Source organism: Rutidosis leptorrhynchoides, chromosome 7 (assembly GCF_046630445.1).
Source record: "Rutidosis leptorrhynchoides isolate AG116_Rl617_1_P2 chromosome 7, CSIRO_AGI_Rlap_v1, whole genome shotgun sequence".
NCBI lineage: Eukaryota > Viridiplantae > Streptophyta > Magnoliopsida > Asterales > Asteraceae > Rutidosis > Rutidosis leptorrhynchoides.
Genome location: NC_092339.1, coordinates 315075178 through 315147266, shown reverse-complemented (window position 1 = coordinate 315147266; position 72089 = coordinate 315075178). Strand labels below are relative to the sequence as shown.

At 34.2% G+C, this 72089-nt stretch overlaps 1 protein-coding gene and 1 pseudogene across 1 annotated transcript; one reads left to right on the top strand and one right to left on the bottom strand.

The window, feature by feature from the left end:
* Positions 1 to 35071: 35071 nt before the first annotated feature.
* LOC139860787 (small nucleolar RNA U3) lies at positions 35072 to 35268 on the bottom strand (annotated as a pseudogene).
* An 18817-nt stretch (positions 35269 to 54085) lies between these two features.
* Positions 54086 to 57427, top strand: LOC139860199 (pentatricopeptide repeat-containing protein At2g27610). Its single transcript, XM_071848971.1, has 5 exons — positions 54086 to 56175; positions 56272 to 56346; positions 56453 to 56549; positions 56899 to 57064; positions 57164 to 57427. The coding sequence occupies exon 1, from the start codon at positions 54086 to 54088 to the stop codon at positions 56057 to 56059; it is 1974 nt and encodes a 657-aa protein (XP_071705072.1). The 3' UTR covers positions 56060 to 56175; positions 56272 to 56346; positions 56453 to 56549; positions 56899 to 57064; positions 57164 to 57427.
* The last annotated feature ends 14662 nt before the right edge of the window (positions 57428 to 72089 follow it).

Below are 72089 nucleotides of genomic sequence, written 5' to 3'. Positions count from 1 at the left end.
TGTTAATAAAACTGCATAAATCATCCTTAAATGTCAAATAATGTCTCAAATTAATCCCTGCCTTCACTTTTGTTGAATTCTCAGTTAGTAAAAATACATGATTGGTTCCTAAAGTTTCTTAAAAGATTGCAACAAAGATCCTATTCATCATCTTCAAGATGAAGCTTTAGTAAAGCTTAAAAAAACACATCTGTAGATTAATAATAACAAGTAAATCAATCAGTACACTTTTAACCCTTAATTAATTAATTCACCAAAACTTATACTCGTATAAAACTTAACACGATTTAATACAAGAGTAGAATTTTTTTCCTAAATCTTATTTTTAATTGCTAATCCGTATATTCGCATAAAAGATACATCTGCTCTTTGAAATAGAAAAAAGGTTTGAGTTCATATTAACTCGACTGTTTTGGATCTACAAAAAGAAGCTTTATTTTATTAGTTAATAATTAAATTAAATTTTAAATTTCTTTATAGCAGTTAGAAGTTAGAGTGTGTTTGATAAAACTGAATGATTTAGTGCTGAATGGTTCAGAATCTGAATGGTTCAGAGCCTCTAAATAAAGTTTGCTCTGAATGAAAATTAGCTGTTTGATAATCATTTAGAATGGACGATATGAACTGAGTAAAACTACCTTATTAACGTGTTACATTAATAAAAGATTTAATATACTTGTTGGTTAAGTGATCAGGATATGATTTCAGGACAATATTACAGAAAATTTAGGCTCTTAATGGTTAAGAGAGTGTTTCTGCTTTGAATGGTTCAGAGCTTAATTCTGAACCATTCAGCACCATATGTCATTCAGAGGTTAGAAACAAACGCACTGAATGCTGAATGGTTCAGCATTCAGTGCTGAACCATTCCATTAAGAGGTAAACAAACGCACCCAATTCACCAATTCAGTATTGACTAGTAGTTGATTAACATGACTGTTACTCTTCTTTTGATTTCAAATATAGAAACACCCCAAAACACAAAAGCACACACACGAAATATTTGAACAACATTTGAAGATGAAAGAATTAGAACAATACAACTGTGACGACCCGGAAATTTCCGACCAAATTTAAACTTTAATCTTTATATTATTCCGACACGATAAGCAAAGTTTGGTAAGTTAAATCTCAAGAATTTTAAACTGTGTTCATACATTCATTATAACCTCGACCAAATTCCGACGATTCACGAACCGTTATATATAAATAGATATGTATATGTATATGTATATTATAACTTGAGAATATTAATAAAGTATTAAACGTATAATACTTTATACGAACGTATTTGTTTCAATATGATTTTCGGCGAAATTAAAAAAATATATATTAAATGATTGAATTATCAGAAACATTGAATTATGATTACAAGTCTCTGTTGAGAGGTCCACTGTGATTTGAGAAAATCTATTCCTCTTAACGATATTCAGAATAATTTGTAAAGCTATTTATAAATAAAAATAAAAAGTGTCATTTACGAAAGTTAGACAAAAGTTAGTGGAGAATTGGTTTCCATAATATTCTATTAATCTATTTTCAAACGTACAAAGACGTTTTCAGTTTAAAAAGAACTTTATTATTAAAACGTATATAACTTTTATAAATATCTAGAATCACTTTTGACAACTCATTACTTAACCAGTATAATAAATATAACGATATTTATATTTTATTTCATTAAATATATATAACAATTTAAATTAATATTATATATATTTATACGCGTATTATACATACATAGTTTTTATACTTTTACTATACTTTAACTTTACCTTTACTTTACTTTTACTTTACTTTAACTTTAATAATTCACTTTAATAATTCATACTTTAATAATTCACTTTAATAATTCACTTTAATAATTCATACTTTAATAATTCACTTTAATAATTCATACTTTAATAATTCACTTTAATAATTCATACTTTAATAATTCACTTTAATAATTCATACTTTAATAATTCACTTTAATAATTCATACTTTAATAATTCATACTTTAATAATTCACTTTAATAATTCATACTTTAATAATTCACTTTAATAATTCACTTTAATAATTTAAAAATCTATTATAAATAGAATTCAATAGGTTTCATTATTTCATAGAAACTTGAAAATATATTTCTCTAAACTCTCTCAATCGATTTATATATATATATATATATATATATATATATATATATATATATATATATATATATATATATATATTTGCTTTGTATTATTTCAAGATATTATTAGTATACATAAAATATTACGACGGAGTGGTGTCCGAGTGATTTCAAAATAGTTTTTTTGAATGAGTCGAAGCTAAGGAAATTATGGGTTATAGCCATGGAGGTGATGAGTATGGTTCATGGGTATGCTCGTGAGGTCAATCTAGTGTTTATCATCTCCGTTGCATCTACGTACTTTCCTGCAATATTGAATCTAAATATTGATACGTTCGTGAATTCGAGGCCAACCTTGCACTTGTTAAATGACGTTATATGTATTTTTACTACGAAATACAGTATTGTGAGTTTCATTTGATTCCCTTTTACTCTTTACATTTTTGGGGCTGAGAATACATGCAAATGTTTTATTAACTGTTTTACAATAATTATATGCGTGAGTTTCATTTGCTCCCTTTTATATATATTTTTGGGACTGAGAATACATGCGCTGTTTTTATTAATGTTTTACGAAATAGGCACAAGTACTAAAACTAATTCTACGTGAGTTTAAACCAGAAATATACCCTTAGCTTGGTAACATTAAACTACTTGTCTATGTACGGTAGGCGCGAATCCTAAAGATAGATCTATTGGGCCTGACAAACCCCATCCTGACTATGGGATGCTTTAGTACTTCGAGGTTATTTTAAACACACCTGATCTGGTGTACTTCAGAGGGTAAAACATGAACGTTAAGGCTTGTTACCGGGTGCCTACAACTTATAGAATAATTTTATACACTTGCGAGTGTACATATATTTATAAACGGAAATCTTGTGGTCTATTAATATATTGAAATGATTGTTATGATAAACCTATGAACTCACCAACCTTTTGGTTGACACTTTAAAGCATGTTTATTCTCAGGTATTAAAGAAATCTTCCGCTGTGCATTAGCTCATTTTAAGGATATTACTTGGAGTCATTCATGGCATATTTTGAAAGACGTTGCATTCAAGTCATTGAGTTCATCAAGATTATTATTAAGTCAATTATAGTTGGATGTATTATGAAATGGTGTGCATACCGTCAATTTTCGTTGTAAAGAAAGTTTGTCTTTTAAAAACGAATGCAATGTTTGTAAAATGTATCATATAGAGGTCAAATACCTCGCGATGTAATCAACTATTGTGAATTATTTATAATGTATATGAACGGGTCCTTTCAGTTGGTATCAGAGCGGTGGTCTTAGCGAACCAGGTCTTGCATTAGTGTGTCTAACTGATAGTTGTTAAGATGCATTAGTGATTCTGGACTTCGACCGTGTCTGCATGTCAAAAGTTTTGTTTATCATTTTTAGTCAGAAATCATTTACTTACCATCCTTAGGAAATTACCTGCTTATCATTCTTAGTCTAGACACGTCTTGCTGCATTGATTGCATGAATAGTGTATAGACAAAATTCATATCTTAGCGTATCTGCTAAATCATATCTTATCGTATCTATTACCGTAAACTTTGCCTGACATATTCCGTAAATTCCTCCGTAATCTATGAAATCTTTTGATCTATATATATAGATATTATATGTAGTTGGAATACCACCCGATAGCCGGAAAATCATTTCGTATCGAAAAATCCTTTATCAAATCGTACGAAATGGAATTCGTCATCAGTTCAAGTTCCTCGGATTCCGAAATGGAATCCCACTCAAGCTCCGAAAGCAGTGTGACTGGAATGGATCAACCAATCAGCCATCATCTATTCTGGATGAATTGTGGATGGGTTCGTAGCCTCCTTAATCATTGGAGACAAGAAAAAGGCGATCCTTTCCATCCACCACATTGCCCTCTTGACAATGAACCTGAAGCACTTACCGGCGAACCTGTCCGAAACACCATTTTCTCTCTCATTTCCAGAGTATCTCGTCATGATTATATACTACACCAAATTCTAGATCTTATTTATCCGCTCGTCCGAACCGACAATCACCCCAGTGTAATAGAAGAAGTCAACGAGCTTCGCGCTCGGGTAGTGGCTTTGGAGAATATGGTGCAAAGGTTACAAACACCAACAGCAGCACCAGCAACATAACCAGTACCACCATCAACAACATCAACAGTACCATTACCACCACCAACAACAACCACATCGCAAACCTCAACTTCACAATCTGTCCCATGAGCATCGACGTCATACGCCCTATAGATACTAAGGAATACCACAACGATGAAGTATTAATTCATAACTTCATTGGGAAAACATTCTACGACGATTATGTATTTTCTAAAGTTTAGAAATTATCTATCCTAGCCTTAACCATAAATCAAGTGAGTTTAATTTAATATTAACTCATTAAATCTATATTACATCTGAAGAAATATACACATATATTTCCATAAAGACTGTAATAAAATTCTTTTGTACAAAATATTAATTGTGACATTTTTTTTAACGGGTAGGTAATACCCGAGAGATATATAAATTCACAATTAATATATTACATTTTTTGAAACTGATTCAGCAATCATCAACTATACTCCCTACTTTCACAACAATATCCATTCTTTCATATAAATCAAAACAATCATACTCATTCAAATTCAATTACATATTCTGATTTTGAAATCGCATAATTCAATTCGAAATATAACCAGTATCATCACTCTTAGATTCCTATATCTTTCAAAGCTATACTTTGACTTCAAAACTGTGTTAGAACATCATATGTATTAACGATTACAATATGTGCTCAAACCCTTCGAAATTCCTGAAGACACTTCAACTAAGGAACAATCGAGATGATGATCCAACCACATGTTACCCACAGTTATACACCTGAAAAACTCTCAAAACCCAAGTCATAGTTCGACACGTATCCGTGTTAGACCCTTTGGCATTTACTAGCTAACATAACTTTTCAATTCCGTTTAAAAATAGACAGTTTTGTCACAGCTCCAGCAAGTCAACTTCGACTTCTCAATAAAAAAAAAGTCTTATTATAACCTCGATAGATACGTTGCCCTTTCGCCAACGTTACCGGAGAATCGTTTACATTCACCACATTAGCAATAAACTTACCAACAACTTCACTGATCTTTGACTTTCCAAAAAAAAAAAATCATTATAATTATCGAAACCCTATCATATACTCATTCGTACCTTATAACAAGAATTGCCATACCAATTATTGAGAATCAGCAATCAATATTTTGAAACCTCGCAGCATGTCTACATCAACAATTACATATACACACAACGTCTACCTCCAAGACTTACATTCTTTGAATGAGAAATTTCTGAAAAACACCCTAAACTGCGAACCAGTTTTCGAAATTTTGAAAAATGCTGATGAAGCAGCAAAAACTGTAAACGACCTTAACAGTAAAAAGTTGGATGATAAAGGATAGTATATTGGCAAAGCTCAGAAAAAGAGAAGATTTGGAACTGGAAAACGGATTGAGGAAAGTATGAAGGAGGCTATGGACAAATCACAAAGGCTGAACCTGCCTTTAAAGAATCCAAATGATTCAGTACTTGCTGAAGTCATTAACGAATACCTTTATATATACCTTTAAAGAATCCAAATGATTCAGTACTTGCTGAAGTCATTAACGAATACCTTGCTCCTGACTCTAAACCCCTGCGGACAATATCCTTCATCATCCTCTGATATTAGACATTCTAAGATATCATCGTATCTTTCATTATAAATATCATCCATAATTCTGAAGATATTTTTATAATTATTCTTATCTGAAATCATTTACCTCTTCGCGCTATCTGTATTATATCATAAAAGAAACTATTTTAGTTTCTAAATTCTGAAACATTCGAGTTTAAAATAGGAATATTCTTGAAGAAGTGTTGGGAGCTGAAGCATGAGTTAGTATAATATAATGACACTTGATCAACGTGATTATATTACAGTAATTCATGCTGAGTTTCTAAATGGAACATGATGATTCACAGACCATAACGTCATCTTGTGCTATGTTACACGACTCTTGTATTCTCTTTGATCTCTAAATATCAAGAAAATATTTCTTGATGATTCGGCCTTTTCCGAGGTATTCTGGTAATTTGACAAGTCAAGATCGTGTCATTACAATTTCCTTCCTAGAACATTAACAATGTTCATTCCGAAATTTATATCTGCGAATTCTGGACCATTACAAGCGGTGCTTAATCGCAAGAAGAAGAAACGAAAGGACAAAGCTCCGAACTAGAAATGGGAGTATAAATCATAGCAAATAGAAGAGAGCCTTAACTGTGGATGACAATGATTATAGAAGAAGCAAGGACTTTGAAATATAAGGGAAGATATAAAACCCAACAACAACCCAGAAATCACAAACCGTATATATCAATGCATATAGCAATATAAAGACACGGGAGAACTAAAAACACTATAAAACCAAGAGTATAGTAGAAGTAAATAGATTCTTCCGGAGGCAGATAAAAAAAGAAGAGCGACAGATATGAAAGTGAGGAGTATATCAAGAATCAGCACTGGATGAAGCATATTGACAAATACTTTAAAATATGAGTTGAGAAGGTGTGAGTTGTAAGAAAACAAATGAGGTGGATTTATAGTGAAATATCCGACAGAGAAATCAAAATGGATTATCGCATTAATTCGAAGAGGATCATAATTTCCTTAATCGCCGAATAATCAAATCCAATATAGATTACAAAGATTTTCTTTTCGGAGATCAATCGTGATGACGTCAAAAGATACGACGAATCACTATTATCTTATTTCATTCATTTACGATAACTTCACTCACACGCTTCGAGTAATCGAATTATTTTATCCATTCTTCTTGAACATGATAAAACTCTATAATCGTTATAATAACATTCTCATTGTTAGTCATGACGACCTCTATCAAATTTCGGGGATGAAATTTCTTTAACGGGTAGGTACTGTGACGACCCGGAAATTTCCGACCAAATTTAAACTTTAATCTTTATATTATTCCGACACGATAAGCAAAGTTTGGTAAGTTAAATCTCAAGAATTTTAAACTGTGTTCATACATTCATTATAACCTCGACCAAATTCCGACGATTCACGAACCGTTATATATAAATAGATATGTATATGTATATGTATATTATAACTTGAGAATATTAATAAAGTATTAAACGTATAATACTTTATACGAACGTATTTGTTTCAATATGATTTTCGGCGAAATTAAAAAAATATATATTAAATGATTGAATTATCAGAAACATTGAATTATGATTACAAGTCTCTGTTGAGAGGTCCACTATGATTTGAGAAAATCTATTCCTCTTAACGATATTCAGAATAATTTGTAAAGCTATTTATAAATAAAAATAAAAAGTGTCATTTACGAAAGTTAGACAAAAGTTAGTGGAGAATTGGTTTCCATAATATTCTATTAATCTATTTTCAAACGTACAAAGACGTTTTCAGTTTAAAAAGAACTTTATTATTAAAACGTATATAACTTTTATAAATATCTAGAATCACTTTTGACAACTCATTACTTAACCAGTATAATAAATATAACGATATTTATATTTTATTTCATTAAATATATATAACGATTTAAATTAATATTATATATATTTATACGCGTATTATACATACATAGTTTTTATATTTTTACTATACTTTAACTTTACCTTTACTTTACTTTTACTTACTTTAACTTTAATAATTCACTTTAATAATTCATACTTTAATAATTCACTTTAATAATTTACTTTAATAATTCATACTTTAATAATTCATTTTAATAATTCATACTTTAATAATTCACTTTAATAATTCATACTTTAATAATTCACTTTAATAATTCATACTTTAATAATTTACTTTAATAATTCATACTTTAATAATTCATACTTTAATAATTCACTTTAATAATTCATACTTTAATAATTCACTTTAATAATTCATACTTTAATAATTCACTTTAATAATTCAAAAATCTATTATAAATAGAATTCAATATGTTTCATTATTTCATAGAAACTTGAAAATATATTTCTCTAAACTCTCTCAATCGATTTATATATATATATATATATATATATATATATATATATATATATATATATATATATATATATATATATTTGCTTTGTATTATTTCAAGATATTATTAGTATACATAAAATATTACGACGGAGTGGTGTCCGAGTGATTTCAAAATAGTTTTTTTGAATGAGTCGAAGCTAAGGAAATTATGGGTTATAGCCATGGAGGTGATGAGTATGGTTCATGGGTATGCTCGTGAGGTCAATCTAGTGTTTATCATCTCCGTTGCGTCTACGTACTTTCCTGCAATATTGAATCTAAATATTGATACGTTCGTGAATTCGAGGCCAACCTTGCACTTGTTAAATGACGTTATATGTATTTTTACTACGAAATACAGTATTGTGAGTTTCATTTGATTCCCTTTTACTCTTTACATTTTTGGGGCTGAGAATACATGCAAATGTTTTATTAACTGTTTTACAATAATTATATGCGTGAGTTTCATTTGCTCCCTTTTATATATATTTTTGGGACTGAGAATACATGCGCTGTTTTTATTAATGTTTTACGAAATAGGCACAAGTACTAAAACTAATTCTACGTGGGTTTAAACCAGAAATATACCCTTAGCTTGGTAACATTAAACTACTTGTCTATGTACGGTAGGCGCGAATCCTAAAGATAGATCTATTGGGCCTGACAAACCCCATCCTGACTATGGGATGCTTTAGTACTTCGAGGTTATTTTAAACACACCTGATCTGGTGTACTTCAGAGGGTAAAACATGAACGTTAAGGCTTGTTACCGGGTGCCTACAACTTATAGAATAATTTTATACACTTGCGAGTGTACATATATTTATAAACAGAAATCTTGTGGTCTATTAATATATTGAAATGATTGTTATGATAAACCTATGAACTCACCAACCTTTTGGTTGACACTTTAAAGCATGTTTATTCTCAGGTATTAAAGAAATCTTCCGCTGTGCATTAGCTCATTTTAAGGATATTACTTGGAGTCATTCATGGCATATTTTGAAAGACGTTGCATTCAAGTCATTGAGTTCATCAAGATTATTATTAAGTCAATTATAGTTGGATGTATTATGAAATGGTGTGCATACCGTCAATTTTCGTTGTAAAGAAAGTTTGTCTTTTAAAAACGAATGCAATGTTTGTAAAATGTATCATATAGAGGTCAAATACCTCGCGATGTAATCAACTATTGTGAATCGTTTATAATGTATATGAACGGGTCCTTTCAACAACAAAATACAAATGATGAGATTATGCAACATCTCAGATACATAGCCAATAATTTCCTTCTTATAGAAGAATGGGAACAATCAATTCAAACATATTTTCAATTCATCTCACTCTGCCAAACCCATATGTCAAATCCTCAAACCCGACCAGACCCGACCCAAAACTCCAAAGATCTCTCAGTTTAGCCTTTTCAAATCGAGCCGAAGCATGGTCTAGAATCCGATATTTCGATGGGGCTTTACAAGATTGTGATGAAGCGTTGAAGATTGAAAAAACTCATTTTAAAACCTTGATGTGTAAAGGTAAGATCTTGCTTAATTTGGATCGATATAGTATGGCTTTAAATTGTTTCAAGATTGCAAATCTTGATAACCCCAATAATGTAGATTCTGAAACCTTAAATGGGTATTTAGACAAATGTAAAAAGCTTGAATTTTTATCAAGAGCTGGGGCATTTGATTTCTCTAATTCGATATCAAATGGGTTTAAGGTACGCTTCCTGACTTAGCAGAATATTATTGGTGCTATAGAAATCAAGAAATCTGAGATTAGTGATTTAATTAATTAATGGTTAAAAGTGTAGCGATTAGTTTACTTGTTATTAATTAATCTACAGATGTGTTTTTTTAAGCTTTCACTAAAGCTTTATTTTGAAGGTGATGAAAAGGATCTTTGTTGCAATCTTTCAAGAAACTTCAGGGACCAATCATGTATTTTTGAATAACTGAGAGTTTAACAAAAGTTAAGGCAGAGACTAATTTGGGACGTTATTTGGCATTTAAGGATTATTTATGCAGCTTTATTAACACGGGAACGATTTGGGCAAAAAACCATAAACATAGGGACGATTTAGGAAGTTTTGTCTTATATTTATTTTTGATTTTTAAATACTTTAATTTACATATACTTCATGAATAAGATTCGCGAGTAAACCCGTGACCCGCGAATATCCGTGGGTACGGACATAGATTTAAAAATAAATCCGCTAACCAAGATCCGCGGGCTAATAGATCATCAAAAAATTCGCAGGTGCGGGTGAAGGATGTAGTGGATCTGCGTCCACGACCCGCGGGTGCCATCCCTACGGCCTTCCCTCCACGTGATATGTGGTACTAATAAGAGTGCTTCTAATCCTAACATATTTCCTCCGAGGACTAGTTAACACATCAACGTCACATTAGGACTTTCTTCACATGACTAAATACTACCAACAATGATATATTTTCTCAAATTTAAAAACTTAAAAATAACATTTTTATTAACTTAAAAATCATATTTAAACCGTAATAAAATAAAAAGTACATTTTAATTAAAAGTAGTCTAAAAAATAATTTACATAAAATTTTAAAATTACATTAAAATTATAAAACCTATTCTTCGTGTTCGTCTTGATCTTCGTAATCGGGAATGTGTGAAGGTCCCGCTTCATCTTAATTGTTTGGATTCATTGTCGGGTTATGTCGAATACGATAATTAGGTGGAAAACTCCACATGTGTTCCACAAGCATATCTCGTATTAGTCGATGAATGTCTACATCTCTTATTTCCGCGTCCACCAGAAGATGCGCCTCAACCCTTTCTTAGATTGTTCCTCGTGTACGTCGAACCGGATGATAATTCTCCACGAGTTCACAAAATGCACGGCCATTGTCCTCTGTTATATTACTCCGTATTATCTAATATCACATATGTTAACATAATTCTTCTAATTTTTTTGATATAATATGTTCTTGTCGGATGTTGAACAATGGTCCATCGGCTTTGTAGTATTTCAAATGCTCGTTCAATATCTTTTCTTGACGGTTCTTGATACTTTTTGAATTTTGATTGTTTCGGTTCTATCGGATTTTTGAACGACTTCACTAATGTTGACCTTTCCGGGTAAATTTCATCCGCCAAATAATAACCCTTGTTAAACGTACACCCATTAACCGTAAACGTACATGGTGGAGCTTCACCATGTAATAAGTCGCTAAACAAATCGGATTAACTAAGTACATTGATAATATTATTTGATCTTGCGGTTATAAATAAATGTGCCAAAACCACCCATCATACGAGGCTACCGCTTCAAGCATGATTGTCAGGAGACCATGGTCACCTCGTGTATAATGATTCTTACAACGTGTCGGCAAATTTCTCCATCCCCAATGCATACAATCGACACTATCTATCATGCCCGGAAAACCATGTATTTCAGCATGTTTAGCGGTCAAACGTTGCACATCTTGTGTAGTTGGTTTCCTTAAATATTCGGTTGCGTACAAGTGAAAAACACATTTACAATAATTGTTTAAACAATCATATGTGGTTTGTTCGTCATACACAGTACTCATCAAAAACCTCAAGTTTCCAAGTTTCATTTCCCAACGATGTTATAGGAAACGTACGGCGGATAAGCTTAGGATCACTAGTTTTGGGATACACCCCAAAACCAACGTCATATCCATAATTGTGATAATTAAAATTAGGGAGAGTAACAGTAACAGATTTTCTAATCCAAGGATTCCAAATAATAGCAACAGAATCATGATAAGAACCACGATCCAAACACAACAAACCTTGAGAGCTACCAACAAGCGTTAATCGTCTGGTCATTTGTTTTGCAGAATTTGGAAGAATCGCAGACATATCACAAATATGTTTAGGGAAGTTATCATCATCATCAACAATTGAAACATACCTCATCCTAAAGTCACAGGGATCCTCATACACTATAAATATCGGCGGTTTTGAGTGTGCCGGAGATTGTAATCGGAAAAAAAAATTGAGAAGCTATCAATCAATAATTTCCATGTTTTGGAGACTTTTCTGAATCGCATTAGTGATTTCACCGGGAATCTTTTTGCGATTTCAATTTGGACTTTAAATGGTATGTGGTGGTCCGACATTTTTGATTTTGAAGTGGATTTTGGGGATGCAATTTCTAGGGCTTTAAGTTTTACAGATTGGTAGCGTGAGGGATTCAGGGATACGTTATTTATAAATAATTTCTCGAGTAGAAATGAGGTTTACTACTTTATAGTTTATACTCCCAATAATTAGGTCAAAGTGTGCAAAGTCAAGAAGTTCTGCTAAAAAAAAAAAAAAAAAAAAGTTCTGCTAGAAGGAAATTGGTCAACGGGTTGGAGACCCCAAAGTGTTAGGCCATTACGAATTAAATACTGATAAATAAAAATCATTTGAAAGAATGGGCTTTATTATCATTTGTAAATAATTAAAGATTAAAGATACACAGTAAATGAAGAAATATACTATTCTCTAATCATCTTTGACACACAAATAGACAAGTATCGTTTTTAAACTGTGCAGAACATACCAAATATTAATGGGTCAACTGAATTCGACTCGAACTGTTCCGAGCTACACAAGTATTTTGTTTTGAATAATCTGACTGACCCGCTCATTTTGTCACCTCCAAGAGTTATCCTTTTCTGCTACTGGGGAGAAGCACCTAAAGAAAGACATGTCTACATCATCGGCGGCAGTTTCATTACTGTGTATTGATTGAGTAGATCCCTGCAAATAACGTCAGTATATACAATGTAAAAGACATTAATTTTTTGCTTTCAAGAATATTGTAAGCCAGGAAAAGTTTTTAGTTAATCACATCTTGCATGTTCCCCTCACCCGTTCATTTTGGGTGACACTTGACCTGTTAGAGGCGGAAGAAAGAAACGAATTATTTGTAATCATTGTGGTTTGTTATCTTGATTGTTCAAGTTAGGAATACATTTGAAGTTGAAAAGAAAAGGGCAAACTGAAGCGGCTGACGAAAGCGGAAGCCATAGGATTGGATTTGGTACGGTTTACCCGTTTAGTTAATGCTTATAACAGTTGTACGTAAGATGTCACATTGAATTTAACACGTGGAATTCATTATATAATATGAGTTAGATCAACAAGAAAACTATTGACCCTTGTTTGCAATAATATAGAATTCCCATTCATTAGCACTCGTATATAATACAAGTACAAATGTTATCCTCCATATAAGTAGAATGAGAAGATCTTCATCTTATGGGCTTAATTTATTATTTTTATACTACCCACCCGACCCGATAAACATAAAGCGTAACACAAATTAAATAAATCACAAGTAAATCAAAATAGCCCCCTCCAATTGATCATATTTGTAACAATCAAGTAATCAACACACAAACCAACTTTTGTATTGATGTTAAGCACAGATAGGTGATTCCATACGTTAACAGCAAGAGTTGCTTCTTCATACAACAAACCATGAGAAATGTTCCATGTTGTAAATGTGGTATTCCTGAGACGCGAAATGCAGCAAACATTTGCGTTAAATATCTTCGTTCTGAAAGTAGACATCGCTGAAGGTTTAGTAAAACTTGCAAGTAGTATTCACTTACTCGAATGTGATAGCTACTTGTAGCATCAAAGAACTTGGATTAAAGCTCAATTAAAGTCTAAACAACTCTTCACATTCTGTCTTAACTGATTGAAATTGTGTTAGCAATTTAGCGAGCCCCAACAAGAACTTCATAACCCAAAGTTATCACCCAACGCACAACAATCAAACAAACATATAGTAACTAAATAACGAAGAAAATTAATGCACGAAACGTAAAGAAAACACGGAATTTAACATGTCTATATCCAATATTGTTGTAGTTTCACACCCATTGATCTCCGATAATACATTTGGTAAGCTTTTGTAGTCGGTCACAAGGAAACCATCAGAGTAAAATGAATGGCAAATGTTTTTGGAAAGGTTTTTCATGTTCAAGCTACCCGAGGAAGTGGAGTACTTTAAACTAAAATGTACGTGGTTTAACCGGTTATTCTTTGGCCGTTTTTGACCTCTGAGACCTTTTGTGAGGAAATCAGAACCCCAACCACTTCTTAGGATGGTTGAAACAACTCATGAAGAGTCAAGCAAAAAAGCTAAATGTATGTACTTACCACATGTCATATAAAATTTGAGAAGGGCAAAGAGAGTTTGAAAAGGGAAAAGAAATAAACAGTTATTTGATGAGACACCACCATGTCAAAAAACAATTTAGTGATTCTATTATCCAATTCACATACATATTTATATTTGTCTGGATCTGCGTAGCTTGATCAACCTTCAACAGTTTATGATCTTGTATTCAGCTATTGAACTGCAGTGTAGTTATTCATAAGTCAGCCACACGTTTTTATCTCCACAACTATGATTCTCCGAATCTCTCTGTGTAAAAAAAGGTAACTAAAAACAGTAAATAGATGAAAAGGGTAATTACCGTAGTTGTCTGGAAACTTTTAATTAATATAGGAAATCACTTGAAGCATTAGGCTACGCAGGATCACCAACAAAGATTGGTGCAGTATTTGGAATATAGTCGTTCACATAAATTTTTTTGCAAAAGGCATAAAAATAAAGTTTTTTATAGACAGAATGGAGCGTAATAAGTAATAACCTTTTGATGACATAAATGTCAGTAAAAATTAAATAAATAATTCAGTGCTAAATGAATGTATAATATTTTTTATACTGAGAACTCCCTAAATGTCTATATTGTCATACTGAAAACAGTATCATTAGTATAGATGAGGACATCTAATCCAAGAAACTTTAATCGGATTCGAATCGCACATGACCTGCCTTTTAACTGTAGTGATGCTTTAGCTAATGGTTGATTGTTTAGGCTTGTGGGTAACACATGAAGAAGAAAATGAAAACGAATTTGGTGTATCGATGGTTAATTGTTTAGGTTTGGAAAAAATTTGATGTTGAAGGGAAAAAGCAAACTAACACGGCTGACGAAGGCGGAAGCCATACAATTTGATTTGGTGCGGTTTTTGTAAGAAGTTGACATTGTTGTGTTCTTCAAATATGAGAAATTAATTTTCAAATGCATAAGAAATGAACATGTCAGCAAATTTTAAAACGTGGAAAATACAAATCTGCCACATAGGCGGCGTGTTCCGGTTGAGATAAAGTCGGCGACAAGAAGATGAAGATAAATAATCCACGTACGAGATCGAGATTTAGAGAATTTAAATCAAGGGAGGATTTGTTAGAAATTATTGATTTAAATTATTTAGATATTGTAAGAGTAGTTTGGTGCGATTTTTTTTTGGTGGGAATATCTTAGAAGTAAATATTTGGAAGGAATGTTATGGAGGGAATTATTTGGTGGGAATTTTTTGATGGGAAACTTGGGTGAAGTTTGTGTATAAATAGATGGTGTTGTATGTAGAGAAAGGAGGAGGAGTTAAAGATAAAAATTAGAGAGTTTATGAGAGTCGTTTAACTCCGTCCCGAGTGGTGGTCTCGGTGATGATTCAATAACGATGGGAGCGAACTTCGTTATTGTAATATACCGTCCCGAGTGGCTTACGAGTCCCGTGGTTTTTACTCTCACTTGAGAGGTTTTCACGCAAAATGTTGTTCGTGTATTATTATTGACTTATACATGGTTATGTGGTTCTTAGTGTGATGGGATCGATCTCGAAAGTGATATATGTGCGGGTTCGATCCCAACGCTAACAACAAATTCAAATTAAGTAATCAAATTAAATACACACAATAATCAAATTAGGGCTTCATCTACTCACCTTAATCAAACAACTATATTATCAAGGGGTACGAGAATTCCATGATGTACGAACGATAACGCCTTCCCCACAATTGCATTTTACCATCATTCGATCATGGTTTCAAAGAGCAACGAGGTCGTCTTCCCCACAATTGCAGTTTAATTACCATCATTCGATTATGGTTTCAAAGATTAACGATGATGAAATTAGGTCTCCTTTTTTGCTCGATTGATTTGGGGAAAATATATTTAAAGCCACTTATGTGCTTAACTATCTGCGAAGAAAAAGACTTAATTGCCTTCACATGAAATGCATGTGAAAGCTATAAACAAACTAAAATTTACGGGACGTTAACAATTGGAATATCCACGCAATTAGTGCAAATTAATGGACTATCTAGGTAAGATAATAAAATTGGACTATCTTGATCTTTTTGACAAGCAACAAGGATAACAATGGAAAATCATCATTATGTTATATTTAGATATTTTTAAATAAAAAGATGAATGGAAAATCATCATTATGTTATATTTAGATATTTTTAAGAGAAAATTGCGTGGATAGTCCATGTGGTTTGTACCACCCAGCTTGAATAGACATAGTTGTGGATTTGAGGGTGGATAGTCATTATTTTTGAAATGTTGTGCAAGGATAGCCCAAGTGACGTTTTCTGTTTGATTCCTCCGTTAAAAATTGTCATATGCCAGGCATGTGAGGGTATTTTCGTCATTTAACATTTAAATCTTCATCTTTCTTGTTCCATTTCATCTTCATTTCTTCTTTTTGAGAGTTTGCAACTTATCTTTTCAAATCCATAAATTTAAAATTACAAACACCCTAATAATCAAATCTTATTATCATCAAATCCCTAAATCAAAATCAAAATCAAACTTAATACCATTCAAAACCCTAAAACTAAAACTAAATTAAAATCAACACAAATCATGTTCATAAATAAACAAATGTCTGTACATTTATCAATCAATCTAGTGATGTGAAACGTAGATCTATACACAAATACAGCAACTCGTTTTATATTTTTTTTCTTCATCCTCTAGAATCTCAACCTTTACCCAATATATTTTATCACTTTCCATTTTGTTCAAAACATAAAAAGAGTATTAAATTAAAGTGTCAAAAAATATCCTCAAATTTATTCTCAATTTCATCCCCAATTATAATCCAAATCCTCAAATCAAATCAATTTTATGAGATTTAGAAATAAAAGAAACCAAAATAAGTCATTTTCTTCCCTTTCTTCACTCAGTTTCTTTATAGCTTCATCTTCATCTTCTTAATCTCTACTTACAAATTTCAAATCAAAACTTTAATTCAAAGTTTAATACAAACAACCTTTTTACCTCTAATTAACTCGAAAACCATAATATCAGTTAACGCGGATGAATAACAACAACCACCACCTACTCCAACGGCATTACCACCATCTCTGGCGCTTCGTTTTGGTCAGATCTGAGATGGAGTCGTCGGATCCAAGGCCAGAGTTGCTGGACCGGGTGTGTTTTTTCATTAATTAATTTGATTTATCCATTTGCTTCGATAATAATTATCTAATCAGAAACCTTGATGTGATTGTGTACTTATGTCACCGATGGAGGTTGATAGGGATGGAGGGTGGTGATGGTAATTGTACGTAATAATGGTTGTGGTTGCTGTCAATGACGGTGGCGGTAGTGATGGTTGTTGTACATGGTTGAAAATGATGTATCTTTGGGGTATAAATGGTGTTTGTTCATCTTGCAAGTTGATTTCAGTTTCTATGGGTTTTTTATAGTGAAGTAAAGAGAACATGAAAGAGAGAAAGGATGGAAATTGTCACACCCCCAGTTAGGGCCTGGGCGAAATGTGATTCAATATCATAATACATACCAACATATTATAAAATGAGAACAAATGCTATATGAATAAAACCAAATTTGCAGCGGAAGGATTAATAATGTCGTTACAAGAATTATAAATTGTTCAAATGCAGAAAAGTAAATATGCGATAAGTCTTGATCCTAGCCAAGTAAGTCATCACGTAAGCAGTAGATATAGAGGTCCTGATCATTCAGTACCTGAGACAAACATGCTAAAAGTGTCAACCAAAAAGGTTGAGTGAAATTCATAGGTTTAACAAATATGATTGACCGTTTGTTCTTAGACCACAAGATTTGTTATAAAAGTAGATCACGCAGATCCAAAAGTAGTACTGATTCGTGATATTTTAGACTAAACGTTTGTTTTGTTGCCCCGATGATAAGTTGACAGTACCTTATCACCATGTTTAAATCATTATTAAGTAATACAAAGACATCGCGGTCAAATGTATCGGGGACGTTACTCCCGATAGGCCTACCTCCAATAATTAAGAATGCCTTATCCTGAAAGCAATTAAAAAAATATCACTGTGGGGTCTTAGTAGCATAAGCTAGTCATAGCACAGTTTAAGTTCGTACTTGTGTCTAAGTTGTTTAAAGTATAAAAGCAGCATGTGTCTCACCCCAGTAAGTATAAAAAGTGCTATAGCAATAAGAGTGGGGCTATGAAAGTCACCTTAGTAATTCGATGAGATAAAGTAATCCTTAAAGAGGAAGTATGGATGATCGAAGCACGGAATAAGTCAACCTAAGAATAAGTTGAGAATAGTTTAGATGTTTTGCCCGTATTATGATAAGTGTAAGTATTTTCTTTTATAGTAAGTTTAAAGAAGGTTTATCGTTTTGGAAAGGCTTTTCATACTAGACAAGCTTCCAATCTAACACTTTCAATTTAAAATGGCCTTTTCAGGTCATAGGTTTATGAGCCACGGGATCCTTTAACTCGGTAATCCAAACTCTCCGCCTAGACTTTCGAGCGTCCATCCACTCAAGAAAGATCAAGATCTATACCCATCTAATATACCGTTCCAATACTTTTTTAGGTGCGTATAGGAATACAACACTTTAAATACTTTATACAATAAGTATTTACTTAAGTTCGATTGTATTATCGTTATTAAGATTGTTTGGTTTTTAAATCCTAATAATAAGTAGGATATATTTAAGTAGGTAAACAAGTGTTATACATAGAAATTGTGTTTTATGAATGGGTATGTATTAATATCAAGTTAATATATATATATATATATATATATATATATATATATATATATTTATCTTATATGTTAAAATATGTATAGTTTAATTTTAAGTTTTATGTCAATATAAGTACCAATAATTATCTAAAAATGCTAACAAGTGTTTTATTGATTTCATAACAGTAAGTGACATGTATAAAACATTATAAAAATTTTCTATACATAAATATTAAGTTTTATGTATTAAATATTAAAAAAAAAATTATAGCTAAAATACAAATAAATAGATAAACAAGTTTAACAACACATTTTATATTTTTCTTAGGTTCTACTGACCAAAATAAACTTAGGAAAAATTTATAAATTTTTGTTATGGTGTAAAAGTATTTATTTCTAATTTCTTTTTCGGTTCAAGATAAATCAAAGTTTATAAAGTCATAATTATTATATCAACTCAATTAATTCATCTAAAATTTTCGTATGCCTAATATAGTATATTAAGCTTAGAAAAATTATTTGTACATTTATATTAATAGTTTAACTATTTAATTCAACTTTTGTATTGTTTTTAGTTTAAATTCGGAATTAAATAGAAATATATAATTATTAATTCTAAAAATAATTTTTATAACTTTCTTATTAGTTCCTAAGTAATTTCCATTGATTATTGTAGTCATAAACATGTTATATCATTAAATTCTATTTTTCTTTTTAAAACAGATTTTCCTGTACTGTAGCAAAAGTAGAAGAAAATACAAATTAATTATTTAAAATGACAAATAAATCAAACATAAATTTTTATAATTACTTTTATGACCTAAGGAACAAGTGAAAATTATAAAACATAATATATAAAATTGTTTACTATTTATTTCTTAATTATCTATATATACCGAATATAAAAAAAGTCAGTTTTTGATTTTTAATAAATATAAATTCGAATGTATAATTCATAAAAATAATTTTTATAGTCATTAGGATACTTAATACTAATTATCATGTATTTACGTTATTTATTATAATTAATTTTGTATTTATTTGGTATTTAACATAAAACTAGCACAAAAATATGATAAAAACTAAATAAAAACTATAAAAATAATATAGAGAACTTACAAAAATAATTTTTGCAGAGGTTTGAGAGTATGATCTTCAAGTGAGAATAAATTTTTGAGGTGTAAAGGATTTTGAAAGAAATGGCTAGTATTTATAGGTGAAAACTTGGTAAAAAAATGTATAAAAGAAATAAAAAGAAAAGAAAAATAAAAATATTAATAATTGTATCAGCCCATAATTTGTATTAAATAAAGAAAAGTATTTTTATAAAGCTAGATCTAGATCTAGAATAAAATTAAAAAAATAAAAAGCAAAAAGTATTAAAAAAAAAATTTTGTTTACTATTCGGCGCTACAGTAACTTTTTTTTTATATATATACATATATATATATATATTTTTTACAATGACTATAACCTTCATTTTTATAAAAGATATCATTGTATAGATTAGTTTTTGTAAGTGGTAACATATTTACATAAACTTTACATCTTATAAATATGTATATACTTTTTAGTTATATATAAATATATATGTATATATAACTTTGTCAAGTATAAAGTTTATAAATTTAACTAATAAACTTATGTTACTTGATATGAATTTATATGTTGTAAACTTATTTATTTTAAGTATACATTATATAAATTACTTGATAAGTTTAGGTTTCGTTATATAATATAAACTTATAGATGTACTTTGTTGAATAATATTTATCCGTTTAACGTTTGTTAGTTTCGTATATATATATAACGACCATTCATTAATACTTAATCTTTTTTTTTCTTTCGGGCATTTTAAATTATACGGAAGAAAATATAGATGAAAAAATGAGGGTCGTTATAGTACCTCCCCGTTAATGAAAACTTCGTCCCGAAGTTTTAAGTGGAGTTCCCGTCTGCTTCATCAACAGTTGGGAAGAGATGGGGGTATTTCCGTATCATTTGGTCTTTGCGTTCCCAGGTATATTCGGGGCCTCTACGCGAATTCCAACGGACTTTAACAATAGGTATGTTGCTCTTACGAGTTTCTTTGACCTCTTCTTTCATAATCTCTATAGGTTCTTCGATAAAGTGCATTTGCTCATCAATGCGGATATCATCCAAATGAATAACAAGAGTATCTTCGGAGAGACACTTTTTCAGATTTGAGACATGAAACACATCATGTACTTGACTTAGTTCAGCTGGAAGTTCTAATCGATACGCAACGGGACCGATTCTTTGAATAACTTTGAAAGGTCCAACATAACGCGGACTGAGTTTACTTCGTTTACCGAAGCGGATAACACCCTTCCAAGGAGATACTTTCAACATAACGTTATCTCCAACTTGGAATTCTAACGGTTTTCGGTGAGGGTCGGAATAACTCTTTTGTCGACTACGAGCGGTTTCTAAACGCTTCTTGATTTGCACGATCTTTTCGGAAGTTTCATGAATAAGTTCAGGACCAGTTAATTGTCTGTCCTCGAGTTCATCCCAACACAACGGAGATCTACATTTGCGACCGTATAAAGCTTCGAATGGTGCAGCTTTAATACTAGAGTGATAGCTGTTGTTGTAAGAAAACTCGGCTAAAGGTAGGTGTTTATCCCACCCTTTACCGAAATCGATAACACATGCTCGTAGCATATCCTCCAAAGTTTGGATAGTTCGTTCACTTTGACCGTCCGTTTGCGGATGATAAGCTGTACTCATGTCGAGTCGAGTTCCAAGAGACGCTTGCAAGGATTTCCAGAAATTGGAATTAAATCGACTATCGCGATCCGAGATAATAGAAGTAGGGACACCATGACGAGTAACAATCTCTTTAACATAGAGTTGAGCTAACTTTTCCATTCTGTCAGTCTCTTTAATTGGTATGAAATGTGCAGACTTAGTGAGACGATCAACTATGACCCAAATCGTATCATTGCCATTTGCAGTCTTAGGCAATTTTGTGATAAAGTCCATAGCTATACCATCCCACTTCCACTGTGGAATATCGGGTTGAGTTAGAAGACCAGAAGGCTTTTGGTGCTCGGCTTTGACTTTCGAACAAGTAAGACACTTACTCACATAAGTAGCAATGTCGCCTTTCATGTTGGGCCACCAGTAGAACTCTTTCATATCCTGATACATTTTACTAGAACCGGGATGAATAGAATACCTAGTCTTATGTGCTTCATCCAAGACTAGTTCACGGAGATTACCATAACGAGGAACCCAAATTCGATTACCAAAGTATCTTGTACCATTGGACTTAACTTGCAGTTGGTTTTCGAAATTTATAGGTCCTTCACCTTCGATAAGTGTCGGTTTAATAGCTTCCAATTGAGCTTCACAGATTCGTGAAATAAGATTCGATTTGATTTTTAGGTTTAAAGCACGAACACGTTTAACATCGTCTTTTCGGCTAAGGGCATCAGCAACTACATTCGCCTTGCCAGGATGATATTTCAGCTCACAATGATAATCGTTCAATGTCTCGAGCCATCGGCTTTGCCTCATATTCAGCTGTTTTTGATCAAAGATGTGTCGAAGACTTTTGTGGTCAGTGTACACGGTAAAATAGGTACCATAGAGATAATGTGTGATGACCCGGAAATTTCTGACCAAATTTAAACTTAATCTTTAACGTTTCCGACACGATAAGCAAAGTCTATGAATTTGAATCTCAAAATTTTGAACTATACAATTACCCTTCGACTGTTCTCGATGATTCGCGAACAATTATATGTAAATAGATACCTATATATACTATAACCTGAAAGCGTAATAAGGTATTAATTGTATGATACCGTACATTGAACTTATTGGTTTATATATCTATTTGAATATATATGATAAGTTGGAATAGTAATTGTATGAATAACTTGCGACGTATATTTAAAACGTGGTTATGAATATTGAATATAATTAGTTCTAGAAAACTAAATTTTATAATATTTATATATGAAATGATAAAAATTTACTATTAAACGATGCTTTTTCTATTTAAAAATTTTACGTATTAAGTCGTTTTATTTTTATGATATAATTTTTGTAATTTTTTTTAAGAAACGAAGTTAAATTAAAAATGTACAATTTGTAAAGCATAACGTACAACAACGTGTAGCTTAAATAGTTGAATTTAAATTAATTCATTTACTATTCATTAAATAGTAAATGAAACGAAATTAATTAATTTACTATTCACATGAAAGCGACATGATAGAAATTATTAATTATAAGTTACATAATATAACCCTGAAGTATTTAATAAATACGACTTTTTTTAAACATTTACGATTCAAATTTGATTCTAAATATATTATTATATTATTATATTTTATTTCAATATTATTATATTATTATATATATTATATTTAAATATGTCGACAAGGAAAACAACAAAAATGATTATTATTTTATTATATTATATTAATGTTTTATTATATTATTAAATTTAAAATATCTACATCTATATCTCTATATATATACGCATATGGATAGATAGATGGATTACACTCAATCATTTTTTTTTATAAAACACACTTGTTACTTCATAGTATCAATATTTTATTATTATACTTAATATTATTATTATCAATTTTATTACTATTAGTATTATTATTTTTATGATACAAAAATAATAATATACATAAAATACAACGACGGGGTTATGTTCGGGTGATTTTGAAAACGAGTTTCAAGTGGGTTATAGCTAAGGAGGTTATGGATAATGTTCGGGTGTATTGTTCGTGAATCTCAGACCAACTATGCATTCGTTGTTGTCATTGCATCTACATATTTTGCCTACAATATTGAACCACAATATTGAAATGTGAGTTTCATAAGAACCCTTTTTCTCTCAATATTTTTGGGCTGAGAATACATGCAAATGCTTTATTAACTGATTTACAATATTTATATGGGTGAGTTTCATACGATCCCTTTTTAATTGCTTTTGCAATATATATTTTTGGGCTGAGAATACATGCACTTTATTTTAAACATAATGGATACAAGTACATACTAAATTCTACACCGAGTTTGAACCGAAAATCCCTTAGCTTTGGTAACTGTTAACTGCCAGTTATAAGAACTGGTGGGCGCGAGTAGTAGTATATGGATCCATAGGGTTTGACATCCCCGTCTGTTCCAGGTATAGAAATCCTATCCTGAACTATAAAACAGACGTATGCTATTTGAGTGTATTGTACATGTTGGTTGCATGTTAAATGAGGGGTACTTATTATATAGACGTTAAAGCTTAGTTACCAGGGTGCTCATTCTTGTAGAATATTTTGATAACCATTTATGGAAGAAACAACTGAAATCTTGTGATCCATCTTTATATACAGATTATGCGAAACATATAAACTATGAACTCACCAACCTTTGTGTTGACACTTGTTAGCATGTTTATTCTCAGGTTCCCTAGAAGTCTTCCGCTGTTTGCTTATATGATATACAAGCTATGTGCATGGAGTCTTACCTGACATATTTTTCAAGAAAACGTTGCATTCACCAATTCATCACCATGTACCTTATTTGACTGTATTGTCAACGAAAGCACTATTGTAAACTATTATATACGGTGATTGTCTATATGTAGAAATCATCAGTTGTCGAAAACCTTTGATTTAAATATACATTTATGGTGTTCCTTTTCAAAAGAATGCAATGTTTACAAAACGTATCATATAGAGGTCAAATACCTCGCAATGAAATCAACGAATGACGTGTTCGTCCATATGGATTTGGAGCGATCGTCACAGTTGGTATCAGAGCGTTGGTCTTAGCGAATCAGGTCTTGCATTAATGTGTCTAACTGATAGATGTTAGGATGCATTCGTAAGTCTGGACTTTGACCGTGTCTGCATGTAAAAAGTTTTGCTTATCATTTCTTGTCGGAAATTACCTGTTTATCAATCTTACGTCTTGACACGTGTTTTTGCATTTATTGCATACACGGTGTATATACAAATCATATCCTATCATATCTACTACAGTGAATCTTATTTGGCGCTTTTCGAAATTTCCTCCGTAAATTACGGAATCCTTTTACTATATATACGTATGCGAGAAGACGAAGGTATCATCCAGTATTCAACCCTCAATTTATACCAAGAATCATTTCATAACTTTCTGTGAACACGTAAGATGGCCTCCTCGAATAGACCAAGTCCCTCCAACTCCGAAGACAGCGTGACGGGACCGCATCGACCGATCAACTACCGTGATTTCTTTAGAAAGTGGAGATGGGTTAGCGAAATACTTACCCTATGGAGAAATGAAGAAGGTACTCCATACCACGAGCCGAACCTACCGCCTAACGTCGGAGTACTCGATCCACTTACTGGCGAACCTGTTCGCAACACCGTTTATACTCTTTTTGCGAGAATTTTTCATCTTGAAGCTACCATTAACGGAACCAGAAAAGATATCCGACCTCACACCGATAACCAACCAGGGTTAGTAGAAGAAGTTAAAGAACTTCGAGCTCGAGTGTTAACTTTAGAGAGCACGGTACACAATTTACAAACACCAGCAGTATCACCAACACCAGTAACATCACCATCCTCAGCACCAACAGCACTAGTACCACTGACAACAACACCAACAGTACCATTACCACCACCAACAACATCCACATCACACGCCTCAACATCACGATCTGTACCTCGGATATCAACATCATACGCACCATAGATACCAAGGAGTATCAACAACAATAAACGATGAAGTATTGATTCATAACTTCATCGGAGAAACATTCTACGGCGATTATGTAATTTCTAAAGTTTAGAGATTATCTATTCAAGCCTTAACCATAAATCAGATAGATTAGAAACCTTGATCGGAATAGTGAATGATTTACAAGTTAGACTTGTTATATCACAATAACAACAATACCCTTAGCCTCACCAGCACAGTCAGTGCTGTCAATATCGTTAGAATCGTCAGCACCTCTAACATCACAAGCTCCTCTAGGTCAAGAATTACCGTGGACATCATTACGAATCAATAACGCGTATATTGAATCAACGAGTTATAAAATAATAACTCATTCCCTCCGAAGAAATTATATGTATATCTTATATATATATAAATTTTAAACCCTAATAAATCTTTCTGTGCTAAGCTATTATGTATGAAACTTAACTACTCTGTTAATTCATATTACTAATATGATATGATGTACAACCTTCGTTAACTACAATCTCTGTTTCAATTCAATGAATTTCGTTTCATAATAAACCAAGTGTATTATTCAATAACATGGTTGATTTTACACTTTCATCTTCGATGCACTCGAAACTTTCTAGAAAACATCAATTGCACCTTGCAAAGTTAGCAAGAATTCCACGAATACCAACATCCTTTATTGAGGAATATTAATAAGAATAAATAATGAAGTATTGATTTCATTAGTGAAATACTCCGCGAAGATTATGCAATCTCTAATGTTTTAGAGATTATTCATTTCTAATTCAAGCCAAAAATCAAATGAGCTTAATATGATATTAACTCATTAAATCTGTATTACATCTGAAGAAAATATACATACATATATTTTCATAAAGACTGTAATAAAAATTCTTTTGTACAAAATGTTAATTGTGAAATCTTTAACGGGTAGGTAATACTCGGGAAATATATAAGTTCGCAATTAATATGTTAGATTGTACATTCTTCAACTTTGATTCACAAATCTATCAATCATGCTCACAATGATACCCAATCATCTCATACAAATTCAATTACACATTCTGATATTGACGGATCAGAATCCAATTCATAACTCTGAACCGGTGACATCATTCTTAGATCTCTACATCTTTCAAAGCTATACTTTGACTTCAAAACCGTGCAAGATCCTTTAGCGTTGTTTTTACCGAAAATAATCTTGCAATTCCTTTTCAAGGTATCTAGTGTTATCACCCTTGCAACCAGTAAATTTCGACCTTTCAGATTTGTAACCTTGACATATATGATATTGTTACCGGGGAACCTTTTATGTTCCACCACATTTACCAACAACTTCATTTGTTCTTGACCTTCTGAAAAATCCGTATACTCATTATAACCCTATCATGTACTCATCCACATCTCTTAACAATAATTGCCATACGAATTAAAGGAAATTAGCAATCAGTATTTTGAAATCTTGCAGCACCTCTACGCCAACAGTTACATACTTTGAATGTGAAGTTTCTGAAAAACACCCTGAACTGCGAACTAGTTCTAGAAATGCTGATGAAGCAGCAAAAACTGTAAACGACTTTAACAGTCCAAAGTTTGATGATAAAGAATGGTATGATGGTAAAGCTGAGAAAAGAGGAGGTTGGAACTGGAAAACGGATTGAGCAAAGTATGAAGGAGGATAAATCACAAAGATTGAACCTGCCTTCAAAGAATTCAAATGATTCAGTATCTGCCGAAGCCATTAACGAATACCTTACTCCTTACTCTAAAACCCTTACGGATAATATTCTTCATCATCATCTTATCTTGAATATTCTAAGATATCATCGTATCTTTCATTATAAATATCCTCAATATTTCTGAGGATAATTTCGTGACTATCTGAAATTATTCATTCCTTCACGCTATCTGTGTTACATCATAAAAGAAACTGTGTTAGTTTCTAAATTCTGAAAAATTCAAGTTTAAAATATGAATGTTATGAAGTAGTGTTGAGAACTGAAGCATGAATTAGTATAATATAATGACGTCAGGCCAACGTGATTATATTACAGTAAGTCATGCTGAGTTTCTAATGGAACGTGATGAAGGTTCACAGATCCCACCCTCATCATGAACCATGTTACATAACTCTTTCATTCTATTTAACCTCTAAAATTATCAAGAAAACATATTTCTTGATGATTCGGCCTTTTCCAGATATTCTGGTAATTTGACAAATCAAGATCGTGCCATTACAATTTCTTTCCTTGAACATTAATTATGTTCATTCCGAAATCCATACCTACGAATTCTGGACCATTATTCGCTTGACTTAAAGTCGGGAAGAGAGAACGAAAGCATGGAGCTCCGAAATATAACGGAGGATATAAAACCCTGGAACAACCCCGAAATTACAAACTGTGTATATCAATACGTATAGCAATATAAAGACACGGGAGAATGAAAAACACTATAACCCCAAGGTAATGGTAGAAGAAAGTAACTTCCTCTGGTGGTAGATGAAAAAGAAGAATGACAGATATGAAAGTTAGGAGTATATCAAGAATCAGAACTGGATTAAGCATTTCACAATCTGTTGAAAGTATGAAATAAGGAAGAAGATTATAGGAGTGGTGAAAATAAATGAAACGGAAGTGGTCAATTTATAGCGAAATATCAGATATAGCAATCGAGGTAGATTACGCATTCAATCAAAGGAAAACTTAATTTCCCTAATTCCCGAAGAATCAAATCTTATTTAGATTATGAAGATTTTCTATTCCTTAAATTCCGGAAATCAATCGTTACTACATCAAAAGTTAAGACGAATCTCTATTCCTTCAAATTCACTATTATGCGATAACTTCTCTCTTACGCTTCGAGTAATCGGATTGTTATATCCATATTATTCAACGGTGATAAAACTCTATTTATCGACTCATATACGTCATGAAAACATTGTTATTGTTAGCCATTACGACCTCACTCAAATTTCGGGACGAAATTTCTTTAACGGGGGGATACTGTGATGACCCGGAAATTTCTGACCAAATTTAAACTTAATCTTTAACGTTTCCGACACGATAAGCAAAGTCTATGAATTTGAATCTCAAAATTTTGAACTATACAATTACCCTTCGACTGTTCTCGATGATTCGCGAACAATTATATGTAAATAGATACCTATATATACTATAACCTGAAAGCGTAATAAGGTATTAATTGTATGATACCGTACATTGAACTTATTGGTTTATATATCTATTTGAATATATATGATAAGTTGGAATAGTAATTGTATGAATAACTTGCGACGTATATTTAAAACGTGGTTATGAATATTGAATATAATTAGTTCTAGAAAACTAAATTTTATAATATTTATATATGAAATGATAAAAATTTACTATTAAACGATGCTTTTTCTATTTAAAATTTTTACGTATTAAGTCGTTTTATTTTTATGATATAATTTTTGTAATTTTTTTTAAGAAACGAAGTTAAATTAAAAATGTACAATTTGTAAAGCATAACGTACAACAACGTGTAGCTTAAATAGTTGAATTTAAATTAATTCATTTACTATTCATTAAATAGTAAATGAAACGAAATTAATTAATTTACTATTCACATGAAAGCGACATGATAGAAATTATTAATTATAAGTTACATAATATAACCCTGAAGTATTTAATAAATACGACTTTTTTTAAACATTTACGATTCAAATTTGATTCTAAATATATTATTATATTATTATATTTTATTTCAATATTATTATATTATTATATATATTATATTTAAATATGTCGACAAGGAAAACAACAAAAATGATTATTATTTTATTATTTTATTATATTATATTAATGTTTTATTATATTATTAAATTTAAAATATCTACATCTATATCTCTATATATATACGCATATGGATAGATAGATGGATTACACTCAATCATTTTTTTTTATAAAACACACTTGTTACTTCATAGTATCAATATTTTATTATTATACTTAATATTATTATTATCAATTTTATTACTATTAGTATTATTATTTTTATGATACAAAAATAATAATATACATAAAATACAACGACGGGGTTATGTTCGGGTGATTTTGAAAACGAGTTTCAAGTGGGTTATAGCTAAGGAGGTTATGGATAATGTTCGGGTGTATTGTTCGTGAATCTCAGACCAACTATGCATTCGTTGTTGTCATTGCATCTACATATTTTGCCTACAATATTGAACCACAATATTGAAATGTGAGTTTCATAAGAACCCTTTTTCTCTCAATATTTTTGGGCTGAGAATACATGCAAATGCTTTATTAACTGATTTACAATATTTATATGGGTGAGTTTCATACGATCCCTTTTTAATTGCTTTTGCAATATATATTTTTGGGCTGAGAATACATGCACTTTATTTTAAACATAATGGATACAAGTACATACTAAATTCTACACCGAGTTTGAACCGAAAATCCCTTAGCTTTGGTAACTGTTAACTGCCAGTTATAAGAACTGGTGGGCGCGAGTAGTAGTATATGGATCCATAGGGTTTGACATCCCCGTCTGTTCCAGGTATAGAAATCCTATCCTGAACTATAAAACAGACGTATGCTATTTGAGTGTATTGTACATGTTGGTTGCATGTTAAACGAGGGGTACTTATTATATAGACGTTAAAGCTTAGTTACCAGGGTGCTCATTCTTGTAGAATATTTTGATAACCATTTATGGAAGAAACAACTGAAATCTTGTGATCCATCTTTATATACAGATTATGCGAAACATATAAACTATGAACTCACCAACCTTTATGTTGACACTTGTTAGCATGTTTATTCTCAGGTTCCCTAGAAGTCTTCCGCTGTTTGCTTATATGATATACAAGCTATGTGCATGGAGTCTTACCTGACATATTTTTCAAGAAAACGTTGCATTCACCAATTCATCACCATGTACCTTATTTGACTGTATTGTCAACGAAAGCACTATTGTAAACTATTATATACGGTGATTGTCTATATGTAGAAATCATCAGTTGTCGAAAACCTTTGATTTAAATATACATTTATGGTGTTCCTTTTCAAAAGAATGCAATGTTTACAAAACGTATCATATAGAGGTCAAATACCTCGCAATGAAATCAACGAATGACGTGTTCGTCCATATGGATTTGGAGCGATCGTCACATAATGTCTCTATATCTTTAATGCAAATACCACGGCACCTAACTCAAGGTCGTGTGTGGTATAGTTCTCCTCGTGTTTCTTCAACTGTCTAGATGCGTAGGCAATAACCTTTTCACGTTGCATTAAAACACAACCAAAGCCTTGCTTTGAGGCATCACAGTAAACAACAAAATCTTCAGTACCTTCAGGTAAAGATAGAATCGGGGTTGTGGTCAACTTCTCCTTCAGAATCTTGAAAGCAGATTCCTGTTCTTCGGACCACTCAAACTTCTTCCCTTTTTGAGTTAGCTTCGTAAGAGGTTTGGCAAGAAGGGAAAAATCCTTTATGAATCTCCGATAATAACCGGCAAGTCCCAAAAATTGACGAATATGCTTCGCAGTCTTTGGTATCTTCCAGTTCTAGATAGCGGTAATCTTAGCTGGATCGACATGTATTCCTTTACTATCAACAACGTGTCCAAGGAATTGTATGGTTCTAAGCCAAAACTCACACTTAGAAAATTTTGCGTAGAGTTGTTCTTTTCTTAAGAGTTCAAGAATCAATCGTAAATGTTGCTCATGTTCTTTCTCGCTTTTAGAATAGATCAAGATGTCGTCGATGAAAACAATAACGAATTTATCAAGGTAAGGCTTGCAAACACGGTTCATAAGATCCATAAATACGGTTGGAGCATTGGTTAAACCGAAAGGCATAACACAGAATTCGTAATGTCCGTATCGGGTGCGGAATGCAGTCTTAGGAATGTCGGATTCCTTGACTCTGAGCTGGTAATAACCGGATCTTAAATCAATCTTAGAATAAACGCTTGACCCTTGAAGTTGGTCGAATAGATCATCAATGCGAGGTAACGGGTAACGGTTCTTTATGGTAAGCTTGTTGAGCTCTCGGTAATCAATACACATTCTCAACGTACCATCCTTCTTTTTGACAAATAAGACAGGAGCTCTCCACGGGGACGTACTTGGACGAATAAAACCTAGATCCAAAAGTTCTTGGAGTTGGTTAGAAAGTTCCTTCATTTCGGAAGGTGCTAAACGATACGGTGCTTTAGCAATGGGTGCAGCACCTGGAGATAAATCGATTTGAAATTCAACTTGGCGAGGTGGTGGAAGACCAGGGAGATTTTCGGGAAACACATCGAGAAAATCTTTAACAGCCGGGACGTTTTCAATACGCGTTTCTTCGAATTTGATCATTTTAACGTGAGCTAGTATGGCGGAGTAACCTTTCACAAGGTACTTACGGGCTTTAAGACATGAGATGATATTAAGATTGGAACAACTTCGTTCACCTTGGATAATAAGAGTTTCTCCACTTCCTAACGGAATTTGAACGGTCTTATCGAAACACATGATGGCTGCTCTCAATGGACCTAACCAATCCATTCCAACCACTACATCGAAACTACCTAACTCGACCGGCAAAAGGTCTATCTTGAATTCCTTATCGGCTAGAATTAGGTTGCAGTTTTTATATATTTTATCAATTTTCATTAACTTCCCATTAGCCACTTCTACTAATCGTCTGGTTTGTAGGGTTTGGGGCTTTTCAGTAAAAAGGGTGCAAAACTCATTTGACACATAACTCTTATCGGCTCCCGTATCAAATAAAATAGTGGCATAACAATTATTGACGAGGTACGTACCGGTAATGACCTCATCCTCATCACTGGCTTCTGCAGCAGTAATCACAAAAGCACGACCTTTGGCAGTAGCATTTGCTCCAGTAGCTGGAGTATATTTCTTCTTTGGACAATTCGGGCTAATATGCCCCTTTTCACCACAAGTATAGCATGTTGGAGGAGCTCTAGCCAGAACAATGGCTCTATTCTGAGGTAGGGTTCTACAAGTCTTTGCAGCATAGCCTATCTTCTTACATATTGTACACACAGCGGTGCACTTTCCCGGATGATGCCTTTCACATATAGAACAAAACGGACTAGTACCCTGATAACCGGGTCTCGTACCATTCGCCGGTTTCTTATTAACATTTTGAGCTGAACCCTGAGATGGTTCAAATTTCCTCTTATTGTCACCGTTTTTAACTTCGACTTGTTTATTAGCCGAAACTCTCCTACGTTTAGCCATCATTAAACTCTGTGCCATGTGGATCACAGCATCCACAGTAACCTTCTCGGCAGAAATCACATTCCCTTGAACATCCTCGGGTAGACCCTCTATATACCGCTCTATCTTGCGGGCTTCAGTTGGGAACATTTCGAGACATAAGGTACAGAGCTCCAGAAAACGATTGGTATAGCTTTCGATATCGGTTCCTTTAACTCTGAGTTCCCAGAACTCAGCTTCGAGCTTTTGGACTTGACTTCTTGGGCAAAACTTATTGACCATCATTCCTTTGAGTTCATCCCATGGGGTAGCATTAGCATTATCTATTCCCACAGATTTGGTATGACCAGTCCACCATGTCATAGCATTGCCAGTGAGTGAACTTATGGAAAACTTCACTCGATCATTATCTCCGCAGTTACAGACACGGAAGATTGATTCTAGCTTTTCAAACCATCAGACCAGTTCTACGGCTTCTTCTTTTCCACTAAAAGTGGGTGGGTTACAGTTCTTAAAATCTTTATAGGAGCAAGTTTTAGAAGGAACATTATGATTGTTATTGTTATTGCCTTGGGCGGCCGCTAGCAACAATTGAAATTGTTCAGTAGAAAGAGTGACATTTGGTATAAGATTGTTGTTATTGTTGTTGTTGCCACGAGTTGAGTGAGCCATTGATTTTCAATACATAAATACATTATTAGTTGAAGAATCAAGGTGTTATAAGTTTACAATCATGATTTATAACGTTTGCACAACACACATAGGTGAATAAGACAATATGCTTAAATAAACACTTAACATTATTGGAAATGAGGCATTATATAAGCCTTTATTACACGAGTTTGGAATGGAAAAAGTTTAGGCATAAGCCTTTACATAGATGGGTAAATGGAAAATAGGAAAACAAAAGATAGGTTTTAGTTCTTCTTTTTCTCATTCTCAGCTTCCTTCATAAATTTCTCTATCTTTTCATTTTTCTCCTTTTGTTTCTCGTGGAGGTATTCAAAATTATCGTAGAGGTTAGTGATGCGGCTGTTGACAAAGTTGTTGTTGAAATCCTTAATAGCCAGTTGATGATTGATTCGGTTTTTCTCTATTTTCATCTTAGACTCAACTAGTTCTTGGAGGTAGGCAAGAGATTGCTTTCCCCAACGGGTATTCCGTTCTTCCTCAGTCTTCACTTTCATTGCTGTCTCCATCACTTTGTCCATGTTATTTTTCCCAAGTTTTTCTAGCTTTTCAGTTTGAGAGTCGAAGGACTCTTTGATGATTTCTTTCAAGATTGTGTTTTCTTTTTCTAGGTTGTTTAGACGCACTTCTATTCGAGCAACATGACGTCTACTAAACTCCCTATTCTTCTCACAACTACTCTGAAGGTTGAGGATATCAGACTTCACCCTTACGTGTTCCATGTTATTACAAAATAATGGATCGGCTTCTCTAGTGGCGGCGGGTTCGGGTTGTTTTCTCTTTCGAGATGAGTTTTCAGATGATTCTTTAATAGGCTCTTCTTCAGGCTCATAACCTGAGAAGTCACTATCGTAGTTAGGGAGGTCTTGAAGAGCATTTCGTTTGGGAGTATTCATCGGTTGATGAGAGTCAGCAGTATTGGCATGATGTTTTCCTTTGCTTTCATTTCTCGGGGTTGTATAATATTCGGGAGACCCACGCGAGTTGTAACGAGTGTTCGGGCTATAGTTCATTGGTGGTGAAGGAGGACTATAAAGTGGGCTTTGAACTGATTTTTCGGTAGAAGATCCTTCAGTATCTTTCTCAGCTGGTTTGAAAAGAGTCATTTTGTTTATTTGATGATAGCTTGACATTCTAACATTAAGATAGAGATTTTGATTAGATTTTTAAGCTAGGATTGTAAAGAATGAGAGGTAGGGTTGAACTCTTTGCTTTAACATTCTAAGGTAATCCTAAGTGATTTAAAGTCTAAGGCAGGAAAGGTTATAGTTTCCTAGATCGTTAAGGTACCCTAGCTAACAAGTAAGGCACACATAAAATGCAATCCTGGTTCTCTATAACAGCCTTGATATGCTCTGATACCAATCTTCCAAGCCATGGTCGAAACTCGAAACCATAGGCTATGTTAATCACGCTCTAGTTACATGGTCCTGATTCATCAACCAGACATGGGTTTCTGTCTTCTTAGGAGCCAAGAATACAGAGGTACGAGCCTATAGAACAGATCCTGTTCAAGTAAACTCAGTCCGCGTTATGTTGGACCTTTCAAAGTTATTCAAAGAATCGGTCCCGTTGCGTATCGATTAGAACTTCCAGCTGAACTAAGTCAAGTACATGATGTGTTTCATGTCTCAAATCTGAAAAAGTGTCTCGCCGAAGATACTCTTGTTATTCCTTTGGATGATATCCGCATTGATGAGCAAATGCACTTTATCGAAGAACCTATAGAGATTATGAAAGAAGAGGTCAAAGAAACTCGTAAGAGCAACATACCTATTGTTAAAGTCCGTTGGAATTCGCGTAGAGGCCCCGAATATACCTGGGAACGCAAAGACCAAATGTTACGGAAATACCCCCATCTCTTCCCAACTGTTGATGAAGCAGACGGGAACTCCACTTAAAACTTCGGGACGAAGTTTTCATTAACGGGGAGGTACTATAACGACCCTCATTTTTTCATCTATATTTTCTTCCGTATAATTTAAAATGCCCGAAAAAAAAAAGATTAAGTATTAATGAATGGTCGTTATATATATATACGAAACTAACAAACGTTAAACGGATAAATATTATTCAACAAAGTACATCTATAAGTTTATATTATATAACGAAACCTAAACTTATCAAGTAATTTATATAATGTATACTTAAAATAAATAAGTTTACAACATATAATTTCATATCAAGTAACATAAGTTTATTAGTTAAATTTATAAACTTTATACTTGACAAAGTTATATATACATATATATTTATATATAACTAAAAAGTATATACATATTTATAAGATGTAAAGTTTATGTAAATATGTTACCACTTACAAAAACTAATCTATACAATGATATCTTTTATAAAAATGAAGGTTATAGTCATTGTAAAAAAAATATATATATATATATATATATGTATATATATATAAAAAAAAAAGTTACTGTAGCGCCGAATAGTAAACAAAAAAAAAATTTAATACTTTTTGCTTTTTATTTTTTAATTTTATTCTGGATCTAGATCTAGCTTTATAAAAACACTTTTCTTTATTTAATACAAATTATGGGCTGATACAATTATTAATATTTTTATTTTTCTTTTCTTTTTCTTTTTATTTCTTTTATACATTTTTTTTACCAAGTTTTCACCTATAAATACTAGCCATTTCTTTAAAAATCCTTTACACCTCAAAAATTTATTCTCACTTGAAGATCATACTCTCAAACCTCTGCAAAAATTATTTTTGTAAGTTCTCTATATTATTTTTATAGTTTTTATTTAGTTTTTATCATATTTTTGTGCTAGTTTTATGTTAAATACCAAATAAATATGAAATTAATTATAATAAATAATGTAAATACATGATAATTAGTATTAAGTATCCTAATGACTATAAAAATTATTTTTATGAATTATACATTCGAATTTATATTTATTAAAAATCAAAAACTGACTTTTTTTATATTCGGTATATATAGATAATGAAGAAATAAATAGTAAACAATTTTATATATTATGTTTTATAATTTTCACTTGTTCCTTAGGTCATAAAAGTAATTATAAAAATTTATGTTTGATTTATTTGTCATTTTAAATAATTAATTTGTATTTTCTTCTACTTTTGCTACAGTATCGGAAAATCTGTTTTAAAAAGAAAAATAGAATTTAATGATATAACATGTTTATGACTACAATAATCAATGGAAATTACTTAGGAACTAATAAGAAAGTTATAAAAATTATTTTTAGAATTAATAATTATATATTTCTATTTAATTCCGAATTTAAACTAAAAACAATACAAAAGTTGAATTAAATAGTTAGACTATTAATATAAATGTAAAAATAATTTTTTTAAGCTTAATACACTATATTAGGCATACGAAAATTTTAGATGAATTAATTGAGTTGATATAATAATTATTACTTTATAAACTTTGATTTATCTTGAACCGAAAAAGAAATTAGAAATAAATACTTTTACACCATAACAAAAATTTATAAATTTTTTCTAAGTTTATTTTGGTCAGTAGAACCTAAGAAAAATATAAAATATGTTGTTAAACTTGTTTATCTATTTATTTGTATTTTAGCTATAAAAAAAATTTAATATTTAATACATAAAACTTAATATTTATGTATAGAAAATTTTTATAATGTTTTATACATGTCACTTACTGTTATGAAATCAATAAAACACTTGTTAGCATTTTTAGATAATTATTGGTACTTATATTGACATAAAACTTAAAATTAAACTATACATATTTTAACATATAAGATAAATATATATATATATATATATATATATATATATATATATATATATATATATATACATATATACATATTAACTTGATATTAATACATACCCATTCATAAAACACAATTTCTATGTATAACACAATTTCTACTTATTATTAGGATTTAAAAACCAAACAATCTTAATAACGATAATACAATCGAACTTAAGTAAATACTTATTGTATAAAGTATTTAAAGTGTTGTATTCCTATACGTACCTAAAAACGTATTGGAACGGTATATTAGATGGGTATAGATCTTGATCTTTCTCGAGTGGATGGACGCTCGAAAGTCTAGGCGTAGAGTTTGGATTACCGAGTTAAAGGATCCTGTGGCTCAGAAACCTATGACCTGAAAAGGCCATTTTAAATTGAAAGTGTTAGATTGGAAGCTTGTCTAGTATGAAAAGCCTTTCCAAAACGATAAACCTTCTTTAAACTTACTATAAAAGAAAATACTTACACTTATCATAATACGGGCAAAACATCTAAACTATTCTCAACTTATTCTTAGGTTGACTTATTCCGTGCTTCGATCATCCATACTTCCTCTTTAAGGATTACTTTATCTCATCGAATTACTAAGGTGACTTTCATAGCCCCACTCTTATTGCTATAGCACTTTTTATACTTACTGGGGTGAGACACATGCTGCTTTTATACTTTAAACAACTTAGACACAAGTACGAACTTAAACTGTGCTATGACTAGCTTATGCTACTAAGACCCCACAGTGATATTTTTTTAATTGCTTTCAGGATAAGGCATTCTTAATTATTGGGGGTAGGCCTATCGGGAGTAACGTCCCCGATACATTTGACCGCGATGTCTTTGTATTACTTAATAATGATTTAAACATGGTGATAAGGTACTGTCAACTTATCATCGGGGCAACAAAACAAACGTTTAGTCTAAAATATCACGAATCAGTACTACTTTTGGATCTGCGTGATCTACTTTTATAACAAATCTTGTGGTCTAAGAACAAACGGTCAATCATATTTGTTAAACCTATGAATTTCACTCAACCTTTTTGGTTGACACTTTTAGCATGTTTGTCTCAGGTACTGAATGATCAGGACCTCTATATCTACTGCTTACGTGATGACTTACTTGGCTAGGATCAAGACTTATCGCATATTTACTTTTCTGCATTTGAACAATTTATAATTCTTGTAACGACATTATTAATCCTTCCGCTGCAAATTTGGTTTTATTCATATAGTATTTGTTCTCATTTTATAATATGTTGGTATGTATTATGATATTGAATCACATTTCGCCCAGGCCCTAACTGGGAGTGTGACAGAAATGCAGGTGCAATATTAATAAATACCAAAAAGTAGGTAGGTGGGTGGGGATAACAAGAAGGAACCGTATAAAGACCAAATTACCCTCACATGGAGATCACGTGGGAATGGGTTAACGGAGGAAGCAAACAGAAAACGTCACTTGGGCTATCCTTGCACAAGAATTCAAACATAATGACTATCCACCCTCAAATCCACAACTATGTCTATCTAAGCTGGGTGGTACAAACCACAGGGGCTATCCGCGCAATTTTCTCTATTTTTAAATAAAAAGATAAAGTCACAAATAGGTCATACACTTTAACTTTTATTTTATTTTAGTCTATATATCTAAAAAATACTAAAGTATGTCATAAACTAGTAAAATGACACGAGTGTGTTTAAACGACACAATTTAATGACATATTTTAGATATTAAGTGAATGTAAATGCTAAAGTCATTTATTTTAATGACCCGTTTGACTAAGAAACTTGTCGTTGTTTTTACAAATATATAGAGACATGTATTTTCGCATATGTATACATATGTAACGTAATTAATTTCGTAAAAAGAATTCATATTTGAATATTAATTATATAATAATTATAATTATAATTATTATATTAAAAGAAAATAATAATAATAAATTTTGCTCAAAGTTGAGTATTTATATTTTTAATAATAATAATAATGATAATTATTAGTAATAATAAATGTCTTTAAAATTTTTTTAGAAAATTAAAATTATAATTTAGGAGAGATTAGTATTTTCTTTTATAAAAGATTTCGTATTATTTTTTTAATTAAATTAATATATAATTATGACATCATCATTATGAAAATTAAGGATAATTAGCTTAATAATGACATCATTATTTTAAAGCTTTATATGACTATATAGATTTTGATGTCTATTTTGTTGGGGGCTAGTAAGCCCAATTACTTTGTAACTCTTATTTCACTCTGTGAAATTTTTTTATATAATTCAGTTTTTTGCCAAAAAAAAAAAAAAAAAAAAACGTTACCAATTACTCGATAAACCATTTAAAATACTTATCTGACATTTTTAATTTTTTTAAAGATGACGTGGATATTAACTGAAAGTTTATGACATACAAATAAATCATATACTTTCAGTTTTGTTTTGATGTAGTTTATATACTTAAAAAAAATACGGTTCTTTCAAAATGTGTGATAATGTAAACAAAATACGACCGGTTATATGTTTGATCAATAAAACAAATTATTTAGATTTTTAAATTATATGTGACATCTATCGAATAACTAGAAAGAAGAGACTTTTTTGCTCAGTTGGTCCCTCTATTATACCCTAAATCGCTACTTTGGTCCCTCGGTTTTTAATTTTGCAATCAGCGTCCCTTAATTATTTTAATTTTGCAATTTGAGTCCCTCCGTCAACTTGCCATCCAAATCGAATGATAAGTCCCATCATGTGAGTTGTATGTGAGGGTAAAATAGTCTTTTTAATCTGTTGTTCACTAAAAACGAAGGACCACCGGCGCAAAAAATCAAAAAACCTTATAATTTATATTTTTTTTTATTTATATGTTTATATGAATGATATAATTTTGTTATTTTTAAATACCAATTTAATCAACCCTTCAATATTCAAATCAAACACAACAATTATCCCAAAAACATCTTCATCTACTTGATTTTGTAAAATCATCAAACCAATTTAATTTAATCATATTTAAAAACAGAAGACTAAATAATAATAATAATTTAATAATTAATGATTAATAATAATAATAATAATAATAATAATAATAATAATAATAATAATAATAATAATAATAATACATATTAAAAAGTAAGGCTAAATACGGAGCTCTGTTGCAAAACACCCCGTCTCGAGCCGTTGCGACACCAGTCTCGACGGTTTGGTGACTAGCCCGTCCCGTCTCGAAGAAAACCGTCTAATATGACAGTCAACGGTCAAAATTCGGGTCAAAGTCGGTCAAAATTCAGAAAAACCAGAAAATCGATAAAATCGGTGAAATATATCGTATTTTAGTTTGAATTTTTTGTATTAAATTAACGATGATAGCAATTATGGGTACAAATTAATCAATTGAAGTTTTTAGCTTTAAAATATGTGTACATATATGCATTTTTATACTTATATATTTAAAAGTCAACTTTAGTCAACGTCCGTCTCGACCCCCGTCTCGACCCCGTCTTGAACGTCTCGACCTTTTTAGGACCCGACCGTCTCGACCCCGTCTTACGTCTTTTGCAACCTTGATACGGAGTAATACATAGATAGATACATACATCAAACCCAAAGGTTAAATGCGAAAAGAATTGAAGTAGAAACAGAATAACATCAGCAATAATGGTTCCACCAACTTTTACTTTTTAGTATGAATTTTGACTAGCAAATTAATGATCAAAAAGAAGAATTACAGCCTAACAATTTGCAGAGAAGTTCACGATATGATTGTGAACAACTCTACATTTTTAGTTTTCACTTAATGTTCCTGGATTGCACCGCCGACCTACGTCGTTCGTCTTTTCGTTTAACTATGAACACAATCCGAAACTTGAAGATTTTGAATCTGTTAATCGAATCTAATGAATGAAGAAGCTTCGTTTAATGTTAAGGAACTTCGATCTGGTATTAATTAGTTGTTTTAACTTCTGAATGATGAATGCCCAAATTGGTGTAAGGTTTGCGGTTATGACGATGAACAATGAATATGAAGATATGTTTTGATGATTTTGAGTAACTGATAGTTAACGAGTATTCTGAGATCAAATAGGGACCATAATTTGCTCTGATGTTTCAATTTAAAATGGAAAAGCAACAGGTGTTTTAAAATGGAAGCAACAGGTATTTTAATTTGCTATTTTAAAGGCAACAATGTTTCAAAATCAGCTGCTCTGATGATTTTGTTGTTTCAATTTTGTTTTGTGAGAAGCTAACATGTATTTTAAAATGGAAAGTAAATATAATTATATTATAAGAATTTTTAAAGTAAATATAATATAATTATATCATAAATTTATAAATTAAAAAATAAAAATTTTAAGAATTTTTTGCGCCGGTGGTCCCTTGTTTTTAGTGAATAAAAGAGTAAAAAGACGATTATACCCTCACATGCATTGCACATGACAAGGGTTAACGGACCTTTTTAACAGAAATTTGACGGAGGGACTCGAATTGCAAAATTAAAATAATTAAGGGACGCTGATTGCCAAATTAAAAACTGAGGGACCAAAGTAGCGATTTGGGGTATAATAGAGGGACCAACTAAAAAGTCGAAAGAAGATAAATAAAGAAAAAGATAAATGATTTATTTGTAACCATTCAATGTTAACCACTTATAATAACATTATTAAAGAAATGACACAAATATTCAAAAAGATAAATAATTAGTTTTGATGACCCAACATGTAATTGCTCACATTTTGTTTATATCCAGACACATTTTAACAATTTATTACCTAAAATAATATTTTTTAAAGTATATAACTTACATGAGAATAAAATTGAAAGTATATGATAGGTCATACACTTTCACTTAATATTCATGTCATCTTCACAGGTAACATTTTGTTTACATAGACACACTATTTGAATATTTATGACAGAATGATATCTTTTTTCTATAGACTACAATACAATGAAAGAGAAGAAAGAAGATAATTTCAATTTGAAATGAAAGTTTAGAGAGAAAATTATCGTGAATAATCTCTTCCATTCATTTCCCTGCATTTCGTTTCTCTCCAAACTTTAATATCAATTCTTTTAGACTATTTTTATTCATGTCACCTGTCATGACAATCACATTGTGCCACATCAGCGCCACCTCAACTTCTTCCTTTCACTTAACTCATCACACTCATTAATAATCATCACTACAACTACATTGACCCATTCAAATATTTATTATTATTATTATTATTATTATTATTATTATTATTATTATTATTATTATTATTATTATTATTATTATTTTTAATTTTATTCTTTAAATTCAATGGCTAGTTTTTGAAACCGATTTTTTTAAAAGCTCTAAAAATGACTATTGTTCCATTTTCAATGATGAACCGGCTGGGCCTTTTTACGATACCGATGGTCATTATTTTGGAGATACCGATTATTAAGTTGTTAGTGTTTTTAATATTTTATTTTGTTTCAGTTTATTTATCTTGTAGTTAAAAGAAAAATGTAGCCGTATTTATTTTTGTAATAAAAGTGTTGTTTGAAAAAAAAAAGAGATTATATTCTACTTGTAATAATAATAATAATAATAATAATAATAATAATAATCTTTTATTCTATATATAATAACAAAACTTAAAATAGATCATTTAAAAAAGAAAGAACTAATCTTAACCATCAATAAAGATAATCTACACTAATCTAAATCATCCATTTTTTCTAAACTTGATTATGACCTCATAATTCACTCCATGAATTGTTTAATTAACAAAACACCGTTTAAACACAAAATTAGCGGACAACATGGGGAAATTAGGGATCTGCACAATTGAATTCGTACACAATCAAACAATAGCAGAAACACCCTAATTTCTTCTCAAAAACCCCTAACTTCAAAATCGGAAACAAATTCAGAGCTATTAGATCTCTACACACACACATGCCCATGACCTGATACGAATCTGATTCGTATCCATTGTGTACGTATCCATTCGTACGATTCACGCTGAAGAACATCGATTATGAAAATCGAACCAGGTAATACAATTTCCATCGATCTAGGGCAAACTCTCTGAAAATCACTTGGAACCTTGAAAAATCAATCGCAGAATTCAATCTTCTATAATTGTGGGTTAGTAGTTTGTTGTGCTTCGATTTTGAGGTTTTACATATTGGATGAATTCCAACAATCATTCATGCAGTCGTTCATGCCTCTTTGCAATCGTGATTACAGTCTTCTTCTTTCCAATTCTTAATATATGGTTCGTAGCAGCAACAGTCGATTGTCTCATATTGCTTTTAAATTAGGTTTAATTCATACTTTTAATTGTCTCAGCTTGGTTTTAAATTAGGGTTCATTCATACTTATTTTTGTCTCAGATTCCTTTTAAATTAGGGTTCATTAATACTTTTCATTGTCTCATATTGCTCTTAATTGAGGTGAAGAATTCGGTTGTTCAACCTTTTGTTATCGATTGCTGATGATGAAAGGTTAAGGTTTAATTTCTTTTTAGCTCTTAAGAATGATGAAACTTGCTAATTGTTTGAAAGCGGCTTAATTTCTATAATCGCGCAAGCGGGGCTGTTAATTTTATTAGTGAGGAATGTAAGAAAGCGGTTAAGGTTTTTGGAGACCGTGTGTTTGATTTGCTTGCTGGACAGGTATACAACTCTATTCCCTTATATAAAAATGTTGGTAGATGTTATATTCTCTTATATGAATATTAATTTTCGTGTTTTTTACATTAAAACAGGTCGCACAACCAGGGCAGGTATGCTCCCGTATAGGAGTCTGTGCTAAACAAGGAGCTGTTGACAATATATCAGAATGAAATTTCTCGATTTTCCATTTCCATTTCGATTTTAATAATTTTATTATGAGAAGTTAGATGATTGGTGAAATGATATAATGTGCAGTATTGGGAATCAAGAGTGTTGTTGAACGTAGTGATGACGTGCCATCTGGATTTGAAGGAAGCTAAACAAGGAGCTGTTGACAATATGTCAGAATGAAATTTCTCGATTTTCCATTTCCATTTCGATTTTAATAATTTTATTATGAGAAGTTAGATGATTGGTGAAATGATATAATGTGCAGTATTGGGAATCAAGAGTGTTGTTGAACGTAGTGATGACGTGCCATCTGGATTTGAAGGAAGCCCGCAGTGTAAGGCGTGTGAGATGATAGTAGGATGGATGCATAAAGAACTTAAAGAGAACCAAACACGAGATGACCTTTTAAGCTTAGGAACTGATGTGAGTTTTCTCCGTCATTTTTATTGTTATTTTTTCGTTTGCAATTTGTTGTATCTTACCATATATCGAGTCCAAAGTTGCAGCCATGTAATGTGGTGCAGAGCCCAGTGGCAGAGTCGATGTTTGATTGTGAAAAAATTCCTCGGAGGCATCTCATTTACGATCGGTGGCAAACTATTTGAACTTACAGGTGAACATGTATTACTCTACTCAAACTTGCTAGCTTTCATTGGAGATTGCAATTTTGATTCGTTTAGTAATAAATCGGTTGATCTGGGTATCACTACAACATATATGTGATGAATTGTGCAATTAATTCTCATTATATTATAATATTAATAATTTTATTAAAAAAAAGGAAGAATAAAAACCTGTTTTCATTGTAGGGTACACAGAATGGACATAGTAATGCATTGGTTGTTAGTGGAGTTTCAGATGGATTGACACATGTGAGGTATGTATTTAAATTACTGTGTATTGATAGTTTAAAGGTGGAAACTTTGACCCATTTAAATTACCGTGTTAATGAAGTTGTATTTATAAATTTATCAAAAAAATTGTTACATAATGTGGACAGTGTGTGACTCTAAACTTATTACAAGACCCACTACTCTAAGATCTAAAGGTTTAAAGTTAGTATCAGAAGATTGTGATCTAAGAAAGGTATGTGTTTTATTTAATAATAATTTACTCAAACTAATTTCTTTTTATGGTTGACTGTTACAAAATTGATTGATTAATTTGGGGTTGTTTAGTTACAGATAAAAAATGTAAAGCCTGATAATATTTTGGGAGGTAACAAGACTCATCAAGTTATACAGTGAGTTTTAGCTTCCTTTGTATTAAATGTTTATGATTTTACGAGGTGAAAATTTTTATGTTTGAAAATATTAAGTACGGGTTTGTTGATTTAAATGTATAGGACTTTAGATAAAATAATATCGAGCTTAGAGATGGAATTAGTTGCAGCAAGGTCCATTCAGGAATCGATTGAGAATGGGTCACCAATTTTCGAAGAAGATACAAGGAGTTCAAACGAAAGAAGAAAGTATTTAATGGTTGTTGGAGTTAATATAGCTTTTAGTAGTCGTAAAAGAAGAGATTCAGTACGGGCTACTTGGATGCCTCAAGGTTCGCAAAATTTAATTTAGAGGTGGCGAACTGGATGGGTTGGGTAACAAGTCATGTCAAATATTGACCCAAAATACACTCTTTCTCCAAAATACATGTGGAGTACTTTTTATACATGATTAGTAAATAGTAAATTGACCAATTGAATCATTTGGGCTTTTGTTACAAACAAACCACTACTATTTGCGACAACTATAATTAACAGTTACATAGTATAAAATAAAACTCTAACTTTGGGCTTAATATGAATCTTTCTTAGTTTTTAGGTAACCTCAGGTAATTTGATGATGGTGATACTTATGAAGGTGAAAGGTAATGGTACTTTGAGTTTTTCTTTGTTCCATTTACATTTTTTTAAAATTAATTTTTGTAAATTTGTGAATTAATCTGATGTGCACTAGGTGGTTGATATAATGGCAGTGAAAAATAAAGCTTCTAATACGATTATGATAAGAGTCAACCATTGAAAGTGTACTCAAGAAGGAAAGATCGTGTCAATGCTGAAAAGGTGGGACAATTTAACTCTATCTTTGGAAACTGGCTTAATCCTCTGGAGCAAATCAATTACTGATTCTGGCACAATCAATTCTTTTATGACTTTCCAGGAAGTCAGGAAGAGATTTCTGCCCTAATTACAGCTTATGGATAATATATATATTATAGGCTAGTCTTCATTTTATTTCATTCAGTTTTTATATATCTCTGGTACTTGTAATTGGAGACTTAGCCCCTCTCGAATCGGGCCACTATCCTTTGTTTTTCTAATAAAATCTAGCCTATTTATCAGTTTCTTAGTTTCAGTTCTTATCATTTGGTTCCATTGCCGGGAACGAATATGGTGCAGACCCGGAATAGCACAGGAGATGGCAGCAACCCTCCTGATCCAATCGCCGTTCAGTTAGCAGCAAAATTAGAATCTATTGAAACAATGAAGGAAGATATAGCAGCGCTTAAAGCAGGAGAACACTCTCGTGGAAGCAAGACTGATGAAGGGGAAAGTTCGTGGAGGGGTCGACAACACAGTAGACCCTATAACAAAATTGACTTCCCCACTTTTAGCGGAGGTGATCCTCGCGGATGGTTGTTGAAAGCAGAAAAATATTTCAGGTATTATCACATTCCTGATGAAGATAAGGTGGAGGTAGCCTCAATGCATTTAGAAGGAGATGCCTTAGATCTTTACTCTTGGTATTCCAGCGACCACCCAATCCTTTTTTGGGAAGAACTGGTCCAAACCCTCACCAAGAATTTTGGTCCAGCCGAATTTCAAAACCCGGATGAGTTTCTTTGCAGCATAAAACAAACGGGTTCGGTCCAAGAATACAGGCAGGAGTTCGTGAAAAGATCGTCACGAGTGTCAAATTGGCCGGATCACTGTCTCTTAGGCGTTTTCTTGAACGGTCTTAAAGATGAGTTAAAATCAGATGTAAGGATTCACAAGCCTCGTACTGTGTACAACGCAATGAGCTTGGCTATGGAGTTTGAATCTAAACTCTCGTCTCATCGTCCAGGGAAGGGTACCTCTTGGTCCTCAAGCGTAAAAAATCCTCCATCAGACTCCAAATCAACACTGGTCACTCAGGTTCCAACATCTACCCACCCCAAAAATACCACCCGGATTTCCGACACGGAAAAACAAAATCGGTTTCTTAAAGGTGAATGTTTCAGATGTGGTGACAAATATGGGCCGGGTCATCGATGCAAGACCGGTACCCTTAAGACATTAGAAGTTGAGGATGATATGGAGGAAACTCACACAACCGAGTTGCCTAGTTTTGATCAGGACCAAGAAGAAACCGCTGAAATCAGTTTACATGCTATCTTAGGGAAACCACACCCTACAACAATGAAAGTACAAGGTAAATTGTTTTCTACCGAAGTCCTAATTTTAATTGACGGGGGTTCAACGCATAATTTCATATCGGATGTCTTGGTGGGTGAACTCAAGTTGGCATCCAATCCGATGGCACCATTTGGTGTCCAAATTGGCAATGGAGACGTGATTCGATGCAACAACATTTGCAAAAACCTTCCTGTTCAGATCCAGGAGCTTAAAATATCTCAAGATTTCCACCCCTTTTCACTCGGAGGTGCTGATCTTGTTTTAGGGGTCCAATGGTTAGCCACCTTAAACACGGTTCAAGCTAATTGGAAAGAGATGTTCATGATCTTTACGATAGGGGGAAAGCAATACAAGTTACAAGGTGTTGCGTCAGGCCCTCAAAAATCTTCCAGCTTTCAACACCTTGCTGTTGATCCTGATCAGTTACCATGCATCCCAACCATATTACAACCCATTGTAGCCCAGTACACTGCTGTTTTTGAGGAACCTCAGGACCTACCCCCTGTCAGATCTCAAGACCATTCAATCCCACTATTACCCAACTCAACCCCACCTAATATCCGCCCTTACCGATACCCGCACTCCCAAAAAAACGAAATAGAAAAACAAGTAGAGCAGCTGATGGCAGCCGGTTTTATACAGCCTAGTACCAGTCCTTTTTCTAGTCCAGTCCTATTAGTAAAGAAGGAGGACAACACGTGGCGGATGTGCATCGACTACCGGGCCCTTAACAAAATAACCGTAGCCGACAAGTACCCTATACCAAACATCGATGAGTTGCTGGATGAATTGTATGGGGCAAGGGTATTTTCAAAACTCGACTTACGATCAGGTTATTACCAAATAAGAGTAACAGCCCAGGACATCAACAAAACAGCTTTCCGAACCCATTCGGGCCATTACGAGTTCAAGGTTATGCCTTTCGGCTTAACTAATGCCCCTTCCACCTTCCAGGCTGTTATGAACGATTTATTTCGTCCGTATTTACGACGTTTCATACTTGTTTTCTTTGATGACATTTTAGTTTACAGCTCAAGTATGGAGAAGCACATGTCTCATCTAGAGCAGACCTTGAAATTGCTGAACGACAACCGATTTTTTGCCAAATTATCAAAATGTTGTTTTTGACAAGAACAAGTTCTGTTTTTGGGTCATATAATTAGCGCGGAAGGAGTTAGTGTGGAAGAAGAGAAAATTTCAGCGGTGGCAACATGGCCCATTCCCACATCAATAAAACAGGTGAGAGGTTTCCTCGGGCTAACAGGGTACTATAGGCGTTTTGTCCGTAATTATGGACTCATAGCTCGACCGCTCACTGCCCTAACCAAGAAGGAGGGGTTTTCATGGTCAGAAGCGGCCCTCAAGGCCTTTAATGACCTGAAACATGCACTGCTAACGACACCAGTTTTGAAGCTGCCAAATTTTTCTAAACCGTTCGTTATAGAGTGTGATGCTTCCTCAGATGGGGTGGGGGCGATTCTATCACAAGAGGACCATCCAGTGGCTTATTTTAGCAAGGGGTTCTCTCCTTCTAACCGATTTAAATCGGCTTACGACAGGGAGCTCTTAGCTCTAGTACTTGCTGTCCAAAAATGGAACCATTACTTGCTTGGCCGGCACTTTATTATCCGTACTGATCACTATACCCTCAAGTTTTTAGTGGAACAACGCATCACCACTACAGAGCAGCAACGGCTCTTGCTAAAACTCATGCCATACGATTTTTCAATTGTGCATAAAGCGGGGAAAGAGAACAAAGGGGCAGATGCCTTGTCTCGTCGGCCTCACTCGGGTGAATTATTAACACTTATCATCCCTTTTTGTGTTGAGATAGCCGAGATCAAAGCTGGATTGCAATCAGACCCATTCACTCGCAATTTAATCAAGAAATTGCAGGAACAACCTTCATCCGTACCTGATTACTCCTTAGCGGATCAGCTCTTGTTTTATCATAAACGAATGGTGATCCCAGAGATACACGATATCAGACTCAAGCTTCTTCAAGAAACACATGACACTCCGATCGGTGGTCATGGAGGTTTTTTAAAAACCAATAAACGGCTCTCTTCTCGTTATCATTGGCTAAAGATGAAACAAGATGTTAAGGAGTTTGTCCAGCAATGTGTTATATGTCAGCAACAAAAGTACCAAACTTTGGCTCCAGCGGGATTGATCCAACCCCTACCAATCCCAGACCGGATTTGGGAGGATGTATCTATGGATTTCATTGCGGGTTTACCACCATCTAATCGTTCTGACACTATTTTAGTGGTGGTGGATCGTTTAAGTAAATATGCTCACTTCATTTGCTTATCCCATCCTTACACAGCTAAAGGAGTTGCAGCAGTTTTTTGTAAGGAAATTGTCAGGTTGCATGGGTTTCCGCGTTCCATTATCTCTGATCGAGATGTTGTTTTCCTTAGTAATTTTTGGCAAGAACTATTTAGATTAAGTCAAACAAAACTGAAATTGAGTACAAGCTACTACCCGCAAACGGATGGCCAAACCGAAGTTCTAAATCGCTGCCTAGAAGCTTACTTACGTTGCTTTGCTAATGAGCAACCAACCAAATGGAGCACTTACTTACCTTGGGCTGAATACTCCTACAACACTGGATACCACACAGCCACTGGAACTACTACTTTCTCAGTTGTATATGGTCGTGATCCCCCTGCGTTGTTCCCTTATGTAGTAGGAGAAACCAAAAATGCTGAGCTGGAACAACAGTTAGTTGATCGTGATGACATGCTTAAGCTTCTTCGTCAAAACCTTCAGAGAGCCCAAGATAGAATGAGAAACCAAGCTAATCAGAAACGAAGGGAACTAACATTTCAGGTTGGTGACTATGTATTCTTAAAAATTCAACCATATCGCCAGAAAAGCTTGGCTAAACGCCGATATGAGAAGTTATCCCCAAGGTTTTTCGGGCCGTATCGTATTAAACGTGCAGTGGGCCCAGTCGCTTATGAGCTGGAATTACCACCAGACGCTAAAATCCACCCGGTATTTCACATTTCAATGCTCAAACCGGCACGTGGGTCGTTTTCTTCGGTACCAACCACACCTTTACCCATCACCAAGGACTGGGAGATTGATTTACAACCTAACTCGGTCGTCACACATCGATGGGTTTCTGAAGCTGGACAACCTGTCCTAGAATTGTTGATTTCATGGTGTAACCGCCCCTTTGAAGAGTCTACATGGGAAACCTATGATTTAGTGGCTGAACAGTTCCCTGCATTCCGTCTTGAGGACAAGACGTTTTACCGGGAGGGAAGTAATGATAAGAGTCAACCATTGAAAGTGTACTCAAGAAGGAAAGATCGTGTCAATGCTGAAAAGGTGGGACAATTTAACTCTATCTTTGGAAACTGGCTTAATCCTCTGAAGCAAATCAATTACTGATTCTGGCACAATCAATTCTTTTATGACTTTCCAGGAAGTCAGGAAGAGATTTCTGCCCTAATTACAGCTTATGGATAATATATATATTATAGGCTAGTCTTCATTTTATTTCATTCAGTTTTTATATATCTCTGGTACTTGTAATTGGAGACTTAGCCCCTCTCGAATCGGGCCACTATCCTTTGTTTTTCTAATAAAATCTAGCCTATTTATCAGTTTCTTAGTTTCAGTTCTTATCAGATTACTTGGCGTAAGGTCTTACTAATTTAGTATATTTAAACAACCTGGAGTTGAGGTAGTTGTTTATAAGTAATCTCATTTATATTGTTGTTGTATTTAATGCTGTTGTGTTTTGTTTGATATGTGTTGATGTTATTAATCATGTTATACATATTGTGCTATTAAAAGCAGCAGCCCCCATTGTTAATAAGCCTCTCAAGGAGTCAAGATTCAAGGATGTTGATGTCTGTATATTCTTACTCGGCGTAAACATGTTGTTCTGTTGCAACTACTATAAGTGCTATTCAAGTGAACGAAAGTAGGAATCACATAAGGTAGGTTTTTATTGTTTTCATTTTTTTCATTCCTATCTAATTGCAATGTTTATGGGTTTTGGTTTTAGGTTGCCTTTGCCTCCTATTTTACTTGTGGGTTATGGTAATTGAATATTCTTATTGCTCCTACTGATCTATATTATTACTATCATTCATATATTCATCTATCAATATGATATATGCTTATACAATTATGTTTTGTTTCTAATTACTCCTTATATAAGTATGCATGCACCGATGATTATCAGTGATAAATGTTGTTTTGCAATATCAATTTTACATGGTACGTAAAATCTTAAATTACTCTTAATCTCTTATTCTCTTATATATATAATAACAAAAGTGAAATTAGCTCATTTTAAATAGCTAAACCTAATCATAGTCATCCATTAAACTAACCATCAATGATCTACACCATTGATTTTTTCCTAATCTTTTGCTGAACCTACCCATTGTGACAACTCTACTAGAAACCAATTGATATATTTGGTCATTTCTTACTGACTTTTTGTATGCAGGTTTAAGGGATGCATATATTATATCTCTTAATGCCAAATACTTTATTGATGCCACAAGAAAAGGAAGTCTTGGTGGATTTGCAAACCACTCCGGGTAAGTTACATACTTGGAACTTAGAACATAACTATTCAGAAGCTCTAAATACAATTTCAACCCAATTTATTTCTAAATGAGTCTATTCGGCCCAGGTTTCATCTCAAGCAGGTCAAATGGATAAACATAGCTATAATGAAAATGGGTCACTTCACAAGTGTGTAAATGTGTCGAAAGTTTTCCAAAGTGTTTTAGATGCATAAAACCTCCCTACATTATGTCCGAAATGATTGAACTATTGAAATCACACACACACAAATATGTATACATATTCTGTGCTCATACTTAAGTATTTGACAGAATTATTTGTATGAAAAATTATATTGGACAAAAAAGGGTTTCGGGTCTACCTGATCTAATCAGTTTTCAGTTTTGATCCATACAAATACTACTCGCATTTTCACGCTAATTATTTGTTGTTTCTTCTCCTTCAGGTATGTTAATTATCTTTATTTATAAACGTGCTAACTACTATGTGTTATCTTAGTTTCCTCTACTAACCAACTGTTAAATGAAATAATTAAACGAAAATTTATTGAATACTAATATACTGTTCCAACTTTAGATAAAGTAACATATTAATTGTGGATTAAATGGTTCAGTGTCTATATGTATACATGTGTGCTCTTATTTATAAATTTTTTGTAGATGTCTTGATCTAATACTTTTGACAAAAAATAAGTAATAGTGATGGCTATAGCTCACGAGTTTACTTATTCACCCAAAACAAAATCATCGCAAGGTATACACAATAATTCGAAATTATGAGGAGTTTTTAAAGGGCCTGGAAGCATTTTGGTGGCTACTGTGCTAGAGGCTAAAGTGAAGTTTGGATGTCCAGGTCATAGTTTTAATTTTGAGATAGTTTTAATGTATATCTAATCTATGAGGTTAATTTCAATTGGTTTCAACATGGAGATTGGCAAGTTCGGTTGGATAAGTCATATATAAATCCAATCTGTTCCATTCATGTAGTGTTTGATTTTTCACTATTTCGTGAAAAATCCATATATACGCACTCTTTGGTGTTATATTATTGAGGTTATTGACAACTATACAACATTATTCAATGATTTGGTCTCATTACTGGCAACGATTCAAATAATTTAAAATATAAGTTTTATGGAGTTTCAGTTTATTCTTGATTAGTCTCATAAAAAAAGCTCCGCGAATTCGTGTGCATTAAGCTAGTAATAATAATAATAATAATAATAATAATAATAATAGCTGAAAATAATATTACATTAATAAAAGTGTTGTTTGAAAAAGTGATTATATGTATTTGCAATTGCTAACGCTTCTTCATAATTTTCATCATCTCAATTCATCCTCGAACGATTTTAATTTTTTTTAAAGAGTTTTAGTGGTAGTTTGAAGTATAGATTGAGATAAAAAAAAAAAAAAAGAACCACAAACGGCTAGTTTTGTCTCCACACACATCATCCAAAATGTCGTTGCACAACATAGTGGAGCATTGCCAATCAACGGCGGCCCTTAAGACGCCTGGTAGCATCAGCACCGTTTAAACCGCGCCACCAAGAGTGGCTCAACGGCTAACCGATAAGGACGCTCTTACTTCATTCCCTTTCTTTTCAAATTAAGACTTGGGAACAAAGCCCAAGTAAAATATATAACCTGTTTGTAAACCCTAAATAAAATGATACTTATTATATTTTGTTCAACTCGACATTCATAGCAACGGAAAATCATGATTCTGTTTTGTTTGCGCTGAATATTTTAATTTTAATTAAGTTGAAATTGAACTCCAATATGCGAAAGCAAATTGTGGTCAGGGTTGCACCACTCGTGTCAACAATGTATAACACGTGCGTCAGAAACGCATCAACCACGTTATCTTTCTCCTTCCCGAATCTAGACTCTTACTTGGAACCCAATCCCCGAGACAGGGTTTACGCCTATAACAGAGACATTGAATCTTTATTGAAATCCGGATCAGTTGACTCTGCACTCCAACTGTTTGATGAAATGCCTAAACGAGATGTAATCACATGGAACATACTTATTTCTGGACTTAAGCGAAATGGGTTATCAAGAAAAGCATTGTATTTTTATACTCGAATGGTTTCGCAAGGATTTGTTGAGAGCTCGTCGACATTTTCCACGGTTTTGGGTGTGATTAGTTACGAAAGGTTGTTTCAACAAGGACTTGAAGTTCATAGTAGAGTGATTGTTCTTGGTCTGAGTTTGAATGTATATGTAGGAAGTGCATTGGTTGATCTTTATATGAACATGGGTGTTGTTGATATTGGTTTAAAATTGTTTAATGATTTACCAGAACGAAACCTTGCAACGTGGAATCAGTTACTGAGATGTTCTAATGAGTTTGGTATGTCAGAAAAGTTAGAATTGTTTTTGAGGATGAAAAGAGAAGGTGTTGTGCCTAATGCACTAACCTTTTGTTATTTGATTCGCGGGTTTAGTAACGAGAGTTTTGTTAATGAAGGAAGAAAGTTGCATTGTTATGCAATTAAGGTGGGATGGGCTGAATCTGATGTGTTTGTTTCGAATGCGTTGGCTGACTTTTATAGTGCGTGTGGGATTTTAACCGATGCGAAAAGATCGTTTGATGTTATTCCACTAGAAAATGTGATTTCTTGGAATTCATTAGTTTCCATCTATGCTTATAATGGGCTTGCAAATAATGCTATGGAGATTTTTTATATGATGCTAAATTGGGGTAAAAAGCCATCGATTCGTTCATTTGTCGGGTTATTAAATTTATCGAGTAGATATGTTGATATACTTTTTGGTGAACAAGTTCATTCTTTTGTGTTAAAACTAGGGTTTGACTATGGTGATAGCAGTTACATTCAATCTGCTTTAATCGATATGTATGGAAAATGTGGTAAGATAGAAAGTTCAGTATCAATATACAAAAATGTATCTAAAACAACACTTGAAGTATGCAATTCGTTAATGACATCATTTGCACGATGTGGCGTTGTTGAAGATGTGATCGAATTGTTCGGTTTGATGGTTGATGAAGATATTAAATTTGATGAAGTTAGTCTTTCAACCACGATTAATACATTACCAAAATCATCTTATGGAAACTTGAAAAACTGTAAATTGTTACATAATTGTGGTTTGAAATCCGGTTTTGATAGTGATGTTGCAGTCTCGTGTTCTTTAATCGAAAGTTATTCAAGATTTGAAGATTTAAATTATTCTTGCAAAGTCTTTGAATTGCTTTCTTCACCGAATGTGATTTGTTTTACATCGATCATTAGTGCACATTCACGAAACAAAAACGGATTAAAATGTCTTAAATTATTTGCAGAAATGATTAACAAGGGACTAAAACCAGATAAAGTGACATATTTATGTGTGTTGAATGCTTGCAACGATTCAAGAATGGTTCAAAAGGGGAAGATTTCGTTTGACCCTGAGAAACAACGTTTAGCTTGCATGGTTGACTTATTTGGGAATGCGGGTTTACTCGAAGAAGCCGAAATGTTGATAAAACAAACACAAGTTAGTGATGAATTGCTGATGTGGAGTTTATTGTTAAGCCACTGTAGGTTTCATTGTAATGAAGTGGTAGGAAGAAGAAGTGCACAAATGGTGATAAAGCTTGAGCCTGTGGACCCCACAGTTTGGTTACAAGTTTCAAACTTTTACTCTGAAATTGGGGATTTGGAAACCGCTAAAGTGATTAGAGATGGTGCACTAGCAAGAAAGATGATAAGTGAAATGCTTACAGTTAGCAAAAAACAGTTGTGAATATATGTTGACCAACACAAAAGACACTTTCTGACAATGTACATTTGATGCGAAGCATTGGAAGCTTCCGGATGGATGTAACGACAACATGTGTCTCTAATATTACCGTTAAAAACGTAAATTCTCAAACTCATGTGAATCCATGTAAAATTACACACTATTTCAACTGCCTAAACGAAATGACCTTTTATACCGAAACTTGACTTTTGCAGGGTGATGCAGGATTACTAAAAGGAGTAATGTTTTCAGACATTCAAGTCTGTGAATATTTGTACATGATGTCAATTGTAAGCTTTCTTATCACTCATTAACAAGTATCTCCGACTAAACCAATATATAACATGACCCGTTTGGACCCAGATTATTCATACCCAATTAAACCAATATGTTCAGGTTAGAGTCATCTGGTCCACCCTTTTGCTGGAGTGAACTTGTTACATTGAGTACTAAATATCGAGATTTGACTACCAACTCTCAGCTTGCTGTAACAGTAAGTTATTAGGTTCACTCAGTACATTTATATGCTTTGTTTTCTGATAGATTGTTCGAGATATTATGAATCACGGGGTTTGCTATTTTAGTCATATTTTTCCTTAGCAGAGCTTAAATTATAAAAAAAAATGATCTTCGCTGTTGCCTCATATGGATTATGTATACATATAGAAGTTGAACTTTTTATTATGTCTTTTCAGTTGGAAAGCTTTCACCTATTATATTTTATATGACTTTTGTGCTATTGGACAGCTGATCTGAATTTTAATTTTTTTTTTTTTTTTTTTTTTTTTTTTTTTTTTTGTCAAACCGAGATTTTACAAATCATTTAATTCGATTAACTGTAGGCTTGGGATGTTTCATGTGGGAAGAATGACGGTTTGATTGGTGGGGCCACTATCCATCTTTTTAATGTTAAAAAACAACTCAAGACAGGGAAGCACAAGTTTAGGCTTTGGCAAGGCAAGTAAGCAGATAGATCATAGATCGATTCATTCAACCACTCCCGGAAAGGTTTTTTGGTTTCTATCTTGATCTTTAAACACATTAGGTTTTATCTTTTTCATACCGTTGACTTTTTATGACTGAAAATTGTGTTATCAATGTGTGTAGGTTCCTAAAGAGGAGCGTGGGGAGTTAGAACGTTTAGAGAAGCTTGTGAATAAGTATGAGAGAGGGCTGATTCAGCGAGTTGACTGGTTAGACCGCCTTGCTTTTAAAGCTATGGAGAAAATTAAGGATCTTGAAAGCAGCAAAAACGGGAGTTCTCATTTGTACGTGATTATTGATTTCTGCAGTTTTGAACATCCAGTTGTTCTACATGTTTGTGTTGATCGAGGCTCTTGCATTACACTTGTCACATGCAAAGACAATTACTGAGGCACTAAATAATGTTTTTTTTTTTTTTACTTATACGCATTGTTGTATAAAAACCCGATTACGCCTGATTAATCCCCGATTATTCTTTTTTATGAACAGACCAATCAGGTTTTCCAAAATGCGTTGAATTAATCGGTCAAAGTCGGCTAATGGGTCAAAATCGGATTTGTTGGTCAAAGTTGGTTAAAATCTAAGTTGGTCAACATTTTAATATAAATTTAATTAGATTTTTGGAGTATTTTAACAAATGAACGATTATGTTTATGTTTTTAGACAATTATGTTGAAGTTTATGGCTTTCTCATATATTTAAACATATAGTTTTAAATTTATATTTTAAATTATAAAAAGTCCAGTACGATTAATCCCCGATTTAACCCGGTTGCCGTTTAATCCCTCCAAAGTTCCGACCGAGTACTCTTAGAGTAACGATTTTCGCAACCTTTTTATACTGAGTTGTGCAGCATCTGATGTAGTGATTGTGGCTTATGTGTTGGAATTTTTTTTCATCTGAGATTTTGAATGATATGTTATAAGCTGATGATGCTGTGAACTCTATATCACGTTATCCTAAATGATGTTGACTGGTTTTGTCTCGTCTTGCGATATGTCAGGAATCTGGACCGAATTTATTAATACCGGCATCTATAACGTCAACTAATGAACTGGTTGAGATTTGGTCAAGCATGTGCCAATTTGAATTTCAGATCTACTGAGCTTTTCTTCTTGCTCTCCTTGCTACTAATGCCGCTAATCTCTTTTACCCCTTCGTTCTTCCTTTCAGGTTTGTTGTTCCGGTGTGAGTTTCCTTCTCCGGCCACCGGCATCTCGCCGGTGGTCCGCTCGTTTTTTTTCCGGCAACTCTACGCTTCTCTCTCCTTGGTGGCTGGTGATTCTCCGGACGACCATAGCCTTTCCGTCGCCGTTCTCGTGGTGGTTGGACTATGGTTGTTAGGGTTTCTTTCTTGCTGCCTTTTTACCCATCTTCAGCTTTGGATCTGAGGTTTTCTTTCTTTCCGGGGGTGGTCGGTGGTTTACTACCCTGTTAGTGGTGGCCACCGGCCGGTTTTTGTGAAGGAGAGGCTTCTATGCCACTGCTTTCTCTCGCTGATTTCTCAGATCTGTTGTTTTTGGTGGCTGTGGAGGCTCATTGTGTTGTGGTGGCTTTTGGCGGTTTTCCACCAAGTTCGTGGTGGCAACTAGAGGCAGCCGGATACTGTTTGCAATTGACTGGTAGTTGCGGTGGTCTGCCACCCAGTTGGTGGTGGCCATTGTTTGCGGTCAGGTGATGGCGGGCGGTGGCCTCTAACGGCAGCTGGAAGCGACTAGGTGAATGAAGGATCGTGGGTTGGCGGTGGTTGTGGGGTCCGTGGTGGTTTTGGGGTTGTTTGTTGGCCGTGGTTTCACCTTGCGAGTCTTCCATTCCGTGGAAGCTTTCGGTTCTGGACCAGGCGACGATTTCCCTGTTGGAGATCTGGTCCCAGATTCGAAGGAGGAATCGGGTTTTTGCGGGTTTGGCTCTTCTTATGACGGCTTGAGTTGCTTTGTGGTTGCTGGTGTTTTGTTTTTGTTGTTGCGGAGGTAATCGGCGTTCTCCTAATCGCAACCACTATCTATTGTATCTGTTTAGTTAATACTTTTAGTGTTGTTCTTATATTAGTTACCCGCGTTTAGTTTATTAAGTTTGTATTACTTCCTAGTCATTTTTATTCCGCCCTGTTGGTTGGATGTATTGATTTAGGTTAGTTTTATTGCCGTTTGTTTTGGCTATGTTTGAGTTTCCATATGTATCGATTGTACTTGTTGATCTTCGGATCCGTTATATGTTATCGTTTTTTTTTTTGAAAAAAAAAAAAATGAACTGGTTACTGTGTGGGACCCAGAAGTGGGGAAAATCAACCCCTCAGAGCACAAGCAATTGAAACTCTCTAGGAGTTTGAACCGTGTTATCATTTATAGAGATCTAAAGCCTAGTAATACTGAAAGGAAGTAAGTTATACTAAAGATTTAATAATTCAGTTTCCCGTGTTTATGTATAAATTCATCTATACACACTTCTTTGTATCACTGATTGCTGTCTGAGTGTTTCACTAATTTGAGTTTGCTGTAAAGCTGTAAAAGACTAATGTTCTATATCAGATGTTGCTTGGAACACTGTTATCAATGGCATATATTTTTTTCATACGTATGTCGTCACCCGTCATGATACCCAAGGTTGAAGAACTCGGATCTCGGGGAGATCTCGTTTGGACATTTTTTGGGAGATCTCGGCATCTCGGAAAAATCTCGGGGAGATCTCGGACGTTGACTTACGTTGACTTTTTAGTGTTTTTAGTGTAAATTTATATTTATAAATAAATATATGTATTTTTATATACATTATTACGAAATTTTACAAAAAAATACGAGAAATGAGTGAGAAAATTCGAGAAATTGCGAGATTTTACGAGAAAATTTGAGAAATAAACAAGAAAATATGAGAAATCGTGACTTTAACCAAGTTTGACCCCGTTGACTGGAAAATCTCGGGAGATTGACATCTCGTCTCGGTTGCATTCAAAAAATGAGATCCCGAATATATCTCGGGGAGAAATAAGGAGATTTACAACACTGATTACATTGTAAGTGAAATAATAGGTCTTAAAACAACATGTAACAAGCTAAGTCATGCCTACACAAAAGGAATATGAAAGAAATTCAAAACGGTCAAAATAAAAAAAAAAAGGCAAAATTGAAGGCTTTCGAGGTCTCGTTTTGAAAAATATTTGCGACAAACCGCCTACGGCAGTTTGCCAACGGATAGATCCCGAAAAAATACACGATTAAAAAAAAACGGTGACCAAATTGGAGCTACCAGTCAAAAGATACGATATATCTAATATTTTGGCCAAAGACACAAAACACCAAGCACCACGAACCGTCGGTGGTGTTTCGTGCGTGGTGTGAATTTGCGTGGAAATATGTCTTTTTCGGAATCTAGACGACCTCGAATGGAAAGCACGTTCAGAGAGTATTGCTCGTTCGACCGTTTTACGGTGATCTTGAGATTTTCAGCACAATCTGAAACCGAAGGTTATGCGCCGCCAAATGGTACTACATCTGGCGGCGCATATTAATAATTTAAAAAAACTTGTTTAATCAAGTGATATTTGATTCAAAATTATATGCGTTATACATAATTACATTGCGAGTGAAATAATAGGCCCGAAAACTATGTATACCATGCTAAGTCAGGCATACACAAAACTAATAATACGATATAAATTGAAAACTTTCAAAAAGAACATTAAAAATGAGTAAAATGTATTTTTTTCGGCATCCTGACGACCTCGATTGTCAACACACTATCCAGGAGTCTTGATGTTAGGGTCGTTTTAGAGTGATTTTGAGTATTTCAGCACAATCTGAAACTAAAGGTTATTCGCCGCCAAATGTTACTCCATTTAGCGGCGCATTTTAGTGATTAAAAGAGCGTGTTTAATTAAGTGACATTAGATTCAAAATTATATGGGTTATACATAATTACATAAATTGTAAGTGAAATAATAGGTCTTAAAACAATATGTAACAAGCTAAGTCATGCCTACACAAAAGGAATATGAAAGAAATTCAAAACGGTCAAAATAAAAAAAAGGCAAAATTGAAGGCTTTCGAGGTCTCGTTTCAAAAAATATTTGGGACAAAACGCTTACGGCAGTTTGCCAACGGATAGATCCCGAAAAAAATACACGATTAAAAAAAAAACGGTGACCAAATTGGAGCTACCAGTCAAAAGATACGATATATCTAATATTTTGGCTAAAGACACAAAACACCAAGCACCACGAACTGTCGGTGGTGTTTCGTGCGTGGTGTGAATTTGCGAGGAAATATGTGTTTTTCGGAATCTGGACGACCTAGAATGGAAAGCACGTTCAGAGAGTATTGCTCGTTCGACCGTTTTACGGTGATCTTGAGATTTTCAGCGAAATCTGAGACCGAAGGTTATGCGCCGCCAAATGGTACTCCATCTGGCGGCGCATATTAATAATTTTAAAAAGCTTGTTTAATGAAGTGATATTTGATTCAAAATTATATGCGTTATACATAATTACATTGCGAGTGAAATAATAGGCCCGAAAACTATGTATACCATGCTAAGTCAGGCATACACAAAACTAATAATAAGATATAATTTGAAAACTTTCAAAGAGAACATTAAAAATGAGTAAAATGTCTTTTTTCAGCATCCTGACGACCTCGGTTGTCAACACACTATCCATGAGTCTTGATGTTAGGGTCGTTTTAGGGTGATCTCGAGAATTTCACCACAATCTGAAACCAAAGGTTATGCGCCGCCAAATGTTACTCCATTTAGCGGCGCATATTAGTGATTTAAAAAGCGTGTTTAATTAAGTGATATTAGATTCAAAATTATATGGGTTATACATAATAACATAGTTACATTGTAAGTGAAATAATAGGCCTTAAAACAATATGTAACAAGCTAAGTCATGCATACACAAAAGGAATATGAAAAAAATTCAAAACGGCCAAAATCGAAAAAAGGCAAAATTGAAGGCTTTCGAAGTCTCGTTTAGAAATATATTTGCGACAAACCGCCTACGGCAGTTTGCCAACTGATAGATCCCAAAAAAATACACGATTTAAAAAATGGTGACTAAATCGGAGCTACGAGTCAAAAGATACGATAGATCTAACATTTTGGCCAAAGACACAAAACACCAAGAACCACGAACCGTCGGTGGTGTTACGTGCGTGGTGTGAATTTGCGAGGAAATATATCTTTTTCGGAATCTAAACGACCTCGAATGGAAAGCACGTTCAGAGAGTCTTGCTCGTTCGGCCGTTTTAGGGTGATCTTGAGATTTTCAGCACAATCTGAAACCGAAGGTTATGCGCCTCCAAATGGTACTCCATCTGGCGGCGCATATTAATGATTTAAAAAAGCTTGTTTAATCAAGTGACATTTGATTCAAAATTATATGCGTTATACATAATTACATTGCGAGTGAAATAATAGGCCCGGAAACTATATATACCATGCTAAGTCATGCATACACAAAACTAATAATCTGATATAAATTGAAAACTTTCAAAGAGAACATTAAAACTGAGTAAAATGTCTTTTTTCGGCATCCTGACGACCTCAAATGTCAACACACTATCCAGGAGTCTTGATGTTAGAGTCGTTTTAGGGTATTCTAGAGAATTTCAGCACAATCTGAAACCAAAGGTTATGCGCCGCCAAATGTTACTCCATTTAGCGGCGCATATTAGTGATTTAAAAAGCGTGTTTAATTAAATGACATTAGATTCAAAATTATATGTGTTATACATAATTACATAATTTGTAAGTGAAATAATATGCCTTAAAATAATATGTAACAAGCTAAGTCATGCCTACACAAAAGAAATATGAAAGAAATTCAAAACGGTCAAAATTGAAAAAAGGCAAAATTGAAGGCTATATAGGTCTCGTTTCAAAAAATATTTGGGACATTCCGCCTATGGCAGTTTTCCAACGGATAGATCTCGAAAAAATACACGATTAGAAAAAAACTGTGACTAAATCGGAGCTATGAGTCAAAAGATACGATAGATCTAACAACAACAACAACAACAACAACAACACACCCAATCCCATTTTGTGGGGTATGGGGGAGGTGGAACGTAGACAATCCTTCCTCTACCCTAGAATAAAGAGAAGTCATTTCTCCACCCCGAGTGAAACACTCCAAGAGTAGAGAAAGTCATCCCTCTCAATGTTCGACGAATAGAGAGATTGCTTTGAAGAGGACCTCCGGCCAATAGATAAAAAAAAAAAAAAAAAAAGACGCCCTGAAAATGGTAGGATCAAATTTTCATGGGTTTTAAATAATGCCTGGTATTCAATCTAGGCTTTAGAGAAAAGTCAAGTCGCCAATATATTGGCGCTTGCTGATAACTCACTTAATAGAGCCAGATCCATAAAAAAAAATGATAAAAATAATAAATAAAAAGATAAATAAAATGGAAATAAAAACGTACCTTAGAGTGTAGTGCGGAGCGCAAGGCAAAGGATAGCTAAAAAGTCAAAGAACATGAAAAACCCACAAACAAACAAGCAACCAAACAAACATGATATACATACATGATATACATACATGACATACATACAAAAAGCATACATACATAAAAAAAAACCAACCAGGGACATACCTACGAATGAACATACGTACAAAAATACATACATAAAATCGTACATAAACATACAAAACAAACCAACAAGGGACATACCTACGAACATACATACATACAAACTAACAAACCAACACACACATACATACATAAAAACAAAACATACCTAAACAAAGATGCATACATACAAACAAAACACAGATACCTAAATCCAAAACAAACAAACCAACGGAACAAAGCAAGTCATAGAAAGAACAAACAACATACACATACAACATTAAAAAAAAAAAAAAAGGGAAAAAAACTCATTGACAAACCAACGAAAAACAACTCAAGTCAAACACAAACCTAAAAACCTACACAAACTTACCAAACCAAAAAAAAAGCACCCATGCCAACAGCCGAACCAACGCAAGCAAACAAAAAAAACAAACATAACCAAAAACAAACACAAACACCAAAAACCTACTCGTCTATTCTAATTCTAGTCCTCCACGTAATCCTATCAGAAGTCATGTCCTCGGACAATAAAAGCTCCTTCAAGTCCATATTTATTCTATCCTCCCACCTGCGAGTGGGTCTACCCCTTCTCCTTACACCGTCAACCGTAAGTGCCTCGACTCTCCTAACAGGGGCAGTAAGAGGTCGCCTCCTCACATGCCCAAACCAGAGAAGCCGTCCTTCTCTTAGCTTATCAGAGATGCTTCTAACTTCTAGGTTCTCCCTGAAAACACTATTTGGAATCATATCCAACATGGTTTTACCGCAAGTCCACCTAAGCATTCTCATCTCTGCGATAGATCTAACATTTGTGCAAAAGACACAAAACACCAAGCACCACGAACCGTCGGTGTTGTTTCGTGCGTGGTGTGAATTTGCGAGAAAATATGACTTTTTTGGAATCTAGACGACCTCGAATGGCAACACGTTCAGAGAGTATTGCTCGTTCGGCCGTTTTAGGGTGATCTTGAGATTTTCAGCACAATTTGAAACCGAAGGTTATGCGCCGCCAAATGGTACTCTACCTGGCATCGCATATTAATTGTAGCGACCCGACCAAATCATGTTTGACGGCGCCGTCTACTTAGGTCCCGTTACGTGGTCATAAGTCTTTAAGACAAAGTTTGACCAAAATATGTCGCCTTCATTTCAAAATAAAGATTGTTCCCAAAGTTTACAAGAATTGTTCAACCAATAGTTAAGTTACAACGTTATAATACGAATGAAATCTAGGCGACACGGTTTAAAGTAAAGTCAAAAGACGCTCCATGAAATGCACATATACTCGACATCCAATGCAAGTATCAAATAATTAGCGGAAGCATGTATCATGTATCGTTCAAGGACCTGAGAAAAACATAGAAATCTGTCAACGACAACGTTGGTGAAATCATAGGTTTAAGTAAGTAAGTACAAGTGAACCACAAGATTTGCATCAATGAAATAATAGTAATACATTCCAAAAGTTTGTTTCACGAGCACCCAATTATCAATGCTTAACGTTTCCTTCCATTGAACCCCATCACTTAGTGCTAGAACATACACTGTTTCTCGAAAATATATTTCATTCGTAAACGGTAGCGAACCGTTTGAATGAGGGTTTGTCAAACCCATATGGATCCATACAACATAAGTTCTCGCTTACACCCGGCAAGTGTAACTAATGATAATCGAATTGAGGATTTTGTTCTAAACTCGTATGTAGAATGTTTGTTTTTCCTGTACTTGTGTTCACTTAGTAAAGAAATGTTTATGTTTTCTCATCCCAAATGTAAGTTCAAAAAGAGTAAAAGTGGGACTATGATCTCACCTTGAATGCACGAGTAGTAGAGTACTTCAACAAGTAAATGTGTGCAAAGACAAAGCTAGTCTTGACCTAAACATATAGGTTGTATCAATAACGGTAAACACAAACGGTCAAAGATGTTCAATTAGTCCTATGGCTCGTTACGACTCGATTAATATAGCATGTGAATCAATTTGTCAAGTTTCATGCACGATACAAGTAGTTAAGTATGTTAGAACGATTGTATAATCGTTTGGTTATGTTTGACTAAAAGTCAAACTTGGTCAAAGTCAAAGTCAACGGGGTCGGGTCGGGTATCCGACAATTTTCCCATGATGAGAAATCATTTATGAGCAGAATGGCCAAGTTTCATGTTAATCGGAGTTACGGTTAAGCGGGAAACATTTTGTGAAAGGAAAAATAAAAACAAAAATGAGCTGGGCATATGCGCGGCGCGCAATGGGTTGCGCGGCGCGCACCCAGTGCAATTTCTGGTCAGAACTCAACCAAGAAGGCAAGCATCTGAGATTTCTGATTCTGCGCGGCGCGCGGGTAAATGCGCGGCGCGCAATACCTGGGAATCATGCAGTTTGCAGAAAAAAAATGGTCCAAGTCACGAACCAAAACTCAAATTAACATATTTTATGAACCGAAAACATTTAAAATGCATACTATATATCGTTGGAAAGGTAATTTGACAAGGAAAACAACTAAACACATTTCATCAATCAATCTACCTATTACAACAACCAAAACCGCATCTAATGCTTAACATTAACCGCATACAAGTTCATAAATGCAATTCAATGATTCGGGCAACCAATTTACATGAATGATATGCCGTTTCGAAGGTAATCAAGCATACAATCCAACTAAACACTTACCAATAATAATCCATGGCATTCAATGCATCAAAAGTCCATTTCAAGTTCATCAAATCCTAACCCAAATTCACCAAAATCACTAATCAAGTTCATGAAGTTTTCTAAGGCAACCTACACATCAAATTGAAGCTAGTGATGCTAGTAACACAATTAAAACATCAACTTTTAACATCTAACAACATATGATCATCCAAAATTCAAGAACAACACACCAAAATTCAAGTTCATGCTAGTTACACTAAAACAACGAGATCGAGCATATAAATCATATATTCATGTTAGACTTGAGCCATAGACACTAATTAACACTTTTATAAGTTAAAAACATCAAGAACACAAAATCTAGTGATTTTAGAAAGTTACCCAAACGAGATGAAGTTGGTACCAAAATGAAGAGGATGAAGAGAGGATCACGAATATGTAATTTATTTTGTTGTAAGCCTCCTAGATCGAATTTAGATGATGATTGAATGAATTTGGAAATTGGGTGTGTGTGTTCTTGCTAGAGAGAAAGAGAGAGATGGAGATGAAAGTGAATGGGTGAAAGGGGTTTGACCCTTTGACCTAGTCAAGGGTTTGATCCCTTGTCAAGTTTAGTCCCTCAACTTTCGTTCGGGTGCGGGAATTACCTAAACGAGGTAAATTAAAACGCGTATCAACGGGAGATGTTATAAACATATAACGGACTTTATATTAGTATAACGGAAAAGTAAATGGAAAAAAAAAAGCGGGATGTTACATTACCTACTCCTTAAAAGAAATTTCGTCCCGAAATTTAAGTAGGCGTAGTAGTCGTTGTTTCTTCCTCGAGATCTTGCGTTTCCGAATTCACGAATAGATGAGGATACTTCCTTTGCATTTGATCTTGTCTTTCCCAAGTAAACTCGGGTCCTCTTTTGGCATTCCAACGAACCTTGACAATCGGGATTCGGCTTTGTTTCAATGTCTTGACGGAGGTGTCCACAATTTCAACCGGTTCCTCCACAAAATGAAGTTTGTCATCAATAGTAAGTTCTTCGAGAGGGATGACGATATCGGGTTCGGCAAGACACTTTTTCAAGTTAGATACATGGAAGGTAGGATGAACGGAGTTCAATTGAGGCGGAAGATCTAAACGATAAGCAACGGTTCCAATACGCTCCAAGATTTCGAAAGGACCAATATACCGCGGATTTAGCTTCCCGCGTTTCCCAAAACGGATTACACCCTTCCAAGGTGCGACTTTTAACATTACTCGGTCACCGACTTGAAATTCAAGATCGTTGCGTCGTTTGTCGGTATAGCTCTTTTGACGACTTCGGGCCGTCCTAAGCCTATCTCGGATTTGAACGATTTTCTCGGTGGTTTCGTGAATGAGTTCGGGTCCGGTGATTTGCACGTCGCCTACCTCGGCCCAACAAAGAGGTGAACGACATTTGCGGCCATATAGCGCTTCAAAAGGTGCGGCTTTAATACTCGCGTGATAACTATTGTTGTAAGAGAACTCGGCGAGAGGTAAGTGCTTGTCCCAAGCTTTTCCGAAATCAACCACGCAAGCTCGTAACATGTCCTCTAAGGTTTGAATTGTACGTTCGCTTTGTCCATCGGTTTGAGGATGATATGCGGTGCTCATGTCTAAACGCGTTCCCAACGCTTCTTGCAATGTACGCCAAAATCTAGAAACGAAACGGCCATCTCGGTCGGAGATAATCGATAAAGGTACACCGTGTCGGGCTACGATCTCCTTAATGTAAAGTTGTGCAAGTTTCTCCATTTTGTCCGTTTCTTTCATGGCAAGGAAGTGTGCGGATTTGGTGAGACGGTCAACAATAACCCAAATGGTATCATAACCGCCTGTCGTTTTTGGTAGCTTGGTGATAAAATCCATCGTTATCCTTTCCCACTTCCATTGCGGGATCTCGGGTTGTTGAAGTAGTCCGGACGGTCTTTGGTGTTCGGCTTTGACTTTGGAACATGTCAAACACTTGGAAACATAAGTAGCTACGTCCCTTTTGATGTTCGGCCACCAATATAGTTGTTTAAGGTCGTGGTACATCTTATTGGCACCGGGGTGAATCGAGTATCGTGACTTATGGGCTTCATCTAAAATAAGGCTTCGTAGATCCCCATAACTAGGCACCCAAATTCTTCCGGCGAAATATCGGAGTCCGGTTTCTTTAACTTCGAATCGAGAGGTGAGGACGTTCAAGTGTTCGAGAGAGATGTTTTCATCCTTGAGAGCCTCATCTTGGGCTACCCGAATTTGGCTATTAAGGTTGGTGTGAATGGTGATGTTTAAAGCTCGGACACGGAGAGGCACCGCTCTTTCTTTTCGACTTAAGGCATCGGCTACTACATTTGCCTTCCCGGGATGGTAACGAAGCTCGCAATCGTAATCGTTTAAGGTTTCAATCCACCTTCGTTGTCTCATGTTTAGTTGCTTTTGATCGAAAATGTGTTGGAGACTTTTGTGGTCGGTAAAGATAGTACTCTTGGTTCCATAAAGATAGTGTCTCCACATTTTAAGTGCAAAGACGACGGCTCCGAGTTCGAGATCATGCGTCGTGTAGTTTCGTTCATGAATTTTGAGTTGTCGAGAAGCATAAGCAATGACTTTCGTTCGTTGCATCAATACACACCCAAAACCATGTTTCGAGGCATCGCAATATACAACAAAGTCATCATTGCCTTCGGGAAGTGACAAGATAGGAGCGGTGGTTAGCTTCGTTTTCAAGATTTGAAACGCGGATTCTTGCTCGGTCGCCCAAATGAATTTCTTTCCTTTGTGAGTTAATGCGGTTAGAGGACGTGCAACCAAAGAGAAATTTTCGATGAATCTACGATAGTACCCGGCGAGACCCAAAAATTGACGAATGTGAGTAGGAGTAGTAGGAGTCTCCCATTTGCTAATGGCTTCGATTTTCGTTGGATCGACTTTAATACCTTGGTCACTTACAACATGACCAAGAAATTGAACTTCCTTTAACCAAAATTCACACTTGGAGAATTTGGCATAGAGTTGTTCTTGTCTTAAAAGTTCAAGCACAAGTCGGAGATGTTGTTCGTGCTCTTCTTCATTTTTAGAATAGATCAATATGTCATCGATGAACACAATAACGAATTTATCGAGATACGGTTTGCACACGCGGTTCATAAGATCCATGAACACCGCCGGTGCGTTAGTGAGACCAAATGGCATGACAAGGAATTCATAACTACCATAACGAGTTCGGAAAGCGGTTTTGGAGACATCTTCCCCCTTAACCCTCAATTGATGATAACCCGAGCGGAGATCGATTTTCGAATATACACAAGACCCTTGTAGTTGATCAAAGAGGTCATCGATGCGAGGAAGAGGATATCGGTTCTTAACCGTCAATTTATTTAGTTCACGATAATCAATGCACATTCGTAGGGATCCGTCTTTCTTTTTAACAAACAAAATCGGAGCGCCCCAAGGTGAATGGCTAGGTTGGATAAAACCACGATCAAGTAGTTCTTGGATTTGACTTTGCAATTCTTGCATTTCGGATGGAGCGAGTCTATATGGTGCACGTGCTACGGGTGCGGCTCCCGGAATAAGATCGATTTGGAATTCAACCGGTCGATGAGGCGGAAGACCCGGCAATTCGTCGGGAAATACATCGAAAAAGTCACTAACAATTGGCACATCATCGATGTGCTTCTCATCGGACTCGACTTTCTTAACGTGAGCAAGGATCGCAAAACAACCCTTACGGAGTAGTTTTCTAACTTTAACACACGAAACGAGGTTGAGTCCGGTGCAACTCTTATCGCCATAGACGATCAAAGGTTCACCATTCTCGATAGGAATTCGGATTGCGTTAAGATCACAAAGAATGTGAGATTTCGTTTTGACTAACCAATTCATACCGATTATTACATCAAAGCTTCCTAGTTCCATGGGTATCAAATCAATTTCAAATTCCTTACCCAAAATGTTTATCGTACACCCCCGGTAATATGTGTTGGCACTTAATAGTTTCCCGTTAGCCACTTCAATGGTATAAGTGGTATCTAATGGAAGAGGTGGAGTGCTAAAAGAATGAGTCAAAGTCTTGGATACAAAGCATTTATCGGCACCCGAATCGAATAAGCAAGAGACATAAGAATTGTTGAGAAGAAACGTACCCGTGACTAGTTCAGTGTCATCCCGGGCTTCCTCGGTGTTGATGTTGAAAGCTCGGCCGCGCGTGTTGGGGTTATCTTTCTTCTTTGGGCATGCATTTCTATAATGACCCGTTTGGCTACATTCGTAACAAGTGCCCGTCTTTGGTGCATTGGGCCACTTTCGAGCAACGGGAGTGGCACTTTTACAATCGTTGGCCTTATGACCAACTCCTTGGCACCGGTGGCAAATTAACTTACTACATTCGCCAAAGTGATGTTTGTTGCATTTGTTGCAAAGAGGTAGGTTCCCGGCATAACCTTTCTTGCCGTCGGAGGTGTAAGGCTTCTTAGCAAAGTTGTTGTTGCTTGATTGGGAGGGTTCCCACTTTCTTTTGTTGCCGCCCGATTTATCCTCGGCCTTAGGTGCCGGAACTACGATTTCGTCAACCGTTTCAATTAGTTGGCGAGCCATGTTCATAGCGGCTTGATGAGTAGTGGGTTTGGATGACATCACCCCTTATTTGATGCTTTTTGGAAGACCGAGCATGTAGAGCTCAATCCTTTGAGATTCGGGGTTAACAAGATTAGGACACATCAAGGATAGTTCGGCGAAGCGTTGATTATAAGCTTTAAGATCGTTTCCGACCGCTTTCAAAGCTCTTAGTTCTTCCTCAAGCTTTCGGGTTTCTTCGCGCGGAAAATATTCAACAATCATCTTTTCCTTTAGATCGGCCCAAGAGAGGGCATGAGCTTCATCGGTACCCACCGATTGAACATAGGTGTTCCACCATGTTAGAGCAATTCCGGAGAAAGTGTGAGTGGAGTATTTGACCTTGTCTTGGTCCCGACAACCGCTTATGCTAAAGACGGCTTCCGTTTGCTCAAACCATCGGGTGAGCACGACCGGTCCCCCGGTTCCATCAAAAGTGTGAGGTTTGCACCCCATGAAAGCTTTATAGGAGCATCCCTCGTTTGAGTTTCCGGCTCCATTGTTGTTGTTGTTGTTGTTGTTGTGGTTGTTATTATTATTGTTGTTGGATGAGTGACCGGCCATGGCCGCATCTACGGTGGTAGCTATCATCCGTTCGAGAGCTTGTTCGGGAGTTTCATTGCGGCGTACACGACGAGGAGCCATTGTTCCTTCAAGACACAAGAATATCATTGATTAGTATTCTCAATAATACTAACCGTGATATAGAATAAAGATAAAGAGAAGTTTTTCCTCGACTCGCCTTAAATTCTTTATGTCATAATGTCGGAACGTTCATATGAGTCACCGTAATATAATCCCGGAAATTATATTACCCTGATTCATATGTGCATTCGACATCATTTCATATAGTCAAGGTGGCGCGTCAATCAAATTAAACAACGTGAGATTAAGATGAACTAAGAGTAGATATGAGTAGAAGCGTTCGAGTATAAATGCACAAGTAGTCAAGTAATTCCTACTTCAAGTCTATATGCCGGTTGTAGTCTAGACTCACCAATGTACCCTATGACTCGAGGTTGACACCAATGAACTCTAAATCCCTACAACCTGGCTCTGATACCATCTGTAGCGACCCGACCAAATCATGTTTGACGGCGCCGTCTACTTAGGTCCCGTTACGTGGTCATAAGTCTTTAAGACAAAGTTTGACCAAAATATGTCGCCTTCATTTCAAAATAAAGATTGTTCCCAAAGTTTACAAGAATTG

Coding starts and splice junctions, on each gene's coding strand:
- LOC139860199 (XM_071848971.1), top strand. CDS start 54,086: ATGCGAAAGCAAATTGTGGTCAGGGTTGCACCACTCGTGTCAACAATG.